The 72,089-nt window shown below is 45.4% G+C and overlaps 2 protein-coding genes across 2 annotated transcripts; both read left to right on the top strand.

Moving 5' to 3' along the window:
• Window positions 1-34,385: 34,385 nt before the first annotated feature.
• Window positions 34,386-35,007, top strand: LOC125553485. Its single transcript, XM_048717259.1, has 2 exons — window positions 34,386-34,545; window positions 34,641-35,007. Exons 1-2 carry the CDS (start codon window positions 34,437-34,439, stop codon window positions 34,853-34,855), a joined length of 324 nt encoding a protein of 107 aa, XP_048573216.1. The 5' UTR covers window positions 34,386-34,436; the 3' UTR covers window positions 34,856-35,007.
• A 7,492-nt stretch (window positions 35,008-42,499) lies between these two features.
• On the top strand, window positions 42,500-43,101 carry LOC125553484. Its single transcript, XM_048717258.1, has 2 exons — window positions 42,500-42,656; window positions 42,757-43,101. The coding sequence occupies exons 1-2, from the start codon at window positions 42,608-42,610 to the stop codon at window positions 42,945-42,947; spliced, it is 240 nt and encodes a 79-aa protein (XP_048573215.1). The 5' UTR covers window positions 42,500-42,607; the 3' UTR covers window positions 42,948-43,101.
• The last annotated feature ends 28,988 nt before the right edge of the window (window positions 43,102-72,089 follow it).

The following is a 72,089-nucleotide window of genomic DNA, read 5'->3' as shown; positions in this document are numbered from 1 at the left end:
ATGCCATGCCTTGCTTTGCCATGTTAAGTTCCTGTAGCGTCTAGTTTTCTTGCTCCTAAGTGTGCTACCTGATCTGAAATTTCAGGCTTGTTAATTTCACTAAGTCTGAGATCTGTTTACCAATTGCACTTTTGTCATGCTTGTTTGAACCTGTTAATGGATGAATTTGCCGTAGCTCAGTGTTCATCTTTTGTCAAGCATCTTGAGTGGATCCCTGCCATGTATTTTGTTGCCATGTTTGAGGTGCTGTAGCATATTTATCTTGTTGCATTTAGATGGCTACTTGCTGTTTATCGCAGACCGGTGCCATATTTGTTTTGCTTGCCATTTCCAAACCGTGCATCCGATTCCGGTGATCTTTATATCGATTTCAACCGAAATCACCTCATTTCCAGTGGCAACTCTTGGAATTCCAAGTTGACGCCAGGTTCAATCATTCCTTGTCAAATCATGCATATGCATCACATACCGCATCCCGCATATCATACCATGTTCATGTGTTTGGTTGTTTACTATGTTGTTTGCTTCTTTCCAGGTTGTTTCCCTCGTTAGCTTCGGTTTCACTCCAGAGTTGTGAGGATCCGTTCGACTTCGTCCGTTTGTCTTCTTCATGGACTCGTTCTTCATCCTTGCGGGATCTCGGGCAAGATGACCATACCCTCGAAATCACTTCTATCTTTGCTTGCTAGATGCTCGCTCTTTTGCTATGCCTATGCTTCGATACCTACCACTTGCTTTATCATGCCTCCCATATTGCCATGTCAAACCTCTAACCCACCTTGTCCTAGCAAACCGTTGTTTGGCTATGTTACCACTTCGCTCAGCCCCTCTTATAACGTTGTTAGTTGCAGGTGAAGATTGGAGTTTGTTCCTTTTTGGAACATGGATATTCTTGTTGGGATATCACAATATCTCTTATTTAATTAATGCATCTATATACTTGGTAAAGGGTGGAAGGCTCGGCCTTATGCCTAGTGTTTTGTTCCACTCTTGCCGCCCTAGTTTCCGTCATATCGGTGTTATGTTCCCGGATTTTGCGTTCCTTACGCGGTTGGGTTATAATGGGAACCCCTTGACAGTTCGCCTTGAGTAAAACTCCTCCAGCAATGCCCAACATTGGTTTTACCATTCGCCACCTAGCCTTTTCTTTCCCTTGGGTTCTGTAGACTCAAGGGTCATCATTATTTTAACCCCCCCGGGCCAGTGCTCCTCTGAGTGTTGGTCCAACCTGTCAGCTGCCGGTGGCCACCAGGGGCAACTCTGGGCTGGCCTACCCGTACCTAAGACAATCTGAGTGTGCCCTGAGAAAGAGATATGTGCATCTCCTATCGGGATTTGTCGGCACATTCGGGCGATGTTGCTGGTTTAGTTTTACCTTGTCGAAATGTCTTGTAACCGGGATTCCGAGTCTGATCGGGTCTTCCCGCTAGAAGGAATATCCTTCGTTGACCATGAGAGCTTGTTATGGGCTAAGTTGGGACACCCCTGCAGGGATTTGAACTTTTGAAAGCCGTGCCCGTGGTTATGGGCAGATGGGAATTTGTTAATGTCCGGTTGTAGAAAAACTGAAGTTGACCTTAATTAAAATGCATCAACCGCGTGTGTTACCGTGATGGTCTCTTTCCGGCGGAGTCCGGGAAGTGAACACGGTGTTGGAGTTATGCTTGACGTAGGTAGTTCTAGGATCACTTCTTGATCATAGTTTCACGATCGTGCTTTGCCTTGTCTTCTCGCTCTCATTTGCGTATGTTTAGCCACCATATATGCTAGTCGCTTGCTGCAGCTCCACCTCATACCTTTACCTTACCCATAAGCTTAAATAGTCTTGATCGCGAGGATGCGAGATTGTTGAGTCCCCGTGACTCACAGATACTTCCAAAACCAGCTTGCAGGTGCCGTTGAACCGTGCAGATGACGCAACCAAGCTCAAGGAGGAGCTCGATGAAGATCTTGTCCTTTGTGTTGTTTCGTTCTAGTTGATCAGTAGTGGAGCCCAGTTGGGGTCGATTGGGGACCTTTGTCACATTTGGGGTTCTTCTTTTATTTTGGTTCCATAGACGGACCTTGATTGTATTTGGATGTTGTAATGCTTTATTCATGTAATTGCGTGAAGTGGCGATTGTAAGCCAACTATGTATCTTTTCCCCTATTGTATTACATGGGTTGTTTGTGAAGATTACCTCACTTGCGACATTGCTTTCAATGCGGTTATGCCTCTAAGTCGTGCTTCGACACGGGGAGATATAGCCGCATTGAGGGTGTTACAAGTTGGTATCAGAGCCTTCCCCGACCTTAGGAGCCCCATTGCTTGATCGAATTAGCGGACGAGTTGAGTCTAGAAAATGTTTTGAGTCATTTAGGAATTATATATCGGAGAGTTTAGGAATTCTTTTTACTCCCCAGTCCCTTCATCGCTCTGGTAAGGCATCCTGACGTAGAGTTTTGACTCTTCTCTTCTCAAATTTTCAATAAATCTTTTTTAGGATCACGCGGATATCTTGGAATCGTTCCGATCGATTTGTGACGAGAACATTGTTCTTGGTGCCTCCTGTCATTTAGGGGTTGTGGCAGTGTCCCGGGGAGTTGAGCTCCGAGGTGTTGTCGTCACAATTTTATCGTTGCAGTTCTGGAATACCTGAGTTTAGTTTCGCCGACATCGAAAATCTATTTTATGCAGTTGTTGGTGAGATAACCTCGACGCCACCCAGTACTGGGGAGCGAGTTCGGTAGTATCGCCATAACTCGTATAACTGATGTTTTTCGAAGGTTGAGGTAGATGATTTTCGAAGGTTTCTTGGTTATGTGTTGAAGGATGGATACAGCTGGATGTAGGATTTGTTAGTTTGAGTGAGATATTATGCTTCCCCTGTATCCCCAACACCTGATTGCGTAACCGGAAAATTTTGGGAGTTTATAAGTGGGAATTCAAGTAGCTCTTAGGATTTCTTTCCGACAGATGTATGATATGAAATTGGGGTTCGACGTCTAGTGGTCCGCCTATCCACGGTTGGTTTTACAATGGTCTCGTTGTGTCTTAAAGAGTCCTTGGCTATGCCGACTCGGGGACGCTTTGTATGTCATGTGCACTGCCTTGTACATGATGGTGTTGTACGATCGAGCCCGTGTAGGCCCCACCACGAAAACTTCAGACGAAATCTCTATCATATGTTTGTTCCGGCTTATTCTGCAAGCCAATCCTTTGTTTTGTTTTGAGTTGTGGTATTCGAGTTGCTTCGAAGTCAAATGTTGATTCCATGCCTTTTCCTAAGCGGTGTTCTCATACCCCGATGTGAATACCAATCCTTCTCTATCATCGAGCTTGTCATCTAAATTTCTTCTCTACCGGTGTGTTTCACTTCTAGTGGATCCGATCACTTCAACATTCGGAAGATCAATTATCAGTTCTTCTCAATGACGTTTGCTTCATCGGTTCCAAGTTGTCTTTGTTTTCCCTCCCACCCACCCCTTTTCTTCAAGGACTCAGATTTCTTAGTCAAGTATCCTTCTATTCATGTGAAGTCTCTCCATTCTTTTCCTTCATGTTCTTACCCGGTGATTCTCATGAAGATTCTAACGGAGCTTCAAATTCGTCACTCATTCTCTTCTTCGGTGGTTTCAAGTCAAGCTTTGTTGATCATACCCTTCCTCATTTCAATGCTTTCTCATGCCGGTGCACCTCTTAATCATCCACTTCTCGCTATTCAATTGTTCCGGAGTGCTCAAGAAATCTCACAAGATTCGTGCTTCCACTCTGCTTTCGTAATCCTTTCAAGCTCTTTCGAGATTCTTATCTCATTCTAGCCATTTAATTCAACCGGTGAAACATCTCTTTTAAATATTTTCAACGGTGTATCTTTTGAGTGGGCCCTAACCCACAGGTCTTTCCCAGGATCTACCTGACTCTTCTTATTTTCCCGGAGCTATCCTAAATTCTTTTGAAGTTTGACGTAAGTATGAATTATCATCATTCAAATGCCTTTCTCCAAGATCTTTAAAAATCTTTACATCGTTGGCTCAGTCTTTTCGCTTTTGATTCTTCCGGAGCGTCTAAACAATTCTAGGTGGTGTTTCTCGTCGTAATTCTCTGCATTTGAAGACCGAAGAAGAGTTTCTCTTTAATCTTGCTCCATTATCTTCAAGATTCATGGTGCTAGCCATATGCCGTCCTCTCATAATTGTTTTCGTTCGTGATAATTCTTTTCACCCATCCAGAGTAATTCAGTAGTCTTTCAGTTCGGTTCTCCGGAGGCTATCAACTCAGAATTATTCATTCTCAGCTTTCAGCTCTCTTTCTCTAAATCTTACCGGTGCATCATTCAAATATTCTCTATTAAGTTCGTGATCTATTCGTCCACTTGTATCTAAACTCTCTCATATATCTTCGTTCATTTGCCAATTCTTACCGGTGATTCATCCCTTTACTTCATTTGTTGTTCAATTCTTACGGTGGTTCGTTCAAGAGTTTTCTTCCTTCGTGTATCATATCTATGCATTCGTGCTTTTCAAATTCTACCGGTGGATCGTTGAAGACTTTCTCAAGTTTGCGCTATATCTATCTTAATCTTTGTACGAGGATAAGTAGTATGTCAAATCCGTTGCTTGTCAGCAATTAAATTGTTGGAGGATACGCATAACATAATTCTTATTCTTGTTCCATCCAAGTGATTAATTCTTTTTCCAGAGTGGTTCATCATATCAAATTCTCGATTCGAGATGCTTTATCTATTCTTTCCCGGAGTTCCAAGCTTTCTCAATTATATCATCACAAAGATCCATCTAAGTCATTACAAGGATTCACCTTGTGCTTTCAACTTCTCTTTATTTTCGTTTGATCATCCTTTTGTTACCGGAGTTCTTCATGGAGGTTCTACATGATGGTTCTTCAAGGATTTAACTCCTTCTCGAAGGGTTCATCAAGATTCTTTTCAGAGGAGCTCAAGCATTCTTCTTCTTGTAATCCGGAGTTCAATTCTTTCTACCGTGTCATTTGAGGTGGTATTATGTCATTCTTGATAATTTTAGTTCATGTTCCATGATTCACATGTTGTTAAGAATGAGATATTTTAAATCCATCAATCTTTCCATTAGAGCTATCTTGGGTTATATTTCACCTAAAGATTTCCCTAAGGATTGTTGCTATTTATGGTGCTTATAAATGATCCAAGTTCTTATTTTATCCTCCCGGTGAAATAACGTTCTCGTCAATTTGTTCATATCAAGCCAATCTATTGTTTTTCCGTGAGTGGCAGAATTTCACCTCAAGATTTCGAGATGTTTTCCATAAGCCCACTTCAAGCCTATCTTTCCGTCGTTGGGTTTCCAACAACTCCGTTCGACCCTTCTCCTAAAGATGCCTTGTCAAGCTCTTTTGTGGCAGAAACTGGCATTTTCTTCTCCATTCTTTTCTTTCAATTATCTATCTTCTATTTCTTTCTTCCGGAGGCATTGTGATGTTGCTCTCCTCAACCCACCTTCTCGCTTTGTCGGGACCATGTTTTGATCGTGCTTATCCTTTTAATCGGAGTATTGTGTCCCCTTTTCTCAAGCCCTTCCATTTTATCAAGTTTTTCATCTCTTTTCAACCGAAGTGTTGTCCGAATTTGTAATTCCTTGTTTCCTCTTTCCTACCGGAGTGCTTTCAACTTCATTTATCTCCGTTGTATTATTTTCTCGATATGGCTTAACCTTTTTAAGGTTCTTTGGTTTCACTCGTTTGTCAAAGGAGCAACTTAGTATTACCTCTTCTCTTTCTCTTCCGTTGTCCCTACGGTGCCATTCTAGATCTCGGGACGAGATCCTCTCGTAGTGGTGGAGTGTTGTAACGCCCCGTGACCGATGTGCCAGGTGTCCTCCAGTTATTCGCTGTTGTTGTTTTGTCATTGCTTGCGTGTCATGCATTGCATATCATGTCATCATGTGCATTTAATTTGCATACATGTTCATCTCATGCATCCGAGCATTTTCCCCGTTGTCCGTTTTGCATTCCGGCGCTCCTATCTCCTCCGGTGGTCCTTTCTACCTTTCTTTCGTGTGTGGGGGTTAAACATTTCTGGATTGGACCGAGACTTGCCAAGCGGCCTTGGTTTACTACCGGTAGACCGCCTGTCAAGTTTCGTACCATTTGGACTTCGTTTGATGCTCCAACGGTTAACTGAGGGACCGAGAAGGCCTCGTGTGTGTTGCAGCCCAACACCCCTTCTATTTGGCCCAAAACCCACCTTAACCTCCTCCATCATCTCGGTCGTTCGATCACGATCGTGTGGCCGAAAACCGCACCTCTTTTGGACTCTCCTAGCTCCCTCTACCTATAAATATGTGTCTCCCTCCGAAATCCTCGCGCAGATCAAACCCTAGCTTCATCCTCCTCGCGCCCAGACAAATCTCCCACCGCGCCGGACAATGTCCAACCGCCGCCGCCACCTCACTCCAGCCAACCGGCGGCCGCCACCTCACCACCGCTCCACCCCGCAACAAATCGGTCGCCGCCACCTGTCCGCTCCCGCGCTCCACTTCGCCCCGACGCCCGCCGAGGCCCGTCGCCGGCCCCCGCAGGCCCGAGCCGCCCAAGTCGCCCCGCCTGCCTCTCCGCGCGCCGCCTGGGTCGTCCACCGTCGCCCGATCTGGATCCACACGCCGCCGCCGCTGGGAAGCCCCGCCGCCCGCCGCCTCCGCCCTGCTCCGCCGCAGCAGCGCTGCCCCGCCGCCGCTGGCTCCTCGCCGGTGCCCCGCAAGCCTCACCGCCGTCGCCACCACGGAGATCCCGTCGGACTCCGGTGCCCCAACTCCTCCGGCGAGTCTAGCCGTCGCCGGCGACCTCTCCTTCCAACTCCGTCCGCCTCCCCGTGCCTTTCTCCGGTGAACTCCGGCCAGATCCGCCGCCGCTTTGAAAACCGTGCGAAACCCTAGATCTGGGTGAGATATTTCACTAAGTCCCTGAAATTCCTAGATTCATATGCCCATGTTCATCATGTCGTAACTTTGCATCCGTAGATCCGTTTTGGGCGTGTAGCATATCAAAATGTTCGCCTCAGAGAGCACATCATTTCATCTCATTGCATCATTTTCATTTGAGTTCATATTGATGCCCGAAATGCTGTTGGAAGAGAGCTATTTGAGTTAATTGTCAGATCTGCTGCACCAAATAGCTATTTGTCATTTTTGCCATGATTATTGTGTGCATGATATGCTCCTGAGCTGTACATGAGTTATGTTATATGCTTTGCCATCTTTACAGAGGTGCTTACCATGTATTTTTGTGACATGTGTGGTGTCTATCACAAGCTTGCAAAGTAGTGCATTCGTTAATGCTGATTTCAGGGACTTAGAATTTCACTAAGTCCTTGATCTGTTTTTATCAATATGCCATATGTTCATGTTGTTTCCTAGTGATCCGTGCCTCTTTTGAGGATGATCAGTAAGGATGTTTTGTTAATATTGTAGTGCTCTATCCATCCATGTCTTTGTTTGCATTTATGGAGCATCCTAGCTTGAGCCAATCGAGCTCTACTTTTGCTATTTCATAAATCTGGGCAGATTGTCTACTTGTTAGCGATTTTGCCGAGGATGTTGTAGTTGATCCGTGCATGCTATGTTGTTTTTATCGCCATGTATAGCTTTTATTATGTGTATTCTTGATGGGTGTATGCTTAGATTGTCATGACATGCTCTGTAGTGAGTGCATCGAGCTCGTAAACATGCCTACTTGGTATCTGATTTGCATGTTCCAGTTTTTCTCCAAGTCTATGATCTGATTATGTTTTTGCCATGTTCACATGCTTGTAATTGTATTTTCTGATCCCTTTTGGCTCAAGGTCACTAAGGGACTTTTGTTAAGCTCTTTGAGTAGCTCCATGCCATGCCTTGCTTTGCCATGTTAAGTTCGTGTAGCGTCTAGTTTTCTTGCTCCTAAGTGTGCTACCTGATCTGAAATTTCAGGCTTGCATTAATTTCACTAAGTCTGAGATCTGTTTACCAATTGCACTTTTGTCATGCTTGTTTGAATCTGTTAATGGATGAATTTGCCGTAGCTCAGTGTTCATCTTTTGTCAAGCATCTTGCGTGGATCCCTGCCATGTATTTTGTTGCCATGTTTGGGTGCTGTAGCATATTTATCTTGTTGCATTTAGATGGCTACTTGCTGTTTATCGCAGACCGGTGCCATATTTGTTTCGCTTGCCATTTCCAAACCGTGCATCCGATTCCGGCGATCTTTATATCGATTTCAACCGAAATCACCTCATATTTCTAGTGGAACTCTTGGATTTCCAAGTTGAGGCCAGGTTCAATCATTCCTTGTCAAATCATGCATATGCATCACATACCGCATCCCGAATATCATACCATGTTCATGTGTTGGTTGTTTACTATGTTGTGTGCTTCTTTCCGGTGTTTGCTTCTTCAGGTTGGATTCGATAACGTCGCGTTTGTGAGGACCCGTTCGTCTACGTCCGTTTGTCTTCATCATGGACTCGTTCTTCTTCCTTGCGGGTTTTCAGGCAAGATGACCATACCCTCGAAATCACTTCTATCTTTGCTTGCTAGTTGCTCGCTCTTTTGATATGCCTATGCTGCGATACCTACCACTTGCTTATCATGCCTCCTGTATTGTTGAACCAAGCCTCTAACCCACCTTGTCCTAGCAAACCGTTGTTTGGCTATGTTACCGCTTTGCTCAGCCCCTCTTATAGCGTTGTTAGTTGCAGGTGAAGATTGAAGTTTGTTCCTTGTTGGAACATGGAGATGTTGTTCCTTGTTGGTACATGTTTACTTGTTGGGATATCTCAATATATCTTATTTAATTAATGCATCTATATACTTGGTAAAGGGTGGAAGGCTCGGCCTTATGCCTGGTGTTTTGTTCCACTCTTGCCGCCCTAGTTTCCGTCATATCGGTGTTATGTTCCCGGATTTTGCGTTCCTTACGCGGTTGGGTTATAATGGGAACCCCTTGACAGTTCGCCTTGAGTAAAACTCCTCCAGCAATGCCCAACATTGGTTTTACCATTCGCCACCTAGCCTTTTCTTTCCCTTGGGTTCTGTAGACTCAAGGGTCATCATTATTTTAACCCCCCCGGGCCAGTGCTCCTCTAAGTGTTGGTCCAACCTGTCAGCTGCCGGTGGCCACCAGGGGCAACTCTGGGTTGGCCTACCCGTATCTAAGACAATCTGAGTGTGCCCTGAGAAAGAGATATGTGCAGCTCCTATCGGGATTTGTTGGCACATTCGGGCGGTGTTGCGGGTTTAGTTTTACCTTGTCGAAATGTCTTGTAACCGGGATTCCAAGTCTGATCGGGTCTTCCCGCTAGAAGGAATATCCTTCGTTGACCGTGAGAGCTTGTTATGGGCTAAGTTGGGACACCCCTGCAGGGATTTGAACTTTCGAAAGCCGTGCCCGTGGTTATGGGCAGATGGGAATTTGTTAATGTCCGGTTGTAGAAAACCTGAAGTTGACCTTAATTAAAATGCATCAACCGCATGTGTTACCGTGATGGTCTCTTTCCGGTGGAGTCCGGGAAGTGAACACGGTGTTGGAGTTATGCTTGACGTAGGTTGTTCTAGGATCACTTCTTGATCATAGTTTCACGATCGTGCTTTGCCTTCTCTTCTCGCTCTCATTTGCGTATGTTTAGCCACCATATATGCTAGTTGATGAAGCTATGTACCTAGGGTAGGGGCATGGACCTGTCCTAAGTACCCTACCCAAGGACATCCCTAGAAGAAGTCACCTTTCAATCGACTTGGAGGTATCCCACTCGACGGATTCAAGACACTCGACCACGAAGCAATCACTCGACCAAGATCCAACCACTCGACTGCCAGGAGATCTAAAGTCACCCTACACGCAAACGGTCGGTCATTAAGTAACTTTATGGTCATCATAGCACTTTATTAGGGGCGTTACCAGTAACCCCCAGTCTTAATGTACTTTAAACCCTGCATTACTGAGGGCTAGAGGGGCCTGGCGAACTCTATATAAGCCACCCCCCCTCCTCAGTATCAAGGGTTCGCACCCCTGTTATTCATAAACACATAATTCAGTCGACCGCCTCCAGGCACCGAGACGTAGGGCTGTTACTTCCTCCGAGAAGGGCCTGAACTCGTAATCCTCGTGTGCTTACAACTCCTCCATAGCTAAGATCTAGCCTCTCCATACATACCCCCCTACATCACTGTCAGAGTTAGAACCACGACAGTTGGCGCCCACCGTGGGGCCAGGAGTCTTAGCGCCTAGTTTGAGAAGTTGCGATTTTTTCCAATCTCTTTGATCATGGTTTCGGGCGGAGCTTTGGTGGAGGGCCGCGAGATCCGTCTCGGCGCGCTCACATTCATCGCCGACGACTCCGCTTGGCTTCAGGAGGCTCCACTCGACGTCGACGCGCTCCCCGTCCGTGGGGCGACGCACTTTCGCGCATGCGTCCGTGGTGTCCTCCTGCGGCAGCCGTCGACCCAGTATCGGTCGGCTCCTGTGGCATCTCCCCGCCCTGTTTCTCGCCGGCGCAAGCGCTCTGGTCGGTCGAGGCTTCAGAGGTGGGTGAGGCATGCGGTGGCCCGCCAGTCGGCCACCCCACAAGTCGCGGCAATTGAGCCCGACGAATCCCTCTACGGCCTGTTCGACCTGTCGACTGGCTCCGCAGAGACCGCATCCGAATGCGACAGCAGTGACCCAGCTGCAGAGGTTCTGGTGATCGATGGGCCACACAGTCCTCCCGGTTTCCCCCGCGCTGACGGAGGCGCGGATGGGGGTGACCCATCGCGTCCTCACGAGGAGTATCTCCCCGAGCCTCTCACGTCGTTGCAGCGGGAGGAGCTTCGCCGCCGGAACATGGATGCACTCCACACTCCTATCGTTGGAGAAACCCCCGAGGCCCGAGCCTTGGAGGACGCGCGCTTGGGTAACTTGGCCGAGCGCACTCGACTGGAGAATCTCCAGCGAATACTCGACGAGCGAGCGCATCCACGGGCTCCAGAATCCAGTCGACGTCAACTCTTTCCTCCCCCGCAGGTATATCGTACTCTGATTCAGAATTTGGCGGCTGTGGCCCGTATAGCAGAGTCGATTCAGCCCTCCCAGTCAGAGGCTGGCAGAGGCTTGTTGCAAATCAGAGCGTTGCTCCGGGCAGCGGGAGACCAGAATTCCGCTGTTTCTCAGTCGCGGAACAGGATCCATAGTCGATCCGTTGCAGCGGATACAGTCCAGTCGGCTCACAGCCCAAGATCGCCTCCGAGGCATGAGGGACGTGGAGACCGGCGTGATTAGTACATAAGGAATGAGCAGTATGATCACTGATTCGATCGTGATGATCGACGTCGAGTGCCAACCCCTCCCCCGAGGAGTGGATCATATGTGCCTCGACAGCAGGATGACAGACGCCCTCATAGTGTTGGGCGGAGAATTCTAGTCGACCCTAGGGAACTAGGCTTTGATGCGAGATCCATTCTCATTCAAGATTTGGTCGACAGGAATAGAGCTCACCGAGAAGGCCACGACAGAGATGCGCCTACCAGTAGCAGAGTATATGTTTCAGGGCCGGAGTGTTTCAGTCGAGCCATCAGAGCCGCTATAATTCCTCCCAACTTCAGGTTGGCGACTGGAGTTAGTAAGTTCACCGGTGAGTCCAAGCCCGATACTTGGCTCGAAGATTACCGCGTGGCTGTCCAGATTGGCGGTGGGAATGATGAGGTGGCCATGAAGCACTTGCCTCTCATGTTAGAAGGCTCAGCCAGAGCGTGGCTGAATCAGTTAGCACCCAGCAGCATTTACACTTGGGAGGATCTCTCCCGAGTGTTTGTCACCACATTTTAAGGAACATGCAAGTGACCTGCAGGCCTTACGGAATTGCGGTCTTGCGTGCAAAAACCGAATGAAACTCTGAGGGATTACATCCAGAGGTGGATCACATTGCATCACACGGTTGAAAATGTACCAGATCATCAAGCAGTTTGTGCCTTTAAAGAAGGCGTTAAGTACAGAGAATTGAATCTGAAGTTCGGTCGAACCGGAGAGATGTCTCTGAATCGGATGATGGAGATTGCCACCAAATACGCTAATGGTGAAGATGAGGATCGACTCCAGAGTGGCAAGCATAAAGCAGTCGCCCAGGAAACCGGAGGAAATTCCAGTCGGAAACAGAAGCGGAAAGCCGAGCCAGCTGCTCCTGGGGAGGCCCTGGCCGTAACCCAGGGAAAATTTAAGGGAAAACCCAAAGGACCTTGGAACCCCAAGAAAGTTAAAGACCAAGATGGAAATGATGTTTTGGATCTACCATGTCACATCCACACCAAGAAAGATGAAGAGGGTAAACTCATTTACCCAAAGCATACCACTCGAGAGTGTCGGCTTCTGATCCAGCAGTTTCAGGGCAGGCAGTCCAAAGATAAGGAAAAGGAGTCAGACAAAGTTGAGCACAAGGAAGATAGTGACGATGGGTACCCCCAGGTCAATTCCACCCTGATGATTTTTGCTGATGTTGAGAGCAAAAGTTGACTGAAGGTTATTAACCGTGAGGTAAATATGGTTGCTCCGGCAACACCCAATTATCTAAAGTGGTCCCATACTGCCATCACATTCGACCAGTCTGATCACCCTACGCACATTGCCACCCCTGGGAGGCAAGCTCTGGTGGTCGACCCAGTTGTTGAAGGCACTCGACTGACCAAAGTCCTGATGGATGGAGGCAGCGGTTTGAACATACTATATGGAGAAACATTGAAAGGGATCGGCATTCCGATGTCCAGGCTCAGTACCAGTAACATGAATTTCCATGGAGTCATTCCTGGGAAGAAAGCCGAGTCACTCGGCCAAATTGCTCTTGATGTGGTTTTCGGTGATTCCAAGAATTACCGCAAGGAAAAGTTGACATTCAAAGTTGTGGATTTCCAAAGTGCTTATCACGCTATTTTGGGCAGGCCAGCTTATGCACGCTTCATGGCTCGACCAGGTTATGTGTATCTCAAATTGAAGATGCCTGGTCCCAAAGGTGTGATCACTGTTACAGGCAATCGGAAGAAAGCAGAAGAGTGTTTTCAGAAAGGCTCAAAGATTGCTGACGCTCAGATGGCAGTGGTCGAGCTGCGAGAGTATCAGAAGACTGCAGATCCGAGTGAGTTGCTACGAGCTAAGAAGCCTGCTTCAGAATCAGCTTTTCAGTCGTCCGGTGAAACGAAGGCAGTTCACATTCACCCGACCGATCCAAATGCTGCTCTGACTCACATCTCAACGACGCTCGACTCCAAATAGGAAGAAGCGCTCGTACAGTTCCTCCGTGAGAACTGGGACATCTTCACATGGAATCCTGCTGATATGCCTGGAGTTCCCAGGGGGCTGGCTGAGCACCGTCTACGAGTTGACCCAAAATTTAAACCTGTGAAAGAACATCTTCGACGGTCCGCCGTCCAGAAGAGGAAGGCCATTGGAGAGGAGGTGGCTCGGCTCTTAGCAGCGGAGTTCATCCGAGAAATTTACCACTCCGAGTGGCTCGCCAATGTTGTCATGGTCCCCAAGAAGGACAAGTCACTTCGCATGTGCATTGATTTCAAGCATATCAATCGAGCCTGCCCGAAAGATCATTTTCCTCTCCCCCGCATCGACCAGATAGTCGACTCGACTGCGGGATGTGAGCGTTTGTCTTTTCTAGACGCCTATTCCGGGTACCATCAGATCTGTCTGTACGGGCCCGACGAGATCAAAACAGCTTTCATCACTCCATTCGGGTGCTTCTGTTATGTCACCATGCCGTTCGGCCTCAAGAATGCTGGAGCCACGTTCATGAGGATGATTCAGAAGTGTTTGCTCACTCAAATCAGTCGGAATGTGGAGGCATACATGGATGACATTGTGGTTAAGTCACGGAAGGGTTCCGACCTGCTGACTGACCTTGCTGAAACCTTTGCCAACCTCAGGAGGTATGATATCAAGCTCAATCCGTCAAAGTGCACATTCGGAGTTCCAGGTGGGAAGTTACTCGGTTTTCTCGTTTCCGAACGGGGAATCGATGCCAATCCTGAAAAAATTGGTACTATACTCCGGATGAAACGTCCTGTGCGTGTGCATGATGTCCAGAAGCTTACAGGATGCTTGGCCGCTTTAAGTCGATTCATCTCTCGCCTTAGTGAAAAGGCATTGCTTCTTTACCGACTGATGAAGAAGTCCGACAAGTTCGAGTGGACTCCAGAAGCTGATGCAGCGTTTACAGAGCTCAAAGCTCTGCTCTCCACCCAGTGAGTGCTTGCTGCCCCAATCAGCAAGGAGCCTTTGCTGCTTTACATGGCAGCCACAGGACAAGTTGTCAGTACAGTACTTACGGTCGAGCGGGAAGAAGAAGGAAAGGCCTTCAAAGTTCAGCTCCCAGTATATTATGTTTCTGAAGTTTTGACTCCTTCAAAGCAAAGATATCCTCATTACCAGAAGCTTGTATATGGGATTTATATGACCACGAAGAAGGTTGCACATTACTTCTCTGATCATTCCATTACAGTCGTCAGCGACGCTCCACTATCAGAGATTTTGCACAACAGAGATGCAACTGGTCGAGTGGCCAAATGGGCGATTGAACTTCTTCCCCTAGATATCAAGTTTGAGGCAAAGAAAGCTATCAAGTCCCAAGCAATTGCAGATTTCGTCGCCGAGTGGATCGAACAGCAACTTCTGACTCAAGTTCACTCGGAGCACTGGACCATGTTCTTTGATGGATCTAAGATGCTGAATGGTTCCGGTGCTGGGGTAGTATTGGCTTCCCCCCGAGGAGATAAGCTCAGATATGTTCTCCAGATTCACTTCGATTCCTCCAATAATGAAGCAGAATATGAAGCACTTTTTTATGGGTTGCGCATGGCCATTTCACTCGGCGTCCGTCGCCTCATGGTCTATGGCAACTCAGATTTGGTGGTTAATCAGGTGATGAAGGAGTGGGACGTCAGAAGTCCAGCTATGACTGGTTATTGCAATGCAGTGAGAAAGTTAGAGAAGAAATTCGAGGGGTTAGAGCTTCATCACATCCCCCGACTGAAAAATCAAGCGGCTGATGATTTGGCAAAGATAGGCTCCAAGAGAGAAGCCATCCCCAGCAATGTGTTTTTGGAACACATCCACTCGCCATCAGTCCAAGAAGATCCTTTTATAGATGAAGCCCCGCAGCCAAAGAGTGCCACAAATCCGACTGAAGTTGAAATTCTGGCAGTGGTCGACCTAATCATGGAAGTTTTGGCAATCACCCCCGACTGGACAATACCATACATCGCGTATATCCTGAGAAAGGAACTCCGGGAGGACGAAGAAGAGGCTCGACAGATCATTCGTTGATCCAAGGCCTTTACAGTCATAAAGGGACAGTTGTATAGAGAAAGCGCGACTGGAGTCGGTCAGAAGTGTATAACACCAGAAGAAGGTCAGATAATCCTTGATGATATCCACTCGGGGACCTGTGGTCATCATGCGTCCTCTCGGACCATTGTGGCTAAAGCATACCGAGCGGGATTTTACTGGCCAAGAGCGAATGAAATGGCAAAAGAGATAGTCGACAAGTGTGAAGGGTGCCAGTTCTACTCCAACATGTCGCACAAGCCTGCATCATCCCTGAAGACCATTCCACTCGTCTGGCCCTTCGCTGTTTGGGGACTGGACATGGTTGGCCCATTGAGAACAGGCAGGAGCAGTTTCACACATGTGCTTGTGGCAGTCGACAAGTTTACCAAATGGATTGAAGCTAAGCCTATCAAGAATCTTGATGCTTGCACTGCTATCAGTTTCGTCAGGGAGTTAACATTCAGATATGGAGTCCCGCATAACATCATCACCGACAATGGGTCAAACTTTGATTCAGACAAGTTCAGAGCTTTTTGCGCCTCTCAAGGCACACGAGTCAACTACGCATCGGTCGCCCACCCCCAGTCGAATGGACAAGCAGAAAGGGCAAATGGTCTGATTCTCAAAGGACTAAAGCCTCGGCTGATGCGTGATCTCAAGCACGCAGCAGGCGCTTGGGTCGATGAGCTTCCGTCAGTTCTGTGGGGATTGAGGACCACCCCGAATCGGTCGACTGGAAGAACTCCGTTCTTTCTGGTTTACGGAGCGGAAGCAGTCCTGCCGAGTGATCTACTTCACAATGCACCCCGAGTCGAGCTTTATACTGAAGATGAAGCAGAACAAGCCCGGCAAGACGCAGTCGACCTCCTGGAAGAATAAAGAGAAATGGCTATGGTCCGATCGACCATTTATCAGCAAGACCTGCGTCGATTCCATGCCAGAAATGTGAAGAGTCGAGCCTTCCAAGAAGGAGATTTGGTCCTCCGAATGGATCAACAGAAACCACACAAGCTCGCTCCTACTTGGGAAGGTCCCTTCATCGTCACCAGAGTCCTCCACAATGGAGCGTATCACCTTTACAATGTCGATCGCCAGATCGATGAGCCACGAGCCTGGAATGCGGAACTGCTCCGCCCCTTTTACACTTGAATTCTCACTCGAATGAGATGTTATAAGAAAAACTTTTGTAGTCTATTTATCAAAGACAAGAGTGTTACAATTTTTCCTATAATTGTTGTCGCCTTTGTTTGCGTGTGAAATCCCCCAGTGGGTGGCTTAGCTGCGAATCCGTTTCGCCTGAGTTTGTAAAAAAAATCCTACCAAGTGGTGAGCCAGACTCCCACTCGGAGGCTTAGCTGCAGCCCAGTGCTCGCCTAAGTATTTAAAAATCCTACCGAGTGGTGAGCCAGACTCCCACTCGGAGGCTTAGCCGCAGCCCAGTGCTCGCCTAAGTGTTTAAAAATCCTACCGAGTGGTGAGCCAGACTCCCACTCGGAGGCTTAGCTGCAGCCCAGTGCTCGCCTAAGTATTTAAAAATCCTACCGAGTGGTGAGCCAGACTCCCACTCGGAGGCTTAGCTGCAGCCCAGTGCTCGCCTAAGTGTTTAAAAATCCTACCGAGTGGTGAGCCAGACTCCCACTCGGAGGCTTAGCTGTAGCCCAGTGCTCGCCTAAGTGTTTAAAAATCCTACCGAGTGGAGAGCAAACCTCCCACTCGGAGGCTTAGCTGCAGCCTAGTGCTCGCCTAAGTGTTTAAAAATCCTACCGAGTGGAGAGCAAACCTCCCACTCGGAGGCTTAGCTGCAGCCCAGTACTCGCCTAAGTATTTAAAAATCCTACCGAGTGGTGAGCTAGACTCCCACTCGGAGGCTTAGCTGCAGCCCAGTGCTCGCCTAAGTGTTTAAAAATCCTACCGAGTGGAGAGCAAACTTCCCACTCGGAGGCTTAGCTGCAGCCCAGTACTCGCCTAAGTATTTAAAAATCCTACCGAGTGGTGAGCCAGACTCCCACTCGGAGGCTTAGCTGCAGCCCAGTGCTCGCCTAAGTGTTTAAAAATCCTACCGAGTGGAGAGCAAACCTCCCACTCGGAGGCTTAGCTGCAGTCCAGTACTCGCCTAAGTTTGAAAAATTCCTACCGAGTGGAGAGCAGACCTCCCACTCGGAGGCTTAGCTGCAGTCCAGTACTCGCCTAAGTTTGAAAAAATCCTACCGAGTGGAGAGCAGACCTCCCACTCGGAGGCTTAGCTTCAGTCCAGTACTCGCCTAAGTTTGAAAAAATCCTACCGAGTGGAGCGCAGACCTCCCACTCGGGGGCTTAGCTGCAGTCCAGTACTCGCCTAAGTTTGAAAATAGCCTACCGAGTGGAGAGCAGACCTCCCACTCGGGGGCTTAGCTGCAGTCCAGTACTCGCCTAAGTTTGAAAAAATCCTATCGAGTGGAGAGCAGACCTCCCACTCGGGGGATTAGCTGCAGTCCAGTACTCGCCTAAGTTTTTAAAATCCTACCAAGTGGAGAGCAGACCTTCCACTCGGGGGCTTAGCTGCAGCCCAGTGCTCGCCTAAGTACGGAACACATCCCAATCCGCAAGGACGACGAGGTGCAAATCGACTGCTACCTTCTCCTTCGGAGCTGCACCACAAATACAAAGTTATTTCGAGTGAAGAACAAGTTCCACTCGACAGATAATTCATGAAGATATTCAATGATAAATCAAGTTCAGATAAAATCCAAAGGTCCTAGACCGCAGATCAAAGTACTCGAGCCTCCAGCTCGACAGAGTTTAATGGTTACAAAATCCACTCGGCATTCCGAGGCAAATTTAAAGTGAAGCATAAAAGTTTTTATTCCTCAGGCGGAGGAATGGAAGGGGCGACGAACTCGTCCAAGTCGATCCTGTCTGCAATGCGAGTGGCAGCAGCAATGAAAGTCTCCATGAAGTCTTGAAAGTTGTGCTTCCTGGTATTGGCAACTTGGATGGCGGCCAACTTTTCTTCTCGCGCCTCCTTGCAGTGGACGCGGACCAGAGACAGAGCGACGTCAGCGCCACATCTAGCAGAAGATATCTTCCATTCCGCCACTCGACCTGGGACTTCATTCCGTCAAGTCATCAGGGACTCGAGGTCATTCTGAAGCGTCGTCCTAGGCCAGAGCGACGTGTCGATCCGCGACATCGCAACCTTCAACCGAGCAAGATAGTCAACAACTCCGGCAACACGAGATTCCAGTCGGAGCATGTTCATAGCAGCCTCGTCCTTCACTGGAGAATTGATGGGGTCCAAGTCTGTCTCCACTCGACTGGTCTCCTCTTTGAAGTTCTGGAAGAATTCTGTAAACACAATTCAAGGATAAGTCAGTAGCTCTACGCAGGTTTGGTAACTGCAAGTCAGTCGGGCCGGAGTAATTACCCTCGAGCATGACGAACAGCTTCTTGGCGAGTCCACCGAGATAAGCCTCCAGATCGTTCCTCTTCCCCGCCAGTTCACTTGCCTTGTCATTCAGAGCTATATTGCCATTCTTCAGACGGCTGACCTCTCGATTAGCCACGTCGAGAGCAGTTTTCAGCCTGGAGTTTTCCTTTTCAAGAGTACCGACTGAAGCCAGTTTTTCTTCAGCAAGCTTCATTTTGTTCAGGGCCTCCTTCTGCGCTTCGGCAAGGTCTTGATCCTTCTTCTTCAGAGCCTCCTCCATTTTGTCTGTGAAACAACAAGTGAGATCAACATCGAGGACGGCCAGAAAGAAAGGACAGTCGACAAAAGCTCACCAGCCATACCTTTTGCTTCGTCCCTCGCCTTCTGCAAGTAGTTCTCCTGAGCAAGCTTCAAGTCAAGGTTCAGCTGGATCTGTTTGTTCTCCAACTCAGTGTAGCGAGCCACAAGTTCGCAGGATTTCTGCAAAATCAGTCGACAGACATCCAAGATAAGTTGCTTCCGAGTAACCAAGAGACAATGATGGCGTTTCTAAGACTACAGCCGAATCAAAAACATTCACAGTAGTCTCGGGGACTACACCCAGTGGGTGCACTCAGCGTGCCCCCACTGGTTCGACCAAAAAAATCGACTGCCCGCAGTCGACCGTGTACAGTTCCATTCGACATGGCCTGACCAGACCGAGTGAGTGAAGAAGTTCAACTAAAGCAACACAATATAAAGACTACAGTCGACTGCCAGCAGTCCACCGTAGTCTCGGGGACTACACCCAGTGGGTGCACTTAGCGTGCCCCCACTCGTCAAAAAGATTAATAGACACACCCAGTGGGTGTACAGATATAAAGATCTTCGGAAAAGAGATTCTTCAGATAGCATATCCTAACAGAACAAGCGGTGAATCGACTGACCTGGACATTGCTCTGAAGAGCTGAACTCGCGTCATAAGCTGCTTGGCTGGCTTCCCGAACCACCTTCACTTGCTCCATCATGATCCCCGCCTGGCGTATAGCCTCTTTGGCGGCACCCACTTGGTCCTCAGGGACGTGGTGTGTGGCAAAAAGCGAAGGCGGATTTGCAGTCGACGTCGAAGGCCGGACACTCATCAGAGGTTCAGCGAAGGTCACAGAAGCCCGAGTGGTATTACCACCCTCCCGGACTACGGCCTCAGGCGCCGGAGTGCTTTGTGGGGTCTTGCCAGCCGGCGCCCTCCTGTTCCTTCGCGCCCTCAGCGGCGCTTCGTCGTCATCATCAGGGAGGTCAATGACATGAGGAGGAACTACAAGAAAAATACAATCGACCGGAATTATAAGAAATCGTCAGTCGACTAAAAGCAGAGCATCAGTAATCGTACCGGGTTGGAGGTAACAGCGTCTTCCATATCTTGATCATCGTCCTTGGCGGAGATCTCTGAGGTGGCAGCACTGCAAATTTCGAAAGTCAGTCAGCTTATTCAATGAGTCGACCAAGAGTCCGTCACATTCAACAAAGGAAAACAAATTCTACTATTACCCAGAAATGGTGGGGACAGTCATCTTCATCTTGGGCAGAGCCTTGGGCGGCTTGGACAGCGTCGCGCGTGGGTGCTTGGGAGCTTTTTCTGTCGGCACTGGAGATGAGGTCCGAGGGCGCTTCGACGACTGCCCAACAGGGACAGTCGCCTTACCACGTTCCCGCGCAGGGTCGTGTGTAAGCTTGGATCGCCGTTCCAAGCGGGGAGGTTCGACTTCTTCCTCCTCCTCTTCACTGGAGTCGTCGTTGTCATCCCCCTCTCCTTCGCTGTCAGATTCCCACTCTTCTCTCTCGTCTCCACTTTCGCCTCCGCTCGCCTCTCCTTCCTCGGCCTGCTCCTGTGCGCCATTGGGTGTCGAGTACATCTCAGTAATGGCCTAGAGGATAGCAAACAAGACAAAAGTCAATCGACTGATCCAAAGAGAACAAATAAAGAAAGCAAGATCACAGTCGGAAACGCAAGGACAGACCTTGTCCACTTCGTATGTTTGGTCGAGTGGAGGAATCCTCCTGGCTCCTCAGGGGTTGTCCTTGTTCCCTGTGATACTCGACAGCCACCCTTCCAACATATCGTCAGTGACCTCCTCTGGGTGAATCCGAGTGGTGTCTTCGAGACCCGAGTATAGCCACATCGGGTGGCCACGAGCCTGAAGCAGTTGGATGCGCCTCCGAAGGAAGACTTCCAACAAGTCCATGCCAGTCACACCCTCGCGGACAAGCTGAACCACTCGACCGACCAGCACCTTGACTTGCTCCTTTTCCTCTGGCGTCACTTTCAGAGAGGCGGTTTTTGCGCTCGATTCAGAGAAAAAGGAGGAAGCCCAGTCGATTGTCCTGGGGTCACCTGGTCTTTATAGTAAAACCAAGTCGACTGCCACCCGCGGACTGACTCGGGAAAAGTGATAGACGGAAAGGAACTTTTTCCCCTCATCTGGATCGCCAGGCCCCCGCAGAGCTGGATCACCTGCGTCTGTTCATCACTCGACTTGGCCTTCTTGACCGACTGAGAGCAGCAAGTGAAGATGTGCTTGAAGAGTCCCCAGTGGGGGCGGCAACCTAAGAAGTTTTCACACAAGGAAACGAAAGCAGCAAGATACACAATAGAATTGGGAGTAAAGTGATGGAGCTGCGCTCCGAAGAAGTTCAAGAAGCTCCGGAAAAAAGGATGAGGAGGCAGAGAGAATCCGCGATTGATATGGGGGGTGAGGAGGACGCACTCACCATCAAGAGGCTGGGGTTCGACTTCTTTCCCCGGGAGACGCGCAGATTCGTGGGGAATGAATCCCCCCTCGACCAGATCATTGAGATCATCCTGCCGAATCGCCAACGGCATCCAGTCGCCCTGGATCCAATCCTTGGGCAGAGCAGTCCTCGAGGAAGATCCGCCCCGAGCGGACTTCTTCCCCTTCCCCTGCACCGCCGCCTTCTTCGTGCGCTCCAGAGCCGACGTCTTCTCCTTCACCATCGTCGTCGGCGAAGCTCGAACAGACCTACGGCACCAAGGTGAGAGCGGAGGTGGCGGAGGATCTTGTGAAGGAAGGGGGAAAAGTGAAGGCGCACTGTTCGGGGGTCCCGAGCCGACAGCTTATAAGAGGTCGCTTCCGAGTGGCTGACTGGTAGGCCCAGGCAATCCCGTCAAATCCCGCAATAGGCGCGCACGTGGTACGTGGCAAAAAAGGTGGCGCGGGGATCGAGGAGCTTCCGTCCTATCCCATCCGATTACTGCGGCCGCCCCCGTCCCGTGCGCTTCCCGAAATTCAAATCCCGCAAAATCCGCGGGCTGTAGAACAACTCATCAAACAGAAGATCCCTTTCACACCGTCACTCGGAACTTCACAAGTAAAGAAATTCACTCGACAAGAGGCCAAGAATGGATCAAGGCGACTGAAAGAAGTTGACGACATCATCCGTGACAATTGATCCAAAACAAGACGTTCATATAACATGAAGAACCAGTCAGAAAGATCCCCAACTCCTTCCCCACTCGAACCTCGATCCATTCGGGGGCTAATGATGAAGCTATGTACCTAGGGTAGGGGCATGGACCTGTCCTAAGTACCCTACCCAAGGACATCCCTAGAATAATTCACCTTTCAATTGACTTGGAGGTATCCCACTCGACGGATTCAAGACACTCGACCACGAAGCAATCACTCGACCAAGATCCAAGCACTCGACTGCCAGGAGATCTAAAGTCACCCTGCACGCAAACGGTCGGTCATTAAGTAGCTTTTATGGTCATCATAGCACTTTATTAGGGGCGTTACTAGTAACCCCCAGTCTTAATGTACTTTAAACCCTGCATTACTGAGGGCTGGAGGGGCCTGGCGAACTCTATATAAGCCACCCCCCTCCTCGGTATCAAGGGTTCGCACCCCTGTTATTCATACACACATAATTCAGTCGACCGCCTCCGGGCACCGAGACGTAGGGTTGTTACTTCCTCCGAGAAGAGCCTGAACTCGTAATCCTCATGTGCTTACAACTCCTCCATAGCTAAGATCTAGCCTCTCCATACATACCCCCCTACATCACTGTCAGAGTCAGAACCACGACACTAGTGGCTTGCTGCAGCTCCACCTCATACCTTTACCTTACCCATAAGCTTAAATAGTATTGATCGCGAGGGTGCAAGATTGCTGAGTCCCCATGACTCACAGATACTTCCAAAACCAGCTTGCAGGTGCCGTTGAACCATGCAGATGACGCAACCAAGCTCAAGGAGGAGCTCGATGAAGATCTTGTCCTTTGTATTGTTTCGTTCTAGTTGATCAGTAGTGGAGCCCAGTTGGGGTCGATCGGGGACCTTTGTCGCCTTTGGGGTTCTTCTTTTATTTTGGTTCCGTAGACGGACCTTGATTGTATTTGGATGTTGTAATGCTTTATTCATGTAATTGCGTGAAGTGGCGATTGTAAACCAACTATGTATCTTTTCCCCTATTGTATTACATGGGTTGTTTGCGAAGATTACCTCACTTGTGACATTGCTTTCAATGCGGTTATGCCTCTAAGTCATGCTTCGACACGTGGGAGATATAGCTGCATTGAGGGCGTTACAATATATCTCTGTTTATCCTATCAATCTCATCGCACCTGGTTAGTAATATGTATTCGACAGAGATCTTCTACATTATCGCCAACAAGTTGGTTTGTTGAAATGTGTGCCCTGACGAGCACACAATTCACAAAAAAAATCTGTGTGGGCTGTCTATAATGATCGCACACAATTCTGATTACCGACCTATTTGCCGGGTATCACACACATCTTGTTATGCTGAATCGTTTGTGTTCACCTCACTCATCGCAAACAGTTCATCGGACCGAACTGTATACCGTATATCGCACACACCTTGATCTGGCTGCCCGTTTTTGTTGTTCTGTCTCATCGCAAATATTTCGTACAGATCAACCGTATGCCCCTCATCACACACGCAACTATAGTCTGAACCGTGTTTGATGTATCATTCATCGCAAATGTTTGCATCATTTCTGACGGTTTTCATACAGCACCGTTTGCGATTATTGCATCGCACATAGTTTCTCGAAGGGTCTCTGATTGTAGTGTCGCGTTAGCAGCATCCTGCAGTAGTGGAGGTACTCTCCTTCACCTCCTTTGGACGAATCTTGCCAATAGACAAGTCTTGGATTGCTTCCGAGGGGTCTTTGTCTCCTACATCAATTGGCAATTGCTCTACTTGCAAGCCATTAGATTCATCAAACTTCACATCTACCATCTCTTCAACCTTTCGAGTGAAATTGTTGTAGACACGGTAAGTGTGAGACTTTGAGCCATAACCAAGTAGGAAACCCTCATGAGATTTAGGAGAAAATTTAGAACAATGATGCTTATCAAGAATGTAACACTTTGAGCCAAATACTCGAAAGTATCCAACTTGGGGTTTGTTATCGGTGAGGAGCTCGTATGCCATCTTGCCGAGTAGCTTGTGAAGATACAAGCGATTTGTTGCATGACAAGCCGTCTCAACCGCTTCCGCCCAAAAGTGTTCTGGAGTCTTGTACTCATCAAGCATCGTTCTTTCCATCTCGATAAGAGTTCGGTTCTTCCTCTCAACAACTCCATTTTGTTGAGGCGTGTACGTAGCCGAGAACTTGTGTGAAATCCCTTCTTCGTCAAGAAAGGTATCCACATTTGCGTTCTTGAACTCCGTTCCATTGTCGCTGCTAACCTTCTTGATCTTCACTTCAAATTGATTTTGGGCCTTCCTAGCGAAGTTCTTGAAGATCTTTTGGACCTACCATTTATCATCAAGAAAGAACACCCGCGTAAATCTTGAAAAATCATCGACTATAACTAGACCAAATGAGTTTCCCCCGAGACTTTTGTAGGCATTGGGACCAAAGAGATCCATATGAAGTAGCTCGAGCGGTCTCCTCGTGGTCATGATGTTCTTTATAGGATGACTTCCTCCGACTTGTTTTCCTGCTTGACAAGCACTTCACAATCTATCCTTGTCAAATATAACATCTTTTACTCCAAGTATATGATTACCTTTAATAAGCTTATCAAGATTTCGCATGCCCACATGACCTAATCTTCTATGCCACAACCAACCTTTAGAAGATTTAGCAATTAAGCAAGTTCTAGGTTGAGCCTTTTTAGTGAAATCAACAATATATAGATCACCTCTACATATACCGGTAAAGACCATTTTATGATTATCTCTACGAAACACTTGGCAATCTACTTCAATAAATAGGACATTGAAACCAAAATCAGCAAGTCTAGATACGGAAAGTAAATTGTAGCCAAGAGATTCAACGAGCATAACATTTTGTATGGAGCTATCATGTGAGATGGCCACCTTACCAAGGCCAACCACCTTACCCTTTGAGTTATCACCAAAAGTGACGTACTTCCGAGGGTCGTCGTTTTCAGCAAGCTCACAAAACATATCCTTGTCTCCGGTCATATGATCAGTACATACACTATCAAGGACCCATTCCTTTCCTCCAGCCATGTAGCCATGAAGATTAGCCATAAGACCAAAGTGTCTCATAGACTCATCGAGATCAAAGTCACTATCATCATCCTCATCATAGTACCCATGTTCAACATCATCTTGTGATGGATCAATTCCTAGAGAGGGAAATTCATTAGATAAATGGTCATCACAATAGTCATCTTTATGAATTCTAATGGCTTCGGAGATGATATTGCTAATGATTCCAACATCTCCTTTGGCACGTGTAAGATTAGTAAGCTCGAATAGACCATCACCAAATTTGGGATCATTGGAACTCATCTTACTCAAGGCAATAGACTTATGAAGGATCTCATCTAAGTTTTTCAAGGAATATTTTGGAAATGTTCCTCAAGAAATCTCCATATGGTGTAGGCACAATCAAGAGCATGCAAGCTAGCAAACAAGTTTCTAGGCAATCCTCTAGTGATTAAATTGACAGTTCTAAGATTGCGGATCATGTCAATAGAGTCATCCAGGGTAGGATGCAAAGGATCAACATGAGGTGCACAAGGGCTAGTAATATACTTGTTCAAATGATATTCATTGAAAATCTCAAGCATCTCAATTTTCTACTCACGAAAGAACTCTCCATCAAGTATAGGCACTTTACGTCTAAGACTCCCCAGCGTAGACTCATCCTTCTTCCTCCAAAGGTGTTTAAACCAAAGCAATGGAGACCAATGCTCTAATACCAATTGAAAAGATCAAGAAGAGGTGTCTAGAGGGGGTTGGATAGACTCTTAACAAGAAAAGGTTGCAGTTTTTATTTTCTTCAAGTTAAGGTAGAGTTTTAGCACAAGTTTAAACATTCACAATACATATCAAGCAAGCATGACAAGAATATATGAGCAGCAGAAAGTAAAGCATGCAATTTGCAAGAAAGTAAAGGGATGGGATTGGGGTGTGCAAACGCAATTGAAGACACGGAGATTTTTGGCGTGGATCCGATAGGTGGTGCTATCGTACATCCACGTTGATGGAGACTTCAACCCACGAAGGGTAACGGTTGCGCGAGTCCATGGAGGGCTCCACCCATGAAGGGTCCACGAAGAAGCAACCTTGTCTATCCCACCATGGCCATCACCCGCGAAGGACTTGCCTCACTAGGGTAAATCTTCACGAAGTAGGCGATCTCCTTGCCCATACAAACTTCTTGGTTCAACTCCACAATCTTGACGGAGGCTCCCAAGTGACACCTAACCAATCTAGGAGACACCACTCTCCAAAAGGTAATAGATGGTGTGTTGATGATGAACTCCTTGCTCTTGTGCTTCAAATGATAGTCTCCCCAACACTCAACTCTCTCTCACTGATTTGGATTTGGTGGAAAGATGATTTGAGTGGAAAACAACTTGGAGAAGGCTAGAGATCAAGATTCATATGGTTGGAATGGAATATCTTGGTCTCAACACATGAGTAGGTGGTTCTCTCTCAGAAAATGAATGTTGGAAGTGTAGGAATGTTCCGGTGGCTCTCTCCATGAATGAAGAGTGGGTGGAGGGGTATATATAGCCTCCACACAAAATCTAACCGTTACACACAAATCACCAAACTCGGTGGGACCGAATCAGAAAACTCGGTCGGACTGATTTAGTTCATAATGTGACAGTTAGGCATTTCGGTGGGACCGATATGATCAACTTGGTGGGACCGATGTGCTAGGGTTAGGGTAAAACCTCATATCGGTTTGACCGATTACGCAAACTTGGTGGGACCGATTTTGGTAATAAGCTAACCAGAGAGTTGGTCAGGCAAACTCGGTGGGACCGATTGCATATCTCGGTGAGACCGAAATTATTGCAATAGGCGACAGAGAGTTTGCAAGACCATCTCGGTGAGACCGAGATCCCATCAGTGAGATCGAATTGATTAGGGTTTGTGGCAGTGGCTATGTCATGAGAACTCGGTGGCACCGGATAGAAAGTTTCGATGGGGCCGAGTTCGACTTTTTGGTTTGGGGCATATGTGGATATGGGAAAGTGGTTGAGGGTTTTGGAGCATATCACTAAGAATTTTGAGCAAGCAAGCCATTAAGCAACACCTCATCCCCTTTTAATAGTATTGGCTTCCCTATGGACTCAATGTGATCTTGGATCACTAAAAGTACAATGTAGAGTATTGAGCTCTTGAGCTTGAGCCAATCCTTTGCCCTTAGCATCTTGAAAGGGTTCCATATCCTCTTGTCCACGCCACTCCATCTGTTGAACATGTCTGAAATATACTAAATGAAAACATTAGCCCAACAAGAGATATGTTGACATTAATTACCAAAACCACCCAGGGAGCACTTGTGCTTTCACATGTGAACGTCGACTACATGACACTTCACCATTGTTTGGGCCTAGGGGAAAGCATTGAGAAGTAATAAGTAGATGATGGGTTGCTAGAGTGACAGAAGCTTAAACCCTAGTTTATGCGTTGCTTCGTAAGGGGCTGATTTGGATCCATATGTTTCATGCTATGGTTAGGTTTACCTTAATATTTCTTTTGTAGTTGCGGATTCTTGCAAGAGGGGTTAATCATAAGTGGGATGCTTGTCCAAGTAAGGGCAGTACCCGAGCACCGGTCCACCCACATATCAAATTATCAAAATACCAAACGCGAATCATATGAACGTGATGAAAACTAGCTTGATGATAATTCCCATGTGTCCCCAGGAGTGCTTTCCTTTATATAAGAGTTTGTCCAGGCTTGTCCTTTACTACAAAAAGGATTGGTCCATCTTGCTGCACCTTATTTATTTTTATCACTTGTTACCCGTTAGAAATTACCTTATCACAAAACTATCTATTACTGATAATTTTAGTGCTTGCAGAGAATACCTTACTGAAAACTGCTTATCATTTCCTTCTGCTCCTTGTTGGGTTCAACACTCTTACTTATCGAAAGGACTACGATAGATCCCCTATACTTGTGGGTCATCAGCATCCCTGTGGATTTCGTATTTATATGCTGCAAGAAAACAAAGACACATCAGCACACATATGAATATTGGCCCCAGTGTCAATCCACCAATCAGTGGACTAACAAACTGAAAGTACGGTAAATAGATTATCATACCCAAATGCCCCATCATTGTTGCTTAGCATGACATTGACAGACTTGGAGTCCTATCCTGGCTTCTTGTACTTGTTTGGGAACTTTTTACCCAGTGCACTTCACGTGTTGTAGAGTTGCCTATGCTCTCTGCAGACTAGTTATGTCACCAGCGTCTACTAATAATCTGTAAAGCTTCTCGATCATTCCTTCTGTAATGTAGGGCAAACAGTGACTGCTTCTTTCTGCAAAGTGGTAAGACCAACTAGACCCACTAATGCAGCAATTTTCCTTAGACACATTGACTCCTTTTGTGCAGTTCAACTAAAATCAAAGTCGGAATAAAACCGAGCTTCAATTTTGATATCCCTGTAAGTAACAATAGGTATAAGGGAAACAATTACTGAGAAATAATGGTTGGTGACTTGTACTCCCAGAAGAAAAATATCTACTGATCTACCTTATCTTAATGGAAAACAAAGCAGGAGAGTAGCAATTCTCAATCAGTGTGATTCATTCATATTAACTGAGACATTATCTTAATAATGCCTTCTTTCAACATGTATAAAGAACGACAAAGCAGAAAAGTACCATTCCTAAAACAATGCGACTGATTCATTTTAACACAGACATTATCTTAACAATACCTTGGTTAAACATGTAGAAAGAACTACAAAGTAGGATAGTACCATTTGTAAAACAATGTAACTGATATATAATAACAGAGACATTATCTGAACAATACATTTCTTAAACATGTACTCCGGTCGATCCCTAACAGAAATGGTACTCCCGCTGATCCCTAACAAGTGTTGCAGTTTTGAACTAAGATTCAGTAGTTAATTCTGAGGAAAGTCGGTACTGAAAGTCGGTACTGACCTTTTAAGACCAAGATTTGAAACAACTCATGAGGAAGACCTGAAAGAGATCTCAACACATATAAAGGGGGTGATGTAGAGTTTGTTGTAACAAAGCAACAGGCATCATGTCTGAGTTGGTCCCAGTTTTGTTCACTACTTAATGGGAAAAGACAGCAATACAATAGCTTCAATTCAACATTTATTTAAAACAGTACCAATACAAGTAGCACAACATCTCAAAGCACACTGCACAATCATATGGATGAAGGCGTGTACTGACCTTTCATGAGATGAACAAGATAAAATACGAATCTACGAAGACGAATAGGAAATCCAATCTCGTTTTGTGTAATTGCACTGAAATCAAGCAAAGGTATCGGTGTGACATTTAAGTTCGCTATAGCAACAAGTTGAATATATATCTCTGTTTTAACAGAGGCAAAAAAGAAAACAATTACTGGTCAATAAAGGAGGATGAAACAAACGGCGACAAAAAAAACATCTAACTTATCTTGATGAAAAACAAAGTAGGACAGTAGCATTTCTAAAACGGTTGCATTGATTCATATTAACAGAGACATTCTCTGAAAATAACATTCGTTAAAAATGCAATTTACTTTTAACAGTGGCATTGCTTCAATTTTCCAGTGGCATTCTTAGATTAACAACAACAAAATAGTTGTATGGGACATGGGACATGGGACATGCCAGCACCATGTGCATCCACACGTATAAATTGGTGATGCAGAGTATGTTGGCAAGCAGCATATCTGCGTTGGTCATATATTTGTTCTCTTTAAACCTTTTTCCTATGTGAGAGCAGCAAATCTAGTCCTGCGCAAACTATCCGACCCCCCAGTTTTTTCCTTTTCAACAAAAAGATTGGTTCCTTACAGATGTGTGTACTGGGTTACCCCTTTTTCCCTATTCGACCAACAAAGCGGCTGGATAGCCAGTCTATACTATTTTCGACCAATGTTTTTTCAAATAATTATTTGTATAATTTGTTCGAATACATATTAACTATTTTCTAAATACATAGTAATACATTTTTCTTAAAGATAAGCAATGTTTTTTAAACATATGGAATATTTTTAAATTGTTTAAACATTTTTATAAGTATCGCACAAATATTATTGAAACACGTGAACATTTTTTAACCTAGCATACATTTTTCTAATAGTATGAAAACATTTTCTTAATTACATGAACATTCGTTTCATGTTGTGTAAACATTTTTTTTAAATGTCATGTGTTTTTTAAGGCTTGATCATTTTTTTCATGTCACAAATATTTTTTGGGATGCTATCAACGTATTTTTAAAACAACTCTAATTTATTTTACATTGTGCTAACATTTTCAATTTCAAGATTTTTAATTAAATGTAAATTATGGAATATATGTTTTTAATTTTTTTGAAACAATGGAATAAAAAACCTGAAAGAAGCAACAAAGAAAAATGAACTAACCTGCGGGAAATCCGCAAAAAAAAAAAACTAACCTGCGGGAAGCTACTTGGACCAGCCAAATAATAGCAACGGGAAGGGCTTGAGGCGAGACCTCCTTCGGTCTTGCAAGAAGCGAGACATTTCCCTGTCACAATTCCTACTTGACGTTATAAGCGCTTGTTCTTTCACTAACCGTAGATGATGCTTACATCTTGCTTACATATACTTCCTATACGGGCCGGCCCACGTTGGTTCTTTCTCCACTGGTTTTGGGAAATTTCCAAGGTTCCCACCGGTTTTTTATGTGGTTTTAAAGGACAAGTCTACTTTGTTTTTTTCACCTTCCTTTTTTTCGCTCTCTCTTTTCCCTTTTCATGTTTCTTTTTTTTGATTTTTTGATTTACTCGTTTTCTTCAAATGTGTGTAAAAATATTCATAGTAAAAAATATTGTCAAATTTGTGATATTTTTTCCAAAATCAAAAAATTTCTCTCAGTTTGTAAAGTTTTAATGTTTGTGAAGTTACCTCAAATTCGTGATATTTTTGCAATTTTTTGAAAATTCAAAATGTCTTTCAGTATTGGTGATTTTTTATCAAATTTAGAATTTGTGTTTTTACATGAACTTTTCTCCGAATTCAAAATTGTTTTTTTCATATTCGTGATCTTTTCTCAAATTTGTGAAAATTTTAAAATTCACATTATTTGCAAAATTTTGATCTTTTTTCAAATTCGTGAACTTTTCTCAAATTTGTTAATTATTTTCAGTTTAGTGTAATTTTTTGCAAATGTTTTACTTTCAAATTTGAAAACTGTTTTTACCATATTCTTAAACTCTTTCTCAAATTCATGACTTTTTTAAAGTCTACAAACTGTTTTCCATTGTGTGGACTTTTTCAAATATATTATTTTTCACAGATTCAAGATTTTCTTTAAAGTCAAGCAACTATCGGTCAATGGTTAACCGTCAACCGTCGAGCAAACGAGCTAGGGACGAAAAGGTGAGAGATAGTAACCCGCATTTCGGTGGTCCTGCCCACACGAGAGAGGCTAGGGAGCACAAGTGCCCAAGCGAGTGCCATAAGTAATTAAAGTATTGGAGGTTGATAGTTTATTGATTGAGAATGAGTCAATCCTTCTCTTCTCACTTCAAGATGATGCATTTATATGTTAGAATTATCATGTGTATTTAAATACGGCAGATCTGCTATGCCAGCCGGTTGTGGCTTTTGGGCCTATTGTTTTTGGTGTTGTGACTCTTTATGAGTCTGCCGTTATTTTGTTTTCAGACTATAAGACCTTATTGAACCTCTTTATTTATTTATAAATGTGACCGTATGCATTGTTCTGATGCAGAGGCAGGAAAGTCCCTCCTTTTAAAAAAATACAGCAGATCTTAGTGAAGGCTTCTCGGATAAATACATACTTTCTTTTACCCATATTGCTCATAAGTGGTGGCTCTCTTTCCCACGTGGGGGGGGGGGGGGGGGGGGGGGGTCGGTTGACGACAAATCCCATCTAGAGGGGAGGTGAAGGTGTCAGTCTACGCCACAGGCTAATTTCTAAAATATAGCCTAGCATAATTTCCCACGCCCCGGGCCACTAGCTGGTGGATCCTATTTACCTCGTACCGCGGCAAATGGGAATGAACGCACAACCTGCCAAACGCTGGTTGCTACATGGCCTGGTGCATCTTACATTTTTTCCAAGTGTGAGCTTCTCACTTGTTTCTAGAACCTTCTTGAATGTTTTTTTTTGTTTTTTTCTGTGGTTCTTTTTCTTGGTTTTGTTTTGAGTTTTTTGGTACCCTCATTTTCTTATCTTTCTTTCTACTTTTCTCTTTTTGTTTCGCGAACATATTTTTGTTTTTTTAATTCAAGAACATGTATTGAATTCATGAACATATTTTGAATTCGCGAACATGTTTTCAATTTCTAGAACATTTTCCGAAATATCGGACATTTTTTGATATCACGGCCATTTTTATAGATCACAAGCATTTTTTGATTCATCCACACTTTCAATTTTTATTTTTTAATTCATTTAAAAAATTGAAGTCATGTTTTTTTTGAAAAATTAACAACATTTTTCATAGTCATGAGTTTTTTTAATCCGCGAATATTTTTTGAAACCATGGACCTTTTCTGTATTCGTGTTTATTTTTCTAAAATACATGAATATTCTTATAAATAGTGAATTTTTTAAAAAGTGCGAACATTTTTTAAACTTATGAAAATGTTTTATATTTTGGCAGTATTTTAAAAAAATAACAGGTTGAAGTAAAAAAGGCTGTCCGAAAATTCGATCAGACAAAAATCGCTAGTGCGCACAATACCGCAGTGGTCTGGTCCATTTTATGTTCTGACACGCGGAGGGGTGTGCGCGATTGGTGACCTTCCAGCGCACTGCACGCGGAGCCTCGCTGAGAGGTACTGAACCTGAACGTTTTCCATTTGTATTTCTATTTGAATCAGATAGAAAATGCATTTGCGAGGATGCTTCCCTGGCTGCTCTAAGGCCTTGTATAATGGAAGGTGTTTAGAGAGATGCTTAGGAAAATAAACCGAGTTTTTCTGAAGCATCGGTGTCTATTTTTACAGAAGAGGCGCTTTGTTAAGCGTCTATTCTGTACAAATAAGCACCGGTGGTTAAAGAAAGCTTGGTTTATTTCTCTAAACACCTCCTCTAAGCATCTTTCATTGTACAAGACCTAAATAGTTTCTGCATGGCACTTGGGAAAGTGATCAGTGGTGCTGCTTAATTTGCGAGTAACTAAGACAGTCTCCTCATTTTCTTATTTTTCTTTCTATTTTTCCCTTTTGTTTTGTGAGTTTTTTAATTCAAGAACATGTATTGAATTCATGAACACATTTTAAATGCGTGAACATGTTTTCAATTTCAAGAACATTTTCCAAATTACCGGACATTTTTTTATATCAGGGCCATGTTTATACATCACAAGCATTTTTTGAATTCATCAACATTTTCAATTTTAATTTTTTTTTAATTCATGAAAATAATTTCAATTCATGTTTTTTCTAGAAAAATTAAACAACGTTTTTCAAAATCATGAGTTTTTTGAATCCATGAATATTTTTTGAAACCATGGACCTTTTCTGTATTCGTGTTCATTTTTCTTAAATACATGAATTTTTTGTAAATGGTGATTTAAAAAAATTGCAAACATTTTTAAAACTTATGAACATATTTAAATAATTTGGCAGTATTTTAACAAAACAACAGGTCGAGGTAAAAAAGCCAGGCCGAAAATTCCATCAGACAAAAATCGCTGGTGCGCACAATAGCGCAGTGGGCTGGTCCATTTTAGGTTCGGACACGCGGAGGGGTGTGCGCGATTGCTGACTTTCCAGCGCACTGCACGGGGAACCTCGCTGAGAGGTGCTGAACCAGAACCTGAACCTTTTCCATTTGAATCGGATAGAAAAAAGCATTTGCGAGGATGCTTCCGCTCCCTGGCTGCTCTAAGCCTCTAATTAGTGTCTGCGTGGCACTTCGGAAAATGACCGATCAGTGGTGCTGGTTAATTTGGGAGTAACTAAGACAGTCTCCCGCTCGTGTCAATCCCTAGCGCTTTGCTGCCACCTTTCAACTGAGATGAATCGCGGCAGCACACGCAAGAAGACGCCGCGATCTCTTCACCAAATCAAGTGAAACTGTTAGCCGCTTCTTATCCGAAAGTGGAAAAATGGAGAGCACGCACTGTTCGGGTCAGAGAGCGCGGTAGATCCGTATCAGTTTAGTCTAAGACGTACGCTGACTGATAAAAGCGATAGCAAACTCGACCCCTCCATCTCCATGCTCGAAGTCAATGAAATCGCCACGCCAGAGATTTCATTTCCCTATATAAACTGTCTATGTTTCCATGGCTCTGCCAACTCAAAGCACACACAAAGACAACGCTACACGAAGCCATTATGGTTTCCGCCATGAAGCTGTCGGTCACCCTCGTCCTCCTCCTCTCAGGTGCGTCCATCGTAAATTCTTACCCATAATCCCGTGAGAGATGGGTTCTTTTTGACAATTTTTGTATGCGTGTGCTGGCCGGATCAACCCTGCAGGGCTCGTGGTGTTCGGGGAGATCGTGGACGCCAAGGCCAAGGCGCCGTGCGCCGTGGTGTGCTTCCAGGGAGGGCACATCACCTGCGACAACTACCCCGGCCAGGAGCTCGACGGGTGCGACTGCGAGTGCGCGCCGGCCGACGGCAAGGGCTGCGTGCTCCACCTCGACGACGGCGTGACCCACACCAACTGCGGCACGACCAAAAAGTTCTAGCTGAATTGTTGGTTTGAATCTGAGTTCAATAAGGCTCTGCAAGCTTGGTGTCGAACAACGAAAATGTTCGCGTGTCTGTGGTTTGGCAGTGTAATTCAACTTTACACGCTTCGAATAAAATTTCCGAGCAGAATGTGGTAAAACTCATAAAAGTACGTACGCGCACAATAATATTAGAGATTTAATAATACCCTGATACTTCATAAGGGCATCTTCAACGACAACCCGCAAATTTCCTCCGGCGTCCGTCCGCAGATACGGATGCGGGAGGACGTCATCCAACACTAGCCGCATATATTTCATATTGTTTTCAACTAACCGGGTGAAATTCATGCAAACTTGGCCGGATTTCATATAGACGTGACAATTTCATACAAACCAAACGAAAAAGTTACATTTTAGACATATTTTAACAAAAAAGATAAAACTATATGCACTTACAGTCACGCGCTCCACTCCCACGACACGGATACAATACACTAAGCTACGTCAGGCCTCGGCGGATCCTTGTGTCTTCCTCATGTCCGGCAGCCCGCTAACCGGACTACAGAAAGTCCCGGAGGCATATTCTTTCCCCCTATCTTCCCTATGTCCGGCCACGCGCACTCTTAATGGTAACTTATTATGGCCAGTTTGGGTAATTGGCACGTCCAGATAAGAATGCAATGGGTATGTGTGGTACACTAACTCTTGACCAGATCCAAGGTTGCTATCTTTTTTATGTAGTTGTTGCACTGAACCTAATTGCAAGACACGGGTTAGGCGGGTTACTTTCTCTTTAGAAGGCCTAAGGGGCAGAACAGCCCAACTGAACTTTTGGTTAATCCATTTTTTATTTTTTATTTTTTGGAGGAATACTGCCGATCTATTCATTTTTAATCATGGCAGTACAACAAACACCAAAAATAATAAAAATTATATACAGATCCATATACCACCTAACGATGACTACAAACACTGAAGCGAGTTGAAGGCGCGCCGCCGTCTTCGTCACTCTCTCGCCGGAGTCACGCAAAACTTGTTGTACTAAATAGTCGGGAGGTCGTCATGCTAAGACTTCATAGGACCAGCGCACCAGGACAGCAATCGTCGCCGTTGAAGAGTATTGTAGATTGGAAGGATCCGACCCGAAGACACACGAATGTAGACGAACTACGACCACATCCGAGCAAATTCACCAAAGACAGACTTGCCGGAGTCACACCTCCACACACCCACCGATGATACTAGATGCACCACCGGAACGGAGGCTTGGCGGGAAGAACCTTATTCCATTTTCAAGGATCCACCATCGTCTCGTTTTCCTGAACAGGACACAAACCCTAACAAAACTCGAAGAAACATCTAACAAGCGAAGCCCTCCCGCCGGTAAAGGCAGGGATCCATCGCACCGCCATGGCCCTAAGGCCACTGGAGACGAGGTGGACCAGCGATAGCGACAGCAGGCGGCAAAGGAACCTTAGTTTTGTTTGGGGAAGGAGGCGGCTGCGTTTTGGGAGCGGGTTACAACGGTGTCCTTAAACCAGGAGTACTTTATTAAATCAGTTTTGCGTGATCTCAAAAAAGAAGATAAGTTTTGCATGATCTAAAAGAAAGACATAAGTTTTGCATGGCGCAAAAGAGAAACAACAAAGAAGCAGCATAAGACACTTGCTAAAATGTGAAGCAGAACAAAAAATAGTCTAGGGTTGTGAAGTTTTAGACCCAAGTGGGAGCATCACAACCGCCACAAAAGTACACCTGTGATAATGTTGCAGGCCACAAGTTCAGGCATACGCAGTTCATTCAGAACCCCAAGAGCACAACCATCATCGTAATGGCTCGCGGGAGGAGCACTGATACTCTTTCAATCAGTAGACCCCCCCCCCCCAACCACCTGGAGGATGTAGCGATGTGATGGAGCTAGCATTATGAAACAAAGCAAAGGGTTATTCACCATGGATCGATTGTGCAGTTTCCTTATCTTTTGGTCCATGCATCTCTGACTTACATAATTGTTATCTTTACAAAAATTGAGGTCATGGAAAGCTTCGGAAATCATCAAGAGATTATTGAAACAATTATTTTGCAATCCAAAGGTTTAGTGGTCAAAATATGAGGCGTAGGTGCAAGTCTGTTTCACATAGAGGATCGATGGTGGACCAGTGGGGAGCACCTACTCCTGAATGATGCGTGCATGAACATAAGCGAAGAACATGTGCTCGATGGTTTCCTCTTCTCCACCGAAGATGGACACAACCGACCAAGGTTGCACCTATGATGGAGGAGGATGACACATGGTAGACGATGACGATGACATGGCCAAATGGATAATTTGCACCGACTAGGGGCGAATAAATGCCAAATGTGAGTGGCAAAGTTGTCGACAGGGTGATCACCCATGCACAGAGCATAAGCATCATGTGAAGATAACGTGGCCCGAGAGATGGCAAGCACATGCTCATCGAGGATGTCGACAAGAAATGTGATCATGCAGCTCCCCGTTGTGGAGCATCAAACTCCCTTATTACGGAGGAAAGCCGGGGTTATAATAGAGTAGCTCGACCAAAATAACCTTAAGAATGTAGATGTTGGGGTAGAGGACATTGGTGAACTGGGCGGAGTTTATGTATTGCGTTTTCGATGTTGGAGTTTATGTCAGTTCCTCACCGATGGAGTTCATCAAAATCAGCGTTCATTTGCAGAAGTTATAATAATTTTGGTCTTTTTGCATTCAACTGTTGTGCTTGGGCAAGTTTACAGCACCTTGGCGGTAGTACCGCTCAGGTCCATGGTAGTATCGCTTAGGCGTTATTTCCGCAGGCTGGTGCCGCTCCAACTTTTGCTTGGGAAATGCCTTCTATTGCTATTTGGATTATAAGCGGTAGTGACACGGTAGTACCGCTTGTGCGGTACTTCCACTCTAGTGTGGTGCTGGCTACCGTTGGTTCCTCTGTAACCCTTCGACAATTAGTGGTAGCACTGCTTGTCAGAGGCAGTAGTACTGCTCCGACGGAATTGTCGTTCTAGTACTTCTATACTCATTGGGTTGCGTTGACCGGGCTAAGCGGTAGTACCGCTTGAGCACAACAAGTGCATATAACGATTGGATTTGTCCTCCCACTATAAAAAAGGGGTCTTCTTCCCCATTGCCCCCAACGACTTTGGCCAAGATTTCTCCTCCATTGTTGACCTCCAAAAGCTTTGCCTTCTCTCCATTCCTCCAATGAATCTTGAATCTTTTTGTGGGAAAAGAGAGAGATATCTAGATCCACATTCTCCACCAATCCATGTCTCCTCTTAGTGAGGGAACCTTGTGGATCTAGATCTTGAAGTTCTTTTTGTGTTCTTCCTCTCATATTCCTCCATAGCTTTTGTTGCTTTGGTGAGATTTGAGAGTGAGGGACTTGAGCACTTCGTGTGTTCTTGTCATTTCATTCATTGCACCGGTTTGAGTTTTTCACGATGGTACGTGGAAGTGAAAGTTGAGAAGTTTATTACTCTTGGGTGTTTGGGCGTCCTAGATAGTTGCTGGTGTCGCGTGTTGGGGAACGTTGCAGAAAACAAAAATTTTCCTACTCGTTTCACCAAGATCATCTAGGAGTTCATCTAGCAACGAGTCATTGGATGCATCTACATACCTTTGTAGATCGCGCACGAAAGCGTTCAAAGAACGGTGATGATGTAGTCGAACACGACGTGATCCAAATCACCGATGACCAAGTGCCGAACGGACAGCACCTCCGCGTTCAACACACGTATGGGACGGGAGACGTCTCCTCCTTCTTGATCCAGCAAGGGAGAAGGAGAGGTTGAGGAAGATCCAGCAGCACGACGGCGTGGTGGTGGATGCAGGGCGTCACAGTAGCAGGGCTTCGCCTATACTACGAGGAAGAGAGACGTAACGGGGAGAGAGGGAGGCGCCAGGGGCTGTGTTATGAAGTCCCTCCTCCCCCCACTATATATAGGAGGGCCAAGGGGGGGTGGTGCGCAGCCTAGGAGATCTGATCTCCTAGGTGCGGCGGCCAGGGGGAGGATTCCCTCCCCCCCAAGGCACCCAGAAGTGCCTTCCACCACTTGGACTCCTCCCCCTTGGAAACCCTAGGCGCATGGGCCCAGTGGGGCTGGTGCCCTTGGACCATGAAGGCCAAGGCGCACCCCCTACAGCCCATGTGGCCCCCCGGGACAGGTGACCCCACCCGGTGGGCCCCCGGGCCCCCTCTGGTGGTCCCGGTACAATACCGATAACCCCGAAACTTGTCCCGATGGCCGAAACAGCATTTCCTATATATAATTCTTTACCTCCAGACCATTCCGGAACTCCTCGTGACGTCCGGGATCTCATCCGGGACTCCGAACAACATTTGGGTTTCTGCATATACATATCTTCACAACCCTAGCGTCACCGAACCTTAAGTGTGTAGACCCTACGGGTTCGGGAGACAAGCAGACATGACCGAGACGACTCTCCGGTCAATAACCAACAGTGGGATCTGGATACCCATGTTGGTTCCCACATGCTCCACGATGATCTCATCGGATGAACCACGATGTCGAGGATTCAATCAACCCCGTATGCAATTCCCTTTGTCAATCGATATGTTACTTGCCCGAGATTCGATCGTCGGTATCCCAATACCTCGTTCAATCTCGTTACCGGCAAGTCACTTTACTCGCACCGTAATGCATGATCCCGTGACCAGACACTTGGTCACTTTGAGCTCATTATGATGATGCACTACCGAGTGGGCCCAGTGATACCTCTCCGTCATACGGAGTGACAAATCCCAGTCTTGATCCATGTCACCCAACAGACACCTTCGGAGATACCCGTAGTCTACCTTTATAGTCACCCAGTTACGTTGTGACATTTGGTATACCCAAAGCACTCCTACGGTATCCGGGAGTTACACGATCTCATGGTCTAAGGAAAGGATACTTTGACATTGGAAAACTCTAGCAAACGAACTATAGGATCTTGTGCTATGTTTAGGATTGGGTCTTGTCCATCACATCATTATCCTAATGATGTGATCTCGTTATCAATGACATCCAATGTCCATAGTCAGGAAACCATGACTATCTGTCGATCAACGAGCTAGTCAACTAGAGGCTTACTAGGGACATGTTGGTGTCTGTTATTCACACATGTATTACGATTTCCGGATAACACAATTATAGCATGAATAAAGACAATTATCATGAACAAGGAAATATAATAATAATGCTTTTATTATTGCCTCTAGGGCATATTTCCAACACGCGGAGCTCAATAATTATGGTGTAGAACTCTGGGCAAGCTTCGGTCTCTCTAATTAAGTTGTGAAGATTCCCCCGAGCAATTTGTACATGTTCGGCGACTGCCCCCAAGGTTCCATTTGTACGGGTTCGGTGACTGTACCCAAGGGTCGCCATTTGTACGGGTTCGGTGACCGCCCTCAAGGGTCCCCAAGTGGAATCATGGCATCTTGCATTGTGTAAGTGCGCGAGGAGATTACGGTGACCCTAGTGGAATTTTGGGGAACATTGTGCCTCCACACAACTTCAAACGGAGATTAGCATCCGCAAGGGTGTGAACTTCGGGATACATCGTCATCTCTGCGTGCCTCGATTATCTCTTACCCGAGCCATTTACTTATGCACTTTACTTTGTGATAGTCATAACGTTTCATGTTATATATCTTGCTATCACTTAGTTGTTTATCTTGCTTAGCATAAGTTGCTGGTGCACATATATGAGCCTAGTTGATTTAGTTTTTGTGCTTGATAAATTAAACTCTAGTTTTATTCCGCATTTGTTCAAGCCTAAAGCGTAATTATTTTAAAGCACCTATTCACCCTCCCTCCTCTAGCGACATCCACGATCTTTCATCCTTGTTTCGATCTTTGGTGCTCACATACCGGCGAGCCCTAGGAATGAGGTAGAGACAAGAGAAGAAATTGTTGCACAAGAATAAGAGAGAGAGAGAGAGAGAGAGAGAGAGAGAGGAGGGGGGAGCAAATGAAAAGGAATAAGAAAGACATCGCACAATATGCCAGGACTTTTCATTGGCCATGACAATGAAAAGGAAGTTCTTGCTGCAGTAGACTACGAAGACGATAACTGCGGGTAGGTGGAACGAGCGCGGGGGGAGAGGGGTGGTTGTCGATCACTCTTCGTTGCGGTCAGCAACGAAAAGTCTCTCTCCGTCTGTGGTGGCCTCGGAAACTCCATCTTCATCCGAGGTAGCCACGAAAACTATCTCTTCGTCCTAGTCGGATATGAAAAGCGGCTCTTCGGTGGCGGCAACTACAACAAGATGATACAATCATAATTTTTGAAATTGGGATCATATTTTCGGATTTCATAAAAAAAGATCCACGCGATTGATGTGAAGTACCCAGTTGGGCTGAAGGGGTTTCATATGGTCATCTTGCTGTCAATTGTCCGTACTTCAACTCTCTTTTCTCTTTGAAACTTCTGATCTATTCATTATTAACCATGACAATACAAATAACCTCAGAGATAATAAAAATTACAATCAGATCTATATACCACCTAGCGAGGACTATAACCACTGGAACAAGCTAAAGACGCGCCATTGTCATCGCCCCTCCCTCACTGGAGACAGGCAAATCTTGTTGTTGTGCCAAGCTCCCATAGGACCAATGCACCGGAGCAACAATCATTGCTGCTGAAGAAAGTCGTAGACCGGAGGGGTCAAATCTGTAAACACCCGAACAAAGATGAACGAACACAAGATCCAGAAAGATCCACCGAAGACCAGCACCGACCGGGTCTGCGAGATCTGACTACGACACACGTCCACACGTCCTCCGATGAAGCTAGACACACTATCGAAATGGGAATCGAATGTGGGAGACATTATTCCTACCGAGGGACATCACTACCGTCACACAACCCTAATGAAGACACTAAACCAAACAAAAGCGGGAGTAGAGTCCCTCCCGCGGGTGGGGGCTGAGGTCCTCCACTATTATTTGGCCCATAGGCCATAGCAGACGGGGTGGACTGGCGGCAGTGCCGATGGGAGGAGGAGGAAAGACTGAGATCTTTTTTTTTTTGTAGAGGAGGAAAGAGGCTAGCCAACTGTTTTGTAAAGATCCAAGTTGAGCCTCCATACTTCAACTCGAAGCAGTGAACCTGCCATATGCGTGATGGTCGATGGACCTCGATAAGCAGCTCTGGAAATAAAGAAATGTAATGGTGATGATTGTTTGACTGGACCATTTTGGATCCAGAGCACAATGTTGAATGCAAGATAACTTTTCAAGCTCAAAGAAGTAGGCCGAAAGCTTTGCAGGTCACGTCCCACTGTTTGTGATCTGTGAACTCGACGACTGAGACTTTTGAGCGGTACGTCAACCCGATCCACATCGAACAAACAGTGGTACGGGTTGGCCGCTGATCCATCCAGCACGGCAACACCTCACAAACCAAGAGGCGCTCGACCAAGTCGGCAACCTCCTCTGACTTTCTGCCCTCAATCGGCCGGACAAATCATGCTGCCTGAGATCGACGGGAAACGTGGCCATAGTTCTGAAATCCACGAAGCCGCCGTCGACGCAAGCACGTACGTATTGGAGCACATAGTATCGCCTGCCATGTGATCTTGTTTCAAATCCCCGGTGAACCTACGTGGCACAAAGTCAGAGAGGGCGGCGGATCCAGCATGCAGTTTGGCTGAGCTGAACCGAAGCCTCCCTATATAAACGCACCGGCACCGCGCTGCAACCACAGATCGCACGACGCACAGAGACGAACGCGCAAGCATGGCCGCCACCATGAAGCTGTCACTCACCTTCGTCCTCCTCCTCTCCGGTAAGCCTCCATTCGCATCCTTGCTTGTGTTTTCTATGATCAAGCATCACTCCCTCTCACGATTATGTATCCTTGCCTGTGTTTGTTGCGGATCGAGCAGCGCTGGTGGTGTTCGGGGACGCGCAGGCGACCTGCGACAACATCCGGTGCATCCAGGGAGGGTACATCACCTGCAAGAACTACCCCGGCCAGAAGCTCGACGGGTGTGCCTGCGTGTGCGCGCCCGAGGACGGCAAGGGCTGCGTGCTCCACCTCGACAGCGGCTCCACCAACAAATGCACCAAGTACTGAACCGGATTACACGCGTTCGTCATTTTCATCTCTGCTCTCGTGTTTGAGTTCGAGCTAAATAAAGCTGCACGTGTGTCGTACGTACATGGAGTAAATAACGAATGGAATGTAAGTTTGTGTCGTGGAATGAAATGGAATGCAATCCGTTGATCAAGTTTTGTAGCAGGGCTAAGCACCGGGGAAAAAAGCATTAGAAGGAAAGAAACTGAAAAAACACAGACCTAGCTCAGTTTTTGGACCCCGGTAGTTGGCGAACTCGTTTGCTGTGAGGGATGACATTTGCGAACGTTTTTCTTGGCAGATTCTTCAGAGATGCATGCCATTTTCTTCAGAGACACATGGCTGGGAAGAATAAAATTTGACGCAAAAACGAGCGGAAACTGTTAGCGTTTGATCTCGCGTCGCAACTAAAACCATCAGCAAGCGTTCGTGGAATAACCGAGGAATGGAATGCTAGATTGTGTCGTGCAAATATGCAATGGGTAACAGGACAAAGCACATACAAAAAGAAAGAGAAACAAGCATCGGTAGTAAGAAAAAGAAACTGAAAAAAAAAACAGAACTAGCTAGCACTTTTTTTGAGGATCTCCAGAACTAGGTAGCTGTATTTGAAACAACTAAGCGAGCGCACATGATCAGAGCATTGCACTAACCCAGGTCCAGCTGGATTGGGACGAACTCCTCCGTGACGTCCATAGATATTGCATTAGAGTATCTCCAACATTAACCTCTAAGACGGACATTGTATTTGTCCGCGAAATCATGGGAAGACAAACTCGAGCTCCACACCTGCTCCTGAGCTGCTGAGGCTTGAGAGGAAGCCTCATTGCAGAAGGGGGCGATGTCAGCATCCCTGATAGAGCAACCCTACTATCTAGTGACCAAGACAACTCGTTGCGAGTTATGATCGTCTCTGCAAGGCTAACCAGGGTCACTGGGCCTACTAGGTGTGCGAAGGACCGACCCATCCTCAACACTACTAAATGCCAACTGCAAGATAGAGGGATATCGAGGGGAACTCCTATTCGACACCTTGTGCGCCCGCTACCAAAGTGACACTCATGCGCCAACTCGCATGGGCTGGCCCAACAACAGTCATTCATGCGCTCGTGCGTCTCGGGCTGCTCGCTCGCTCTCATGGTTGATCAATTGACTGTGAATTTCAAATATAGTTTACGAATTTGAACAAAATAGCGAAATTCAAAAAAAAATGTTCATGAACTCGAAAAAAGTTCACAAAAACTTAAAAGTTCGTGATTTTTAGAAAATATCGTGAACTGAAAAAAAGTTCATAGATTTGGAAAAAAATCATGAAATTAATTTTCTTTCATGAATTTCGCAATATTTCACTATTTAAAAAAATTATTCACAAATATGAAAAATGTTCATGAAATAAAAAAAGTTCTCAAATAGGACATTGCTTGTCATTTTCAAAAACATTCACGAACTTGAAAAAAGTCCATACAAATTAAAAGGAAAAAGAAAAAACATAAAAGAAAGAGAAAAGGAAATAAAAAAGAAATGTGAGGACAAATGAGAAAACAAAAAACATGAAAACTGAACAAAATTGGTGAAATGCAAAGAACAAAAAAGCCCGGCCATAATAAACATGAAGAGAACCTTCTAAAAGATTCCCAAAACTGGTGCTGGGAAGAGACACTTTTCGTCTAGTCCATTACGCTAGCCAAGAGATCGAGCATAGGTGCGAGTTAATAATAAGCCCGTAATTGGCGCCTTAAGAGAGACCCTTAGGCCCCTCGCCCCTCGCATCGCCCCCGCGGGCGACCCGGGGGGAAAACCCTAGCCGCTGCCCCTCGAGTCTCCTCCTCCTCTCCCCCTCCTCGCCGCCGTCCATAGAGCCGCCGGGCGAAGCCTGGCCGGCTGGGCGGCGGCGGGGCTTCTCCCCATCCTCTCCGTCTTGGCTGGCGCGGGACAGCGGGATTCAGAGGAACGTGGGGTCCGGCGGCGCGGCGGGCGGGTCTCCCATCGGCGTCGTGCGCGGCGCGGCGGTGGCGACCTGCGTGTCGTGAGGTGGTGGCTGCATTGTCTTGACCGGTGGTCGCGGGTGCCGCCGGATCCAGATCGGATCCATCTGGATCCTTTCTTCGGACTCCGTCGGCCGCCGCAGGGTGGTGATGATCGTCGCTGACCACGTCGGATCATTGGATTCGGCGTTTGGAGATCTACAAGGAGTTCTTCTCGATCCTCCTTTCCGGTGGGTTGAGCCTCATGGCCCTTTCATCTTCGCGGGTTTCGGATCATGGCTTGCTGGATCCGGAGTACACAGAGGTTTGGTGGCATGGGATGGGGACCGGAGGAAACTTTGGTCGGCGTGTTCGGCCCGGCATCGGCGACGTCACTTGACGCCGTTACCCTTCCTGGAGGCGAAGCCGAGGCCCCTCCTATCCACCCCTGAACCCCTTCCGGACGAAAGTCCAAAATTCAGTCTGGATTGGGCGGCGGCGGCGTCCTGCGTGTCGTATCCTCCATGGAGGCGCTGTCTTGGGAGGAACTGTTGTTCGGGGGAGAGATGTTGTGGATGGTGGGCTCCGAGTAGCTCCAGCAGTGGTGATGGTGTGGAGGTTGCCAGGTGGTGCGGTGTTGTATCTACCGTGTCATTGACGACGAGTGGTGGTGGCATGGTGCAGCTGCATATCGACGACGGATGCGGCTGGATGGACGAGCGCAGGGTGGTCGAGCTGTTTGGCGCCATTGTGGCGTCGACGGCAGGTCTGGCAAGGTTTGTGCGTCAGTACCTGCTCTGGAGATGGATCGGTGGAAGAAGGTGGCGACAGCCTCGGTGAGTGCGCCGGACCGGCATGTGACCCAATCCCGGTGTGTGGCTAGGATGGGGCATCCGGCATTAGGTGTTAGGATTTGGTGTGATGTCTGTTTGGTATTAGGCTCGGACATTCGGCACCACTGCATCAAGGGGTAGGAGTAGCGACATATGTTGCCTAGATGGTGACTTCAGGCTTACTGATGTACTACTTTGTAAGGTCTTTTGTGCTTAATAATTAATAAAGTGGTCGTATGCATCGTCCAGATGCAGAGGCCGGGGGTGCATCCTCCTTTTCTAAAAAAAACTGGCGCCTTAAGCGCTGAATAGGATCTAGGTTTCGAGTTGATCAGGTGAAACGACTACGGCACCAGCGACTTCTCTTCTTCGTGTTCATCTCCTTCCACATTCCTTGCATGTAATTGCTACTAGTTACTCATATCAAGAGAGAGAGACTACTAAAGAAAACATTATACACAGAATCTTAGCAGCAGCGCGGCACAAAAAGAGGCGCTACTGCTAATTAGCAGTAGCGAGGTTAAGAGAAACACGCTACTGATGTAAATTTAGCAGTAGCGCGTGATGTGTAAACCGCGCTGCTACAAAAATCCACCGACAGTACCAACAACCTAAGTTTACTAGCAGCACGGCGTCGCGATGCGCGCTACTGCTAATGCAATAGTAGTAACGCACTTTTTAGTCACGTCGCTGCTGCTAAATTTGAAATTGTCCACACGGTTAGCCCGTTTAGCAGTAGCGCGTGTGACGAAAGGGCGCTGCTGCTACACTCTTAGCAGTAGTGCATTTTTCCTCCCGCGCTACTGCTAAGACGCAGGACCCCACCACCTTTTCGCACCCCCTCCCCCATCTCCTCTCCTCCCTTTCCCCTACCTCCCCCACACCCTCCCCCATCTCCTCTCATCCTTTTCCCCTACCTCCCACATGCATCCTCCCTACTCTTCTTCTTCCTCAATACTTCTCCCCCCATTACTCTTCCTCTTCTACCTGTCTTTCTCTCTCTTCATTACTCCTAGCTAACACCGCCTTCATTAATGCATCTTCTTTCTCTTTTTCCTTCCCCTCCACTAGTTGAAATTGTCTCCTTCCAAATTAGCTAGCTAGGTAGATGTAGCATTTAGTCAAGTGACCAATATTTTCCCCCTAACTAGATCTATCTTTGTCAAGAAGAGCTTTGTGCACTTTTGATCTCCCTACATCATCATCTCCACCGTGTGATCGATCTCAAGAAAGAGGTGATTAAAATTTCATGCTTTTGCAAAATGGGAATATGTGTATGTGTGTGATATGATAATTGGGCAATATGAAGGAAATTGTGTGTGTGGCATGTGTTGATGCCAAATTGTGCTTTTGAGTTGCCTATGTTTTGCCGAAATGTCAATTTATTTCTGTTTCGGCGAATTCCGGGCAAATCTCTAGATCTATATATGTCCTATTTTTAGGGAAGGTCATGCCGAATTTTTGTATGACTTTGATGCATGCACGCATTTTTATAATCAATTTGTTTATTATTACCATGCAGACGTTCATGATGGTCAGTGGAACGATGGTGGAGACCAGCCGCCTGGTGTTAGTGTTGGTTTGCCCGTTAACAAGCACGATGGGAGGCTCAAAGGAGAAGGTCACTCCAATGGTCGCAGGGAACTGCACGTGGCATACTCAGATCGACGCAACGACTTTGACTGAGCAAACTTGGTAGTGCTACAACACCTAGACGAAGTAGATCCTTTCGTGGCACTGCACAAAGAAATTATCACAAAGAAGTATCGTGACCGGGGGTATGCAGGACGGACGCCGAAGTTACTAGAGAGCACAACTCCACTTTTCTGCATTGGTTCAAAGAGCATATTATTGCTAATCCCCTGGAGGAGGGCTCTCAGGACGGATTGCTCATATACGCCTTAGCACATGGCCCCTCGCCCAACCTCCTAACCTATCAGGCATACGATATCAACGGATACACGTTCTACACTGAGGCCAAAGATATGGACAGTGATGATCAGAACTCAGGGGTGACGATGGAATGCATGACCGGCAGCGACAACGGCGCAACTGAAAGATTTTATGGAAGGGTCGAGGAGATCTGGGAGCTTGACTACTCTGGACTACACAACACGACGATGTTTCGTGTCAGATGGGCTAAGAATGTCGAAAGAGAAAACCGGAATTTCACTACCATGACTATACCCGACGCCAAGAGCACTACCGTGAACGCTATCGCAAAAAATGAGCCATGGGTACACGCTAAGCACGTGACACAATGCTTCTTCATAAACGACCCGCGCAATCCCAGCCGTGTTGTCGTGAGGAGAGGCAAAAGGAACATCATTGGAATGGATGGAGTCGCCAACGAGGAAGACTATGATCAGTACGGCAACCCAATGAGGGAAGAAGATGATGATGATGATGAAGTATACGTCAAAAGAAGAACCAATACTACATTACCTAAGAAAATCGTACTCCATGGAAAAGGAAAAGTCACAATGAGGAGACCAATTATTCTTCAATGAACAAGAAGGGGAAGAAGCTGACTCAAAAACAAAAACATCAACACCGAGGAACCGTATGTTATCGGTCGAATGATGTAATATATATGTTCCAATTTTGTATACACACTTAGCCATTATTATGCATGGGTCCAATGATGTAATATATATGTTCCTATTTTGTATACATATTTAACCGTCAAATAATGCAATATATATCGCCCTCAGTTCCCTTCGTTAACTGCTCTCGAAAAAAATGTGAGAGAAAATAAAGGAAAAGAAAATAGAAGGAAACAAACAGGAAAACTGTTATATAGGTACTGGTTATAGCAGCGCGCTTTTTTGAGAGAAGAGCTACAACTAGTCAAGGTAGCAGTAGCGGTTTCTACACGAAACCGCTATAGCTACCTGGAGTAGCTATAGCGCGTTTTGCCTAAACGCGCTACTACTATACCCACTTAACCCTGAAAATCCCCACTCATCTCTTCATCCCGCCTCTTTTCCCCCAAATCCCCACACTCTCTCTTCCCCCATCGCGTCGTTGGAGCCCTCGCCGCGCCTCTACGCTCGCCCCCGACCCCGATGCCGACCAACTCCGGCCCCGACCCCGACCCCGGCTTCGGCCCCGGCGCTCGCCCACGGCCCCGGCCCCGACTCCGACCCCGGCTCCGGCCCGACGCTCGACCCCGACCCCTCCCAACCTCGCCGTCGTCGGGCCTGCACCCTCTGTAAGCCCCCCACCTCTCCTCCTCTCTCTGGTAGCTAGGGTTTTTGGTTAATTTAGTTAGGTTTTAGTTAGGGCAGATGGTTAATTAGGTTATATATTTAGTTATGAATTTAGCTAGGTTTTTTCTTCAAATTCTATATTTTTATTCCTTTTATATGCAAATTTGAAGTGGACAAGTGATATGTGGACATGTGATGTTTTGGACATGTCATATTTGGAAATTTGGACATGTCATTTGGACATGATGATTATGTGTAGGGTAAATGATCCGAGTGGCCTATGTTATGCCGGAATGTTCGATTCATTTCCGTTCCGGTGAATTTCAGGCGCTCGATATGTCCATTTTTTTAGCAAAGGTCATGCCGAAATTTTCCGTGAATTTTGGCATGATTTGTGCTAGATAATAGGCATATCGAGTGCTGGGAAACGACATTCCGGCAAACATAGATTTTGGCATGATTTTTTGTGAATTTTGGCATGATTTACAATGAGGGCCTGGAGGCCAAGAAGCAGAAAAAAGAAGTTTAGTCAGGCGGACATCGACTAGAAGGTGAAGCTTGCTGTCGAGAAAAAAGCAGCTGAGGACGCGAAAAAAATAGCCGAGGAGAAATGAGTTGCTACAACAGGCAGTCAATGCAGCTGTAACTGCCTGCTGAAATGATTTCGCTACTAACTTGGTTCCAGCTATCATCAACTGGACGAAGGAAAATACAGACAAGACGGTACATGTTTCTCGTTGCCCAGTTTCGTCGGCAACAACTCTGTGAACAACAACACCACCGCACCATCACTTGCTCACGCAACCGGGCCTCCCCTCGCAGTCGCTCCCGCTCATCGCTGCCCGTCCTCAGTCTCTGGCGCGCTAGGTGGGCCTTCGTCTTTGGCTGAGCTCGACGCCCTCACGGTAATTACATGTCGCACGAACACTATTCTGATCACGGGATCAGAATAATATTCTAATCACAACCCGAACTTCCTGAGTAACGCGCCTGAACTTCCCTGTGTACGAACCCGACCTTCGGGCTATCTTTGCAACCGTGGCTTCCCTCGCGAATTATTCTTGTTAGTCGTGTTCTATATGATGTTAGTGTAATCTAGAATCGTTTTTAGCAACTAAATGCCGGTTTTAAATAGGAATCTCGCTCGTTGGCGGATATTGCTCTCGGGTCATGATGAAATTGTGTTTTTTGCAATTTTACTACCTGAGTTGTTCGACCTGAACTTCCCCGTGTGCTAGGTTGAACTTCCGCCAACATTGCCCAAATGGGGCTTGCTATATAGAGTTGGAAAGCTATGAACACCAGTATCATGACCCAAGTTAAATTTTGGGCAAAATGTAACCAGTTTAAGAGCAGTTTTGAAAATCATTTTTTCTTCATACAAAAAACATGAATCGTATTTTCGATCGCATTTTTAAACTGTTTATCGGAATGAGGCAAATAATATGGCGTTGGAAAGCTGCTGCAAAACCGCTCCTTCCACATGTTGAAATTTTTCTCTAATTCCCTATGGTTATAGAGTAATTTGGAAAATCATAGAATTTCACAAACGGAACACCCGGGTTCGTATTTTCGATGCCATTTCTAAACGGCTAATCCAATTGAGGCAAATAATATGGCGTTGGAAAGCTTATGAAAATGCGCTACTTTTTCGTGTTAAAAGGTTTTTCTAATTTTGAACGGTTTAAAAGTAATTTAGAAAACGATACAAGTTCCACCGAGTTCGTATTTTCGAGCTAATTTTTTAACCGTACGTCCAAATGCAGCAAATGATATGGCGTTGGAAAGTTTGAAGAAATGCGAAACTTTTTCGTATATATTGTTTACCCTAATTCATTACGGTTTTATGTCAGTTTTGAAAATGTCTAAAAACTTATTTTTGCCGTAATTTCTACAAACTTTATCGGAATGGGGCAAATAATATACCGTTGAAAAGCTAAGGAAAATGCGAAACTTTTTCATGTTGATGGTTTTCGGTGATTCCTAGCCGTTTTCCAGTAATTTCGAAAATTGCGAGATCATTCGTTCTGCCTTTATTGCGAAACAAATTCTTCAAAAATGCACCACGTGAAGAACCTGAACTTCTCGGCATGTCTACTTGAACTTCACTCTGTTTTTCACGTGCTTTTTTTGCTCGTAGATCTCCATCCACTGCTCATAGTTCTCCATCCACTCACCGGAATTGAGCAAGTGATATAGCGATGGAAAGCTGCTGTAAACACGCAACTTTCCCGTGTTGATTGTTTTTTCATACTCGCGACAATTTTAAAAGTTTTTCATCTCAAATTCATTCACTATAGTAGTCGAACTTCGTGCTGTTTTCACGTTGAACTTCTGTGACGTATTTCCGTTTGTTATTTTCTCATCTATTTCGTTAGTGTTACACAAATGATATTCTTTTTGTACAAACCTCTCTCTCAATATATTTTTTAACTTTCTCCGACCAAGGACTTGAACTTACACAACTGATATTCCTGTTGTTTTGAAGTAAATATGAGAAATTATGAGATCATGATTTGGCCTTCATTGCGAATGTAAATGCACTGCGTGAAGTAGTTGAACTTCTCGGGCATGTTTGTTTGAACCTCACTCTGTTTTTGACGTGTTGTTTTTTGCACTGCATGAAGTAGTTGAACTTCTGGGGCATGTCTATTTGAACTTCACCCTGTTTCACTTTATTGTATTTTTCTTATATGAAATACACACCATGTAGTATTGAACTTCCGGTTGTTATCACTTTGAACTTCTCTCTGGTTTGAGAGAATTTTTTTAAAACACAAAAAACAACATGTTTTTTTATGTATTTTGGACATCTAAATACACGGTGAACCTCTCTCACAAGAATTTTTGAACTTTTCCCCGCCGAGCACCTGAATTTCTAGCAACCACTTTTTCGTTTATGAGATTGTTTTTAAAAGTGTAAAAAAATGGTGTTGTGTTTTTTATTTTTTGAACAGGTAAATCCTAGGTTTTAATAAACTCCGAACTTCTTTGTTATTTCAATTTGAACTTCACCTTTTTATATTTTGAGTAAAGAATTGTATTCGAATTTTATACGAGGAAAAACTTAGTTTTGTAATCAACATTATACAACTTCTTCGTTACTACGAACTGAACTTCTTGGTTTATTCGTTAGCAATAGGAAAAATTCAAGTTTTGTGATAAATATTGAACTGCTCCATGTTTTGAAATTGAAGTTCTTGGTTTATTATTTAGTATCGAGGAAAATCTGATTTTTCATATGCATTGAACTATTGTATTTTTTTAAATTGAAATTCTTGGTTTTTTCAATTTGGACTTCTTGGTGTTATTCATTTGTAACGGAAAAAATCCTAATTTTGTAATAAGCATCGTACTTCTGGGATATTTTTGAACTGAAATTCTTAGTTTTTTGGTTGGTAACAGGAAAAATTATGGAGAAAATCTGCATTTTTTATATACATCGAACTTCACCATTTTTTTAATTTGAACTTCTTAGTTTTATTTGTTAGTAATGGGGAAATCCTTTTTTGAACTTTCCCAGGCAGGTCATTTGAACTTCGAGCAACTAAATATTTAGACTTTGCCATTTTATTCTTTTTTTCTCATACGAAATGCACATCATGCAGTACATGAACTTCGGGCAGTTATCAATTTGAACTTCTCTCTGTTTGGCTTTTACTAATGGAAAAAATATGAGTTTTATGGACATCGAACCGCTCTAACTTTTTTTATTTGAACTTCTTTGTGTATCTTTAGAAATGTGAAAATTGGAGTTTTGTTAGAAACATCCAACTTCTTCATTATTTCCAATTGAACTTACTGGTTTTATTCTTTAGTAACTGGAAAAATCCGTTATAAATATCAAACTCCTCCACTTTTTCCAATTGAACTTCTTGGTTTTATTCTCTAGTAACGAGAAAACTTGATTTTATTGGTTTTTCCACCATGAATTACTTAAGTATACACCGTTGATTTTTCTCCTCTGCACATCCCGTCTCTTGAGTCTCGACTTTTAAACCCCCCATGAATTATTATATTTTTGTTACATGAAATAAACAAGTTTGTTCTTTTTTGTGCCTATATATTTTTCATTCTCTAAATTTCTCTCGTAGCTCCCTATGAACTTCTACACATATGTCACGAATGTTCCCTAGTTTTTTAACCTTTTCTGTTTATTTTTTGAACTCTAGGATTAGTGGGTTTTTTGTTGAACTTCGCTGCTTTTCATTTTTGGACTCGAAGGGTTTGTCATATCAACTAATATTTTTTATCATTCCTCTTGAGCATCTTTTTTTATGAACCTTTGGTGTTGACAAATGCACCAAACTTTAGGAACTCCTCGTTCTTTTATTTTTGAACTTTTTCAGCAGCAATAATACTTGAACTTCACTGACTTTTTTTGTGAAGCAACCAAATGCGCATACCACGTAGGGAATAGGGCACATTTTGTAAAAACACGGGGAGAGCACACAATCACAAAGAGGAAAATAAAGAAGGAAAAAATTATGCATTTTTTCTCGTTTTTTGCTCATACATAGAAAATGTTTGTATCCACATTTTTTATTTTTCTATGTTCTTTCTTTGATCTACATTACAGAAAATAGTATTTTTCAATTCGGTGTACTGCACACACACACACACGCATACCATATCCACATTTTTTGGTTGGCATCAACTTAAAAAGGTTTCAGTCTCACAAACATACACAAATCGAACTTCCATGAATTTCTATACCTTCTACAAAAAAACTTTTTTGCGAGAACTTTGATAAACCTTTGCCCATGAGCAGTACTACATTAACATTTCATGTCCAAAATTGTTTGTCTTTTACATTAGCGGGTGGAACGTCACAAGTGGATGGCAGTGCACGTTGGTGAACAGGAGAAGGAAGAATGGTGATGCTGGTGAAGGTCGAATTCGGTCGTCACTGCAGTCCACACGCAACTATAATCTCGGCCGTTTGCGGACACGGGGTCAACGACGAGCAGAATGCAGAGCTCCACACATCTCTTCGCGACCGGATGCCCACACCTGCATCGATTTTACAAGGCAAAATAAAGAGTTTGTGATCAGAGCTGCATCGATGAACATGGTTAGGCACTCGCGACATAATCGAGTTTCAGATTTTTTCAATTAGAGCATCTCTTGTTGTTTGCTAGAGCAGTGTGCAGAGTTACAGTTTCACAATTTTTGAGCTTGATGCCTACTGATTTAGGCTAACCAACTACTTAAGAATTATGTAAAAGTAACTAACAGTAGCACCAGTTTCTAGACCAACTATTTTACTGAGTTGAAGGAATATATGGATGGTCTAATTTAATGGCAAATTCACTACGTATGAAACAAACAGAAGTTCAAGAGAAGCTGGGCAGAAGTGTAGAACATCGTTGTCATCGCTGGTTAAGGGGGAAGACCTTTTGCGCGATGCAGGAGACGATGCAAAGGCGCCTGTGGAGATTGACCGGTCGCGGGAGTAGCAGTTGACCTGCAGGAGCATGGGATCTGCTCTGCTTCTGGAGGTCTGACCGCGGAGAGGCGCTGCGGGGATGAGTGGCAGAAGGAGTCTCGTCGGGGTCAAGGGCAGGGAACGGTTGTAGGAGATGCGTCCGGGTCCGGGTGGGAGCGACGGCGGGTGGCGCGCCAGAGCCAGGCGGTCAGTAGCGGGTGGCGCATCGAGGCCATGGGGGCGGTGGAGGGTGGCGCGTCGAGGCAGTGCGGGTAGCAAAGGGTGGCGCGCCGGAGGCAGGGGTCAGTGTCGGGCAGTGCGTCAAGGCGTTGGAGGGTGGCGCCATAGCCAGGGGCCGGTGGCTCGCCGGAGCTAGGGCGGCGGTGGGTGGCCATGAGGATAGGGGCAGAGAGGTGGTCTGGTGGATCGGCGACGCGCGATGGTGCGGGAGGATCTAGGGGAGGAGGTGGCCCCGTGAGCGGATCCAGGGGGAGGAGGGGGCGCGGTGGCCGGATCCGGGGTCGGAGGTGGCGCGGCGGCCGAATCCAGGGTCGGAGGTGGCACGGCGGCGGTTTCGAGGTAGGTGCGGTGCGGCGCTGGACGTGGGTGGTGGGGTGGTGAAAGGTGGACGAGGAAGTGGTTGGACGAGGGGGCTCTGCTTCTTCTTTTTTAGTTCAGGAACATCCCTTCTGCTCCTATATAGGCGCTCTATGATCCATTTAGTTATTCTAACCTCAGGATTAGAATAGTGCCACCCTATATATATATATATAGAGAGAGAGAATATTCCATTTTCGTTGCCTTTCGGATGTTTTACGCCACAGACATGTGTTTGCAGGCCGAAGATGTTGGGGAACGTAGTAATTTCAAAAAAATTCCTACGCACACGCAGGATCATGGTGATGCATAGCAACGAGAGAGGAGAGTGTTGTCCACGTACCCTCGCAGACCGAAAGCGGAAGCGTTAGCACAACGCGGTTGATGTAGTCGTACATCTTCATGATCCGATCGATCAAGTACCGAACGTACGGCACCTCCGAGTTCAGCACACGTTCAGCCCGATGAAGTCCCTCGAACTCCGATCCAGCCGAGTGTTGAGGGATAGTTTCGTCAGCACGACGGCGTGGTGACGATGATGATGTTCTACTGACACAGGGCTTCGCCTAAGCACCACTATAGTATTATCGAGGTGGACTATGGTGGAGGGGGGCACCGCGCACGGCTAAAAGATCAAACGATCAAGAGGGGGAGGTGCGGCCGACCAAGAGGGTGCGCGCCACGAGGAGTCCTACTCCCCTTTTCTTGTTGGATTAGGAGAAGAAGGGGAAAGAGGTGGAGGAGAAGAAGGAAAGGGGGGCGCCGCCCCCTTCTCCTTGTCCTATTCAGACTAGGGGGAGGGGCGTGCGGCCCTTGCCCTGGCCGCCTCTCCTCTTCTCCACCAAGGCCCACTATGGCCCATTAACCCCCGGGGGGTTCCGGTAACCCCTCCGGTACTCCGGTAAAATCCCGATTTCACCCGGAACACTTCTGATATCCAAATATAGGCTTCCAATATATCAATCTTCATGTCTTGACCATTTCGAGACTACTCGTCATGTCTGTGATCATATCCGGGACTCCAAACAACCTTCGGTACATCAAAACATATAAACTCATAATATAACTGTCATCGAAACGTTAAGCGTGCGGACCCTACGGGTTCGAGAACTATGTAGACATGACCGAGACACGTCTCCGGTCAATAACCAATACGGAACCTTGATGCTCATATTGGCTCCCACATATTCTACGAAGATCTTTATCGGTCAGACCGCATAACAACATACGTTGTTCCCTTTGTCATCGGTATGTTACTTGCCCGAGATTCGATCGTCGGTATCTCAATACCTAGTTCAATCTCGTTACTGGCAAGTCTCTTTACTCGTTCCATAATACATCATCCCGCAACTAACTCATTAGTTGCAATGCTTCCAAGGCTTAAGTGATGTGTATTACCGAGTAGGCCCAGAGATACCTCTCCGACAATCGGAGTGACAAATCCTAATCTCGAAATACGCCAACCCAACAAGTACCTTCGGAGACACCTGTAGAGCACCTTTATAATCACCCAGTTACGTTGTGACGTTTGGTAGCACACAAAGTGTTCCTCCAGTAAACGGGAGTTGCATAATCTCATAGTCATAGGAACATGTATAAGTCATGAAGAAAGCAATAGCAACATACTAAATGATCAAGTGCTAAGCTAACGGAATGGGTCAAGTCAATCACATCCTTCTCCTAATGATGTGATCCCGTTAATCAAATGACAACTCATGTCAATGGCTAGGAAACATAACCATCTTTGATCAACGAGCTAGTCAAGTAGAGGCATACTAGTGACACTCTATTTGTCTATGTATTCACACAAGTATTATGTTTCCGGTTAATACAATTCTAGCATGAATAATAAACATTTGTCATGATATAAGGAAATAAATAATAACTTTATTATTGCCTCTAGGGCATATTTCCTTCAGTCTCCCACTTGCACTAGAGTCAATAATCTAGATTACACAGTAATGATTCTAACACCCATGGAGCCTTGGTGGTGATCATGTTTTGCTCGTGGAAGAGGCTTAGTCAACGGGTCTGCAACATTCAGATCCGTATGTATCTTGCAAATTTCTATGTCTCCCACCTGGACTAGATCCCGGATGGAATTGAAGCGTCTCTTGATGTGCTTGGTTCTCTTGTGAAATCTGGATTCCTTCGCCAAGGCAATTGCACCAGTATTGTCACAAAAGATTTTTATTGGACCCGATGCACTAGGTATGACACCTAGATCGGATATGAACTCCTTCATCCAGACTCCTTCATTCGCTGCTTCCGAAGCAGCTATGTACTCCGCTTCACACGTAGATCCCGCGACGACGCTTTTTTTAGAACTGCACCAACTGACAGCTCCACCGTTCAATGTAAACACGTATCCAGTTTGCAATTTAGAATCGTCCGGATCAGTGTCAAAGCTTGCATCGATGTAACCATTTACGACTAGCTCTTTTTCACCTCCATAAACGAGAAACATATCCTTAGTCCTTTTCAGGTATTTCAGGATGTTCTTGACCGCTGTCCAGTGATCCACTCCTGGATTACTTTGGTACCTCCCTGCTAGACTTATACCAAGGCACACATCAGGTCTAGTACACAGCATTAGATACATGATAGAGCCTATGGCTGAAGCATAGGGAACAACTTTCATCTTCTCTCTATCTTCTGTAGTGGTCGAGCATTGAGTCTTACTCAACTTCACACCTTGTAACACAAGCAAGAACCCTTTCTTTGTTTGATCCATTTTGAACTTCTTCAAAACTTTGTCAATGTATGTGCTTTGTGGAAGTCCAATTAAGCGTCTTGATCTATCTCTATAGATCTTGATGCCCAATATATAAGCAGCTTCACCGAGGTCTTTCATTGAAAAACTCTTATTCAAGTATCCTTTTATGCTATCCAGAAATTCTATATCATTTCCAATCAACAATATGTCATCCACATATAATATCAGAAATGCTACATAGCTCCCACTCACTTTCTTGTAAATACAGGCTTCTTCAAAAGTCTGTACAAAACCAAATGCTTTGATCACACTATCAAAACGTTTATTCCAACTCCGAGAGGCTTGCACCAGTCCATAAATGGATCGCTGGAGCTTGCACACTTTGTTAGCTCCCTTTGGATCGACAAAACCTTCTGGTTGCATCATATACAACTCTTCTTCCAGAAATCCATTCAGGAATGCAGTTTTGACATCCATTTGCCAAATTTCATAATCATAGAATGCGGCAATTGCTAACATGATTCGGATAGACTTAAGCATCGCTACGGGTGAGAAAGTCTCATCGTAGTCAATACCTTGAACTTGTCAAAAACCTTTTGCAACAAGTCGAGCTTTATAGACAGTAACATTACCGTCAGCGTCAATCTTCCTCTTGAAGATCCATTTATTCTCAATGGCTTGCCGATCATCGGGAAGTCAACCAAAGTCCACACTTTGTTCTCACACATGGATCCCATCTCAGATTTCATGGCCTCAAGCCATTTTGTGGAATCTGGGCTTACCATCGCTTCTTCATAGTTCGTAGGTTCGTCATGGTCTAGTAACATAACCTCCAGAACAGGATTACCGTACCACTCTGGTGCGGATCTTACCCTGGTTGACCTACGAGGTTCAGTAACAACTTGATCTGAAATTCCATGATCATCATCATTAACTTCCTCACTAATTGGTGTAGGCATCACAGGAACCGGTTTCTGTGATGAACTACTTTCCAATAAGGGAGCAGGTACAGTTACCTCATCAAGTTCTACTTTCCTCCCACTCACTTCTTTCGAGAGAAACTCCTTCTCTAGAAAGGATCCATTCTTGGCAACGAATGTCTTGCCTTCGGATCTGTGATAGAAGGTGTACCCAATAGTCTCCTTTGGGTATCCTATGAAGACACATTTCTCAGATTTGGGTTCGAGCTTCTCAGGTTGAAGCCTTTTCACATAAGCATCGCAGCCCCAAACTTTAAGAAACGACAACTTTGGTTTCTTGCCAAACCACAGTTCATAAGGCGTCATATAAACGGATTTTGATGGTTCCCTATTTAATGTGAATGCAGCCGTCTCTAAAGCATAACCCCAAAATGATAGCAGTAAATCAGTAAGAGACATCATAGATCGCACCATATCTAGTAAAGTACGACTACGACATTCGGACACACCATTAGCTGTGGTGTTCCGGGTGGCGTGAGTTGCGAAACTATTCCGCATTGTTTCAAATGTAGACCAAACTCGTAACTCAAATATTCTCCTCCACGATCTAATCGTAGAAACTTTATTTTCTTGTTACGATGATTTTCAACTTCACTCTGAAATTCTTTGAACTTTTCAAATGTTTCAGACTTATGTTTCATTAAGTAGATATACCCATATCTGCTCAAATCATCTGTGAAGGTGAGAAAATAACGATATCCGCCACGAGCCTCAATATTCATCGGACCACATACATCTGTATGTATGATTTCCAACAAATCTGTTGCTCTCTCCATAGTTCCGGAGAACGGCGTTTTAGTCATCTTGCCCATGAGGCACGGTTTGCAAGTACCAAGTGATTCATAATCAAGTGGTTCCAAAAGTCCATCAGTATGGAGTTTCTTCATGTGCTTTACACCGATATGACCTAAACGGTAGTGCCACAAATAAGTTGCATTATCATTATCAACTCTACATCTTTTGGCTTCAACATTATGAATATGTGTATCACTACTATCGAGATTCATCAAAAATAGTCCACTCTTCAAGGGTGCATGACCATAAAAGATATTACTCATATAAATAGAACAACCATTATTCTCTGATTTAAATGAATAACTGTCTCGCATCAAACAAGATCCAGATATAATGTTCATGCTCAACGCTGGCACCAAATAACAATTATTTAGGTCTAATATTAATCCCGAAGGTAGGTGTAGAGGTAGCGTGCCGATGACGATCACATCGACTTTGGAACCGTTTCCCACGCGCATCGTCACCTCGTCCTTGGCCAGTGTTCGCTTAATCCGTAGTCCATGTTTCGAGTTGCAAATATTAGCAACAGAACCAGTATCAAATACCCAGGTGCTACTGTGAGCTCTAGTAAGGTACACATCAATAACATGTATATCACATATACCTTTGTTCACCTTGCCATCCTTCTTATCCGCCAAATACTTGGGGCAGTTCCGCTTCCAGTGACCAGTCTGCTTGCAGTAGAGGCACTCAGTCTCAGGCTTAGGTCCAGACTTGGGTTTCTTCTCTTGAGCAGCAACTTGCTTGCTGTTCTTCTTGAAGTTCCCCTTCTTCTTCCCTTTGCCCTTTTTCTTGAAACTGGTGGTCTTATTGACCATCAACACTTGATGCTCCTTCTTGATTTCTACCTCCGCAGCCTTTAGCATTGCGAAGATCTCGGGAATCGTCTTGTCCATCCCTTGCATGTTATAGTTCATCATGAAGCTCTTGTAGCTTGGTGGCAGTGATTGAAGAATTCTGCTGATGACGCTATCATCTGGAAGATTAACTCCCAGTTGAATCAAGTGATTGTTATACCCAGACATTCTGAGTATATGCTCACTGACAGAACTATTCTCCTCCATCTTCCAGCTATAGAACTTATTGGAGACTTCATATCTCTCAATCCGGGCATTTGCTTGAAATATTAACTTCAACTCCTGGAACATCTCATATGCTCCATGACGTTCAAAACGTCGTTGAAGTCCCGGTTCTAAGCCGTAAAGCATGGCACACTGAACTATCGAGTAGTCATCAACTTTGCTTTGCCAGACGTTCTTAACGCCGTCAGTTGCACTTGCAGCAGGCCTGGCACCCAGCGGTGCTTCCAGGACGTAATTCTTTTGTGCGGCAATGAGGATAATCCTCAAGTTACGGACCCAGTCCGTGTAATTGCTACCATCATCTTTGAACTTTGCTTTCTCAAGGAACGCATTAAAATTCAACGGAACAACAGCACGGGCCATCTATCTACAATCAACATAGACAAGCAAGATACTATCAGGTACTAAGTTCATGATAAATTTAAGTTCAATTAATCATATTACTTAAGAACTCCCACTTAGATAGACATCCCTCTAATCCTCTAAGTGATCACATGATCCAAATCAACTAAACCATAACCGATCATCACGTGAAATGGAGTAGCTTTCAATGGTGAACATCACTATGTTGATCATATCTTCTATATGATTCACGCTCGACCTTTCAGTCTCAGTGTTCCTAGGCCATATCTGCATATGCTAGGCTCGTCAAGTTTAACCTGAGTATTCTGCGTGTGCAAAACTGGCTTGCACCCGTTGTAGATGGACGTAGAGCTTATCACACCCGATCATCACGTGGTGTCTGGGCACGACAAACTTTGGCAACGGTGCATACTCCGGGAGAACACTTTTATCTCAAAATTTAGTGAGAGATCTTATAATGCTACCGTCAATCAAAGCAAGATAAGATGCATAAAAGATAAACATCACATGCAATCAATATAAGTGATATGATATGACCATCATCATCTTGTGCTTGTGATCTCCATCTCCGAAGCACTGTCATGATCACCATCGTCACCAGCGCGACACCTTGATCTCCATCGTAGCATCGTTGTCGTCTCGCCAACCTTATGCTTCTACGACTATCGCTACCGCTTAGTGATAAAGTAAAGCATTACAGGGCAATTGCATTGCATACAATAAAGAGACAACCATATGGCTCCTGCCAATTGCCGGTAACTCGGTTACAAAACATGATCTTCTCATACAATAAAATTCAGCATCATGTTTGACCATATCACATCACAACATGCCCTGCAAAAACAAGTTAGACGTCCTCTACTTTGTTGTTGCAAGTTTTACGTGGCTGCTACTGGGCTTAGCAAGAACCGTTCTTACCTACGCATCAAAACCACAACGATAGTTTGTCAAGTTGGTGCTGTTTTAACCTTCGCAAGGACCGGGCATAGCCACACTCGGTTCAACTAAAGTTGGAGAAACTGACACCCGCCAGCCACCTGTGTGCAAAGCACGTCGGTAGAACCAGTCTCGCGTAAGCGTACGCGTAATGTCGGTCCGAGCCGCTTCATCCAACAATACCGCCGAACCAAAGTATGACATGCTGGTAAGCAGTATGACTTATATCGCCCATAACTCACTTGTGTTCTACTCGTGCATCTGACATCTACGCATAAAACCAGGCTCTGATATCACTATTGGGGAACATAGTAATTTCAAAAAAATTCCTATGCACACGTAGGATCATGGTGATGCATAGCAACAAGAGGGGAGAGTGTTGTCCACATACCCTCGTAGACCGAAAGCGGAAGCGTTAGCACAACGCGGTTGATGTAGTCAAACGTCTTCACGATCTGATCGATCAAGTACTGAACGTACGACACCTCCGAGTTCAGCACACATTCAGCCCGATGACGTCCCTCGAACACCGATCTAGCCGAGTGTTGAGGGAGAGTTTCGTCAGCACGACGGCGTGGTGACGATGATGATGTTCTACTGACGCAGGGCTTCGCCTAAGCACCGCTATAGTATTATCGAGGTGGACTATGGTGGAGTGGGCACCGCACACGGCTAAAAGATCAAACGATCAATTGTTGTGTCTCTAGGGTGCCCCCTTGCCCCCGTATATAAAGGAGCAAGGGGGAGGTGCGGCCGGCCAGGAAGGGGCGCTCCTGGAGGAGTCCTACTCCCATCGGGAGTATGACTCCCTCCCTTTTCCTTGTTGGATTAGAAGAAGAAGGGGAAAGAGGTGGAGGAGAAGAAGGAAAGGGGGCGCGCCGCCCCCCTCTCCCATCGGGAGTATGACCCCCTCCCTTTTCCTTGTTGGATTAGGAGAAGAAGGGGAAAGAGGTGGAGGAGAAGAAGGAAAGGGGGGGCACCGCCCCCCTCTCCTTTACTTGCCCGAGATTCGATTGTCGGTATCTCAATACCTAGTTCAATCTCGTTACCGGCAAGTCGCTTTACTCGTTCCGTAATACATCATCCCGCAACTAACTCATTAGTTGCAATGCTTGCAATGCTTAAGTGATGTGTATTACCGAGTGGGCCCAGAGATACCTCTCCGACAATCGGAGTGACAAATCCTAATCTCGAAATACGCCAACCCAACAAGTACCTTCGGAGACACCTGTAGAGCACCTTTATAATCACCCAGTTATCTTGTGATGTTTGGTAGCACACAAAGTGTTCCTCCGGTAAACGGGAGTTGCATAATCTCATAGTCATAGGAACATGTATAAGTCATGAAGAAAGCAATAGAAACATACTAAATGATCAAGTGCTAAGCTAACGGAATGGGTCAAGTCAATCACATCATTCTCCTAATGATGTGATCCCGTTAATCAAATGACAACTCATGTCAATGGCTAGGAAACATAACCATCTTTGATCAATGAGCTAGTCAAGTAGAGGCATACTAGTGACACTCTGTTTGTGTATGTATTCACGCAAGTATTATGTTTCCGGTTAATACAATTCTAGCATGAATAATAAACATTTATCATGATATAAGGAAATAAATAATAACTTTATTATTGCCTCTAGGGCATATTTCCTTCAGAAGAAACCCCATGCACCATACTCTACTTGATCAAAGGCCAGAAGGTGGACGTGGGAAAGGGGATGATAATGAACCCCTTGCAACCCACGTTCCACAACCATCCGATCCCCGCTGGGCACTTCAGAGTTAACTTGTCCAGTGCGAAATCGGGGCACGAGCATTTGCCTCCTCCAGTACAGCCTGTGGGAGAGGACGACGAGACCCCGCCGTGGATTTTAAACTACAAGGGTTGGGTGCTGCTATGGCCGAAGAATCTTATTCGTCTGGAGCCGGCCGAGAGCACACCAATAACCACACATCAACAACCATGTGCGGAGACCACCACCCCGCCTATGCAATTACCAGCTCCTGTAGTGCCGGGTGAGAGCGGCGGACGACGTGATGAAGGGGGTGCAATAGTACTGGCTGATTGATACGTCTCCAACGTATCTATAATTTTTGATTGCTCCATGCTATATTATCTACTGTTTTGGACATTATTGGGCTTTATTATCCACTTTTATATTATTTTTGGGACTAACCTACTAACCGGAGGCCCAGCCCAGAATTGTTGTTTTTTGCCTGTTTTAGGGTTTCGAAGAAAAGGAATATCAAACGGAGTCCAAACGGAATAAAACCTTCGGGAACGTGATTTTCTCAATGTACAAGACCCAGGAGACTTGGACCCCACGTCAAGACACAAGAGAGGAGGCCACGAGGTAGGGGGTGCGCCTACCCCCCAGGCGCGCCCTCCACCCTCGTTGGCCCCCTGTTGCTCCACCGACGTACTCCTTCCTCCTATATATACCTACGTACTCGCAAACGATCAGATACGGAGCCAAAACCCTAATTCCATCGCCGCAACTTTCTGTATCCACGAGATCCCACCTTCGGGCCTATTCTGGAGCTCCGCCGGAGGGGGCATCGATCACGGAGGGCTTCTACATCATCACCATAGCCCCTCCGATGAAGTGTGAGTAGTTCACCTCAGACCTATGGGTCCATAGTTATTAGCTGGATGGCTTCTTCTCTCTTTTTGGATCTCAGTACAATGTTCTCCCCCTCTCTTGTGGAGAACTATTCGATGTAATCTTCTTTTTGCGGTGTGTTTGTTGAGATCGATGAATTGTGGGTTTATGATCAAGTCTATCTATGAATAATATTTGAATCTTCTCTGAATTCTTTTATGTATGATTGGTTATCTTTGCAAGTCTCTTCGAATTATTAGTTTGGTTTGGCCTACTAGATTGATCTTTCTTGCAATGGGAGAAGTGCTTACTTTGGGTTCAATCTTGCGGTGTCCTTTCGCAATGACAGTAGGGGCAACAAGGCACGTATTGTATTGTTGCCATCGGGGATAACAAGATGGGGTTTTCATCATATTGCATGAGTTTATCCCTCTACATCATGTCATCTTGCTTAAGGCGTTACTCTGTTTTCATTAACTTAATACTCTAGATGCATGCTGGATAGCGGTCGATGAGTGGAGTAATAGTAGTAGATGCAGGCAGGAGTCGGTCTACTTGTCTCATACGTGATGCCTATATACATGATCAAACCTAGATATTCTCATAACTATGCTCAATTCTGTCAATTGCTCAACAGTAATTTATTCACCCATCGTAGAATACCTATGCTCTTGGGAGAAGCTACTAGTGAAACCTATGGACCCCGGGTCTATCTTCATCATATTAATCTTACAATACTTAGTTATTTCCTTTGCTTTTTTACTTTGTTTTTATTTTACTTTGCATCTTTATCATAAAAATACCAAAAATATTATCTTATCATATCTATCAGATCTCACTCTCGTAAGTGGCCGTGTAGGGATTGACAACCCCTTATTGCGTTGGTTGCGAGGATTTATTTGTTTTGTGCAGGTACGAGGGACTAGCGCGTAGCCTCCTACTGGATTGATACCTTGGTTCTCAAAAACTGAGGGAAATACTTACGCTACTTTGCTGCATCATCCCTTCCTCTTCGGGGAAAACCAACGCAGTGCTCAAGAGGTAGCAAGAAGGATTTCTGGCGCCGTTGCCGGGGAGTCTACGCAAAAGTCTATATACCAAGTACCCATCACAATCCCTATCTCCCGCATTACATTATTTTCCATTTGCCTCTTGTTTTTGTAACGCCCTCGATGCGTCTATATCTCCCACGTGTCGAAGCACAACTTAGAGGCATAACCGCATTGAAAGCAATGTCCCAAGTGAGGTAATCTTCACAACAACACAGGTACATAGTTGGCTTACAATCGCCACTTCACACAATACATGAATAAAGCATTACATCAACCAGATACAATCAAGGTCCGACTACGGAACCAAAATAAAAGAAGACTACCCCAAATGCTACACAGATCCCCGGTCGTCCCAACTGTGCTCCACTACTAATCAACTGGAAACGGAAACAACATAACGAACACGACCTTCATCGAGCTCCTCCTTGAGCTCGGTTGCATCACCTGCACGGTATCATCGGCACCTGTAAACTGGTTTTGGAAGTATCTGTGAGTCACGGGGACTCAGCAATCTCACACCCTCGCGATCAAGACTATTTAAGCTTATAGGAAGGGTAAAAGGTATGAGGTGGAGCTGCAGCAAGCGACTAGCATATTTGGTGGCTAACATACGCAAATGAGAGCGAGAAGAGAAGGCAAAAGCACGGTCGAGAATCTATGATCAAGAAGTGATCCTAGACTACTTACGTTCAAGCATAACTCCAACACCGTGTTCACTTCCTGGACCCCGCCGGAAAGAGACCATCACGGTTACACACGCGGTTGATGCATTTTAATTAAGATAAGTTTCAGGTTCTCTACAACCGGACATCAACAAATTCCCATCTGCCCATAACCGCGGGCACGGCTTTCGAAAGTTCAAAACCCTGCAGGGGTGTCCTAACTTAGCCCATCACAAGCTCTCACGGTCAACGAAGGATATTCCTTCTCCCAAGACAATCCGATCAGACTCGGAATCCCGGTTACAAGACATTTCAACAATGGTAAAACAAGATCAGCAAAGCCACCCAGATGTGCCGACAAATCCTGATAGGAGCTGCACATATCTCGTTCTCAGGGCACACCGGATGAGCGCTCCGTACAGCTAAAACCAAACCTCAAGTTTCCCCGAGGGGGCGCTGCAAAGGACTCTAGTTTGGACCAACACTCAGAGGAGCCCTGGCCCGGGGGTTTAAATAAAGATGACCCTTGAGCCGGCCGACCCAAGGGAAAGAAAAAGCTAGGTGGCAAATGGTAAAACCAATGTTGGGCCTTGCTGGAGGAGTTTTATTCAAGGCGAACTGTCAAGGGGTTCCCATTATAACCCAACCGTGTAAGGAACGCAAAATCAAGGAACATAACACCGGTATGATGGAAACTAGGGCGGCAAGAGTGGAACAAAACACCAGGCATAAGGCCGAGCCTTCCACCCTTTACCAAGTATATAGATGCATTAATTAAATAAGAGATATTGTGATATCCCAACAAGAATATCCATGTTCCAAAAAGGAACAAACTCCAATCTTCACCTACAACTAACAACGTTATAAGAGGGGCTGAGCGAAGCGGTAACATAGCCAAACAATGGTTTGCTAGGACAAGGTGGGTTAGAGGTTTGACATGGCAATATGGGAGGCATGATAAAGCAAGTGGTAGGTATCGAAGCATAGGCATAGAAAAAGAGCGAGCATCTAGCAAGCAAAGATAGAAGTGATTTTGAGGGTATGGTCATCTTGCCTGAGATCCCGCAAGGAAGAAGAACGAGTCCATGAATAAGACAAACGGACGAAGTCGAACGGATCCTCACAACTCCGAAACGGAACAGAAGCTAACGAGGGAAACAACCCGGAAAGAAGAAAACAACAAAGTAAACAACCATCACATAGACATGGCATGATGCACAATCAAGCATGATGTATGTCTGGTTTAAAGATGCATGGCATGGCAAAGTGCACAAACAAAACTACAAGTTAAGTGGAGCCCAATATGCAACGAGTTGCATATTGACAACACACCACGTGACTTATTTAGTTCGATCTCATTTAGGTACCCAACAATATTAAATGTTGATAAGCATGGCAAGAGGTGGAGCATAAGTAAACTAAACATTTAGGCAAGTTTAAATGAGGCCGGAACAACAAGCAACAATTCCGGTAAAACCTCATATGCATTTATCAATTTGGTGCAACAACAATTTTAAACATTTAAATGTTATTATCATGATGCAAATGACATGTGAAAGTTTATGCAATTTTATGAAAAAGTTGACATGATGATGATATGGGGCATTTGGTCGCCACGACGGAAAGAAAAGGGTGTCATGGCGGCAAAAACGGAAACGGTGCCACGGCAACGTTCCGATGATCTGACAACTAGTTGAGATGCCGGTGCAAGAAACAAATGTGAGATGTGCGGAATGTGAAAGAGGTACCGGGAGTGATCCCGGATACCGGGTTTCCCACGTATCGGTGGCAAGGAAACGAGTGACAAAACGGACACGGTGCGAACATGGCCAAACAGGAGCATATCATACAACACATCACAAGCATTTGTCCACGGGCGTCGTTCCGGCGGTTATACCTTACAAGGGAGCATTCTCAGAGCGGTTCGAGTTCATAGAGGAAGTAGTTGTTCTCGCGACGGTAGTGGAAGTGGGGTACATGACGACGGTAGAGGAACTGGCGACGGTAGTGGTACAAATTTCTTGTCAAAATTACAACGTCGGTAGTGGTACTTGGCGTTTCGTTCAGTACTCGCTCGAGCCTCCGTGTGGACTTGTCGACAAAAAGTGGTACTTGGCAGGTCCACGTAGTTGTACATGGGTCGTTGCACACGTGACGAATCCGAGCCTTTCAGGGTCGGTCTTGGTGAGGGATGGTCGTAGTGGTACTTGTCGGTCTCGGTCGGGGCGGCAAAACGTAATCGAACTTGAGGTGGTCCTGACGATCCCAAAAATGCTCCTGCTCGAGGAGGTCTCTGTCTTGGTCTTCACCGGTCGTGGTACTTGACGAAAGGGATCCACGAATGCGATAGTCCTCGGACTTGAGGCTTCGTGCCTGGAGATGGTCTTGGCCTTGGCAGTGATTCGCAAAGGGGCCTTGCGGAGACAACCCAGCGAAGGCATGCTGCGATCGAAAGGGCATGGGTCTTCCGCCCGCAAGGAACAGAACATGGAGGCGACTGCGGCTGATGCGACCGAGCAGAACAGCCAGCAAGGCCAAAGTGGCCATGGTGGATATGAACGAGATGGGCCAGGAGGTGATGCAGGGGTTCGGACGTCACGGACGATGTTAGAACGAGGCACGAGGAGAAGCAACGGGAATGGACAGAGGAGATGGGCTCGCTGTTGGTGTCGTTGGTGGTTCTCCGACAACGAGGTGCACCGCGGCGGTGCTGCCAACCGCTGGCGCTAGTCATCGGCGGCGACCGGTAGAGGAAGTGGTCACCGGAGGCATCGTTGGCGCAGCACGGCGGGAGATGCGGGCGCCACGGCAGGACGACGAGGAGGTCGGAGACGCGAGGGCAAGGTGTGCGGCACTCTGGTGGCTTTGGTAGTTGGCGGGGTAGGTGGCGCTCGGCGTCCTCGGCGATGCGGCGGCCTCCTGGCGATGCGGCAGCTTCCTGGCGATGGTGGAAGAGAGCAGGGGACGGGGTCATGCAGAGGAGCGTGAGGGAGGAGGAGGGTGGCGAGCGAGGGGATCGGGCTCGAGGGAGAGAGAGGTCTCAGGCGCAGCGCTGTCCTTCTACGTGCTTCTATGCTAGGAGAACGCGAGGGATAGAGAGGGAGAGGTTTCTCTGGAGCGATGCAAGAAGTAAAAAGAGGGATCGATCCTCTCCTGGCGGCGCGAGGTGGAGTCGAGAGAGAGAGATCGAAAGAAAGGGTCGAGACCTAGGGTTCGGCAGGGAGTGGGTCGGCGCTGGATGGGCCTTGGTGGGCTGCGGAGAGCATGGCTGCGAGGTGGGTTAGGCCCTAGAGGCCGGTTAGGCTCTCTCTCACTACTAAAAGAAAAGAAAAAAACAGAGATTAAGAAAGAAAAGAAAGAGGGGTTAGGGGAAGAAGTTGGACACACAGATAATTTTTCCGGACTCACAAAAATGTGAATGATCCAAGAAAAATGGAGTGGCCATTTTTCAAAGTTTAAATTCAAACTCATTTGATTTAAATTCAAATGGTTCGAATAGGAAATGAGGGTTAGGAAGGTCCAAAAAATGTTCGGATTTTTTGGTGGAGCTCCGAAATATGATGAAAGAAATATATGGCCATGTTGGAGACCGAGAATTAAGATAACAAAGGCATTGGGATATTTTGCAAGTGTGTTTGCGGTAAATCCAAACGAATGGAATATTTTTATTTACCAACCTAATATTGGGAGCATATGTTATAAAGAGAATCACCATGTGAATTCCCTCGATTTAAATGGACCGAAGATCCATGCAATTTATTTAGTTGAGTTGCAAAAGATTTATGAGATGATGGCATGATGACATGATGCAATGCACATGATGCAATGATGAATGCAAAGAACCAAACAAATCACACGACGAAACCCGGAAACCCTGGAAGGCATCTGAAACTCCGGTCTTGGGGCGTCACAACACTCCACCACTACGAGAGGATCTCGTCCCGAGATCTAGGATGGCACCGGAGGGAAGCGGAAAAGGAAGAGAAGAGGTAAAACTAATTGCTTCTTTGACAAATGAGTGAAACCAAAGAACCTTGCGAGGTTGAACCAATTTAAACAAGAAAACAACGAAGATGGACGAAGTTGAAAACACTCCGTTAGAAAAGAGGAACAAGGAAGAGCAAATTTGGATAGCATTCCAGTTGAAAAGTGATATGAAACTTGATAAGATGAAAAGAACTTGAGCAGAGGGCACAACACTCCGGTTAAATGGATAAGCATGAAAAGAACATGATCCTCACAACTCGAGAATATGAGAGAAAAGCGAAACATCACAATGCCTCCGTAAGAAGAAAGAAAAAATAGATCATTGAAAGGATGGAGAAGAAAAGGTCAACTAATGCCACAAATGATATTGAAAAAGGCATCCTTTGGATAAGGGTCGAACGGAGTTGTTGGAAAAATAACAACGAAAAGAGTAAGCTTGTTGTGGGCTTATGGAAAACATCTCAAAACTATGAGGTGAAATTCTGCCACTGACGAAAAATAATAGATTGGATTGATATCAACAAGGAGACAAGGAACTTATTTCACCGAGAGGATAAATGAAGAATTTGGATCATTTATAAGCACCATAATTAGCAACAATCCTTAGGGAAAGTTTTAGGTGAAATATAACCCAAGATAATTCCAATGAAGAGATTGATGGATTTAAAATACCTCATTCTTAACAACATGTGAATCATGAAACATGAACTCAAATTATCAAGAATGACATAATACCACCTCCAATGGTACGGTAGAAAGAATTGCACTCCGAATTACAATATGAAGAAAGCTTGAGCTTCTTAGAAAAGAATCTCGATGAAAAACTTGGAGAAGGAATTAAATCATTTATGAACCATCATGTAGAACCTCCATGATGATCTCTGGTAAGAAAAGAATAATCAAACGAAAGGAAAGAGAAGTTGAAAACACAAGGTGAAACCTTGTAATGATTTAGATGGATCTCCGTGATAATATAATTGAGAGAGCTTGAAACTTCGGAAAAGAAAGATGAATCAAGTGAAACCAAGAATTTGATGAGCCTTCGGAATAAGGAATCGAGTTTACTCGATGAAACAAGAATAAGAATTACATTATGCTTATCCTTCACCAATTTAATTGATGATAAACAATGGATTTGGCATACTACTTATTTTTGATGAAACAAAATTGAAGAGAGATATTGCTCAACTTGGAAAGGTCTTCAACGAACCACCGGTAGGATTGGAAAGAACGAATGAATTGATAGGTAACGCAGGAAGAGAATTCTTGAATGAACCACCGTAAGAGTTGAAAAACGATTGAAGAAAAGATAAAGAAAACACCAGGAAGAATTAAAGAACGAATGAAGATACTTGGGGGAATTTGAATCATGAGAACGAATAAATCATGAACTGACTAGAGAGTACTTGAGCGATGCACCGGCAAGATTTCGAGAATAAGAGCTGAAAGCTGAGAATGAATAATTCTGAGATAATGGCCTCCGGAGAATCAAACTGAAAAATACTCCTGAATTGTTCCGATAGGGTGAAAAGAATTCTCACAATCAAAACAATTATGAGAGTATGGCATCAAACTAGAATCACGAATCTTGAAGAGAATGTAGCAAGAATGAGAGAAGACTCTTCTTCGGTCTTCAAAATCCGAGAATGATGATGAGAAACACCACCATGAATCGTTGAGATACTCCGGAATGAAGAATAGAAAGGTTGAGCCAACGGTGAAAAGAATTTGAAAGATCTTGGAGAGACCATCTGACTGATGAAAATTCATTCTTACGTCAAACTTGGAAAAGAATTTGAGAGTAACAATGGGAAAGCTTAGAAGAGTCAGGTAAGATCCTGGGAAAAGACATGTGGGTTAGGGCCCACTCAAAAGAAACACCGTTGAAAAGATTGCTTGAAACGAGAGATTGCACCGGTTGAAATAAA

Source organism: Triticum urartu, chromosome 4 (genome assembly GCF_003073215.2).
Source record: "Triticum urartu cultivar G1812 chromosome 4, Tu2.1, whole genome shotgun sequence".
Taxonomy (NCBI): Eukaryota; Viridiplantae; Streptophyta; class Magnoliopsida; order Poales; family Poaceae; genus Triticum; species Triticum urartu.
The sequence above is the reverse complement of the archived record's forward strand: the minus strand, read 5'-3'. Positions and strand labels throughout refer to the sequence as shown.

Bases quoted from the DNA above. Each gene is read 5' to 3' on its own strand.
- LOC125553485 (XM_048717259.1), top strand. From the start codon at position 34,437: ATGTTTCCATGGCTCTGCCAACTCAAAGCACACACAAAGACAACGCTA. The intron at 34,546-34,640 runs GTGCGTCCATCG...TCAACCCTGCAG, and splicing joins CCTCGTCCTCCTCCTCTCAG to GGCTCGTGGTGTTCGGGGAG.
- LOC125553484 (XM_048717258.1), top strand. From the start codon at position 42,608: ATGGCCGCCACCATGAAGCTGTCACTCACCTTCGTCCTCCTCCTCTCC. The intron at 42,657-42,756 runs GTAAGCCTCCAT...CGGATCGAGCAG, and splicing joins CTTCGTCCTCCTCCTCTCCG to CGCTGGTGGTGTTCGGGGAC.